The sequence below is a fragment of the Rutidosis leptorrhynchoides genome, chromosome 5, assembly GCF_046630445.1.
Source record: "Rutidosis leptorrhynchoides isolate AG116_Rl617_1_P2 chromosome 5, CSIRO_AGI_Rlap_v1, whole genome shotgun sequence".
NCBI classification, from domain to species: Eukaryota; Viridiplantae; Streptophyta; class Magnoliopsida; order Asterales; family Asteraceae; genus Rutidosis; species Rutidosis leptorrhynchoides.
The window spans coordinates 451132713-451204801 of NC_092337.1; the positions used below are offsets into that span (position 1 = coordinate 451132713).

The 72089-nt window shown below is 36.0% G+C and overlaps 1 protein-coding gene and 1 pseudogene across 1 annotated transcript; one reads left to right on the forward strand and one right to left on the reverse strand.

Moving 5' to 3' along the window:
* The first annotated feature begins 37636 nt into the window (after positions 1-37636).
* On the forward strand, positions 37637-38836 carry LOC139850157 (protein ALP1-like). The gene is made up of 2 exons (XM_071839746.1): positions 37637-37767; positions 38224-38836. The coding sequence occupies exons 1-2, from the start codon at positions 37637-37639 to the stop codon at positions 38834-38836; spliced, it is 744 nt and encodes a 247-aa protein (XP_071695847.1).
* Positions 38837-38941: 105 nt separating this feature from the next.
* On the reverse strand, positions 38942-49214 carry LOC139850159 (alcohol dehydrogenase-like 3; annotated as a pseudogene).
* Positions 49215-72089: the final 22875 nt, after the last annotated feature.

Below are 72089 nucleotides of genomic sequence, written 5' to 3' on the forward strand. Positions count from 1 at the left end.
TGTATTACTCTTAATTCGGCTCTATCTATATCCAAATAAGAGTAGTTTCCCCCTTTGAAACAGTGATGGCTTGTCATTTGACTCCACACACCGTGTGTATCAAAATTCTCATCTATCTTTCTACCGTTTAGTATCAATCCTCTACAATCGGCAGACGCTAACTCCTCAGGCGTATATATACGTAAAGCCTGAGCCATGTCCAGTAAAGACATGTGGCGCATCGAACCGCCTAACAAAAATCTAATAAAAGAACGATCGGTTAAACTAGCTACCCGATCATTCAACTCTATACTACATAACAACTCTTCACACCATACTTTATATACAGGTCTGCGTATGGTGAATAAACATATCCAGTCATTAAAAGAAGAATTACCATACCTCTGTACCAGTAATTCCCTAATTGGCCCGGCCAATTCTACAGCTTCCAAGGGTCCCCATTCTATGACCCTCGGTACCTCAACAACCTTGGAATGAAGAGTATGCAAACTCCGTTGATATTTTGGATAATCTATCCAAAGTCTGTCAAATCTCAGGTTCGGGTGCAACTGTTCCAAGTGCATATCTGAAAAGGTCATGACTGGATGAGGTACATCCTGCTTGTAGTAGTTATCTACCTCCTGTTGTTCCAAGTTCTCAGCAGGAGCATGGCGGGCTTGGGATGAAGATTCACCCCTTTCATTCTGCAAAACACATCAAACACAAATTTTGTGCATCCAAATATGCATTAGTGTCAGCAAAATCATCAATCAAAATAATTACAATGACATTATCAATTTATATCAAACTTAAGCTTATTTTCACATTTTTATCAAATCTACACTTTTTCAAATAAGCATATACGAAAATTTTCACCAAGTTCATAAGCATTCAACTCAAATAACATGTCAAAATAATCATTACTAGCAAATAAACAAGTCTCAAATGGCATTATCTTTCAAAAATCAAGTTCATGAATTTTGGACTTGAAAAAGTCCACTTTAATTCTCAAAATCATGTTTAGGCTCAAAGTTTGGATCATTTAACTACCTAGACATGTTACACTACTCAATTTAGCAACAATTCATGACAAAAATCGGCCATAACCTGTTTATATCAAAAAGCCCCAAATTGCTCAAGAACACAAACCCTAGATTATTCAAAATTTGAAGTTTAAGGCTTCTAATCATGTTAAACAGCATCAATCTAGGTTATACAAGCATAATACATAAATAATTTAAGTCTAATTACACTAGAAAGCATCAAAATCAAATTGGGGAAAAATAGCTCAAGAACACTAAAATTCGAATTAAATGGTGTTTAGGTGTAGAAATTTACCGTTTTTCTTGAGTAGTTCTTAGATATCATCCTTCTCAACATGATTTTAGCAAAAAATTTGGTGATTAACGGTTAAAAATTGAGATTTTTGGGGGTGATTTTCGTGGGTTTTCGCAGTATTTTTCGGGTGTTTATGCAGTGTGTTTGTGTGTGGGAGCTGATCAGTTCGTGTGCAGCTCTTATTTTTTTTTTCTGTAATCCGGTCTCTCCGCGACTCGCGGAGATTTACCCTCCAAACTCCGCGAGTCGCGGAGTTTGGTTTTTTTTTTTTTTTTTTTTTTTTCATTAACTTATTAAAACAATTAAGTAATTAATTTTAAAATTTTGTTTCCCTTATTATTTAGGACGAGGTCGTTTCGGATCGATGTCCTAGTCCGTCCTTCGACAAAATTTTAAAATTTGTCTTTTTTGTAGCGATTGTTTTAAAAGCTAAGATTTTTGGGTTTTTTCAATGTTTTTGGCATACTTTAAATTAATAAGATTAAAAATAATGATAATAAAAGTTCTCGTCCCTCCCTCGGGTAAAGCAATTTCGGTTCAAAGACCTAGTCTTCAACTTACGACGAATTTTAAAAATCATATTCTTAACTTAATGAGATAAAGTAAATTTTTGTTTTTAAATTCACACAACTTAAATATAAAATTCAAAATTAAAAATTAAAAATTCACACCAAACTTAAAATTTGAAATGCATAAAATTAAAATTTCATATTTTAAAAATTAAAAATTCAAACCAAACTTAATTTAAAAATTCGTATTATAAATTCACACCAAACTTATATTAATTTTTCAAATATTTACAATTTTAAAAATATTGTTTTTACAAAGTTTACAATATTAATTTAAGATTTAAATATTAATTTTAAAAATAAAATTAAAAATCTTTTTGTCTTTTTATCCCACTTTAATCAATCAAATATTATCAAAAATATGCGCCCCTCTTTTCGGTAAAGTAATTTCGGTTCCAAGACCTAATTTAACTCATGACGAATTTTTGAAATATTATGGGTTGATTGATTAAAGATATTTATACCTTAAGAATAAACGTTAAATTTCGCAGTGATGTAATAAATTTTTGAAGGATATCAATAATTTCGGTCGCCAAACCTAATTTTATTTAATACCAATTTAATAATTTTTAGCGAACAAATTAGCGTTTATTATCAAAAGGTTAAAAATAAAAATAAAAATAAAAACTGTACAGACATACCTGTGAAATAGATTTCTTAGTTATATGATCTATTATATTCATAAGATAGTCGATTTAATTGGTTTTCCATGGCTGCATAGGCGTAACCTCGAGCATTCATTGTCTTTTCTTCTAAACATATGAACGGTCCATCTCTGCATAAAGTAACAAATTCGGTATTTGAATAAGTTTGATTATTTGAACATTTACCTCCATGGGACCATTTTCCGCATTTGTGACATCGTTCTAGGTGTCGTGCTCTTCTTTTCGCTGCGGATTTTGATTTTCCTTTACCAAATTGTAACTTATTATCTTCGCATCTGGATCCTTTTCTAACTCCGTCCATTCTTTCTCTGATTACTGATACTATTTCACTCGGTAGTATGTCATTATTTCTTTTAGTGATCAAAGCGTGTAGCATTAGACCATGGTTTAGTTCACAGGCAGTCTTCATTTCGTAAAAACCTAAAAAAATAAAAATTCAGAATGGGGGGAGAAGACTAGTTCTTTAGGGTCTGCTAGGGAAAGACCATACGTGTTCCATTTTCGAGAACTACACGAAAACAGACAATCTAACTCTAACAGAAATATATATTATCCTTTAAAGACTTGATTCTCCCCACACTTAGTTAGCTGTGGTGTCGAAATTGTGATTAACTTCGTTGTCGACTTCCATCGGACCATGTATGTAATGTTTAACTCTGTGACCATTAACTTTAAATTCAATCCCATTTGAATTTATTAATTCTATCGTTCCGTATGGGAAAACTCTTTTTACTATGAATGGTCCAGACCATCTTGATTTCAATTTTCCAGGAAATAGCTTGAATCGTGAATTGAAAAGAAGAACTCTGTCTCCTTCTTTAAATTCTTTTGAACTTCTGATTCTTTTATCATGCCATTTCTTCGTTCTTTCTTTATAGATTAACGAATTTTCGTATGCTTCATGTCTTAATTCTTCTAATTCGTTTAGTTGACTTAATCGTAGACGTCCGGCTTCATGTAAATCAAGATTACATGTCTTCAAAGCCCAAAATGCTTTGTGTTCAATTTCTACTGGAAGATGACATGCTTTTCCATAAACAAGTCTAAAAGGTGTGGTTCCAATTGGAGTTTTGTAGGCTGTTCTAAAAGCCCAGAGTGCATCCTCCAATTTAATGGACCATTCCTTCGGATTTGATCCTACGGTTTTCTCTAGAATACGTTTTAAAGCTCGGTTTGTATTTTCAACTTGTCCACTTGTTTGTGGATGATATGCGGTGGAGATTTTATGAGTTACTCCATATCTTTTAAGAACTTTCTCAAGTTGATTATTACAGAAATGAGTACCCCGATCACTTATTAAAGCTTTCGGTGTTCCAAACCTTGCAAAAAGACGTTTTAAAAAGTTGACTACAACTCGTGCATCGTTAGTTGGGAGAGCTTGTGCTTCCGCCCATTTAGATACATAATCAATGGCTACGAGTATATATAGATTATTATGAGATTTTGGAAATGGACCCATAAAGTCAATACCCCAAATGTCAAATACTTCACATACTTGGATGACATTTTGTGGCATTTCATCACGTTGACTTATTTTTCCGGCCCTTTGACATGCATCACAGGATTTGCAAAGAAGGTGTGCGTCTTTGTAAATTGTAGGCCAATAGAATCCAGCTTCATAAACTTTTCTTGCTGTTAGTTGAGGCCCATAATGCCCTCCTGTTGGTCCTGTGTGACAATGGTTTAAAATTTTACTAGCTTCATCTCCAAATACACATCGGCGTATTATTCCATCGGGACAACTTTTAAACAGATGTGGATCTTCCCAGAAATAGTGTTTTATATCACTGAAGAATTTCTTTCGTCTTTGGTACGATAATCCTTTTTCAAGGAATCCACAAACTAAGTAGTTTGCATAGTCTGCAAACCATGGGATTTCTTTATAATCTATCTTCAATAGATATTCATCAGGAAAGTTGTCTTGTATGGCCGATTCATTCAGAACTTCTAATTCGGGATTTTCAAGACGAGAAAGATGATCAGCGGCGAGATTTTCTGCTCCTCTTTTATCTCGGATTTCAATATCAAACTCTTGTAAGAGTAAGATCCAACGGATTAATCTTGGTTTAGTATCTTGTTTTGAAAATAGGTATCTAAGAGCAGAATGGTCGGTATAAACCACCGTTTTTGCTAGAACGAGATATGATCGAAATTTGTCAAAAGCAAAGACAATAGCAAGGAGTTCTTTTTCAGTAGTTGTATAGTTCGTTTGTGCTCCTTGTAACGTCTTACTAGCATAATATATAGGTTGAAATCGTTTTTCAATCCTTTGTCCTAAAACGGCTCCCATTGCAAAATCACTTGCATCGCACATTAGTTCAAATGGTAGATTCCAATTTGGTGTTATCATGATCGGTGCATTAGTGAGTTTTTCTTTAAGAATATTAAAAGATTTGATACATTCATCTGAAAAGATGAATGGCGCATCCTTTTCTAGGAGTTTATTCATAGGAGTGGCAATTTTAGAAAAATCTTTTATGAAACGTCGGTAAAAACCGGCATGCCCTAGAAAACTCCTAACTCCTCTAACATTGGTGGGATGTGGAAGTTTAGCAATTACATCTACTTTAGCTCTATCCACTTCAATTCCTTCTTTTGAAATTTTATGTCCAAGAACGATGCCTTCTTTAACCATGAAATGGCATTTCTCCCAATTAAGTACTAGATTTGATTTTTCGCATCTAATTAGCATTCGTTCCAGATTAACTAGACATGATTTAAATGTATCACCGAAGACTGAAAAGTCATCCATGAATACTTCCATGCATTCTTCTATCATGTCGTGAAAAATCGCCATCATACACCTTTGAAAGGTTGCAGGGGCGTTGCAAAGTCCAAATGGCATGCGTTTGTAAGCAAAAGTACCATAAGGGCACATGAATGTGGTTTTCTCTTGATCTTCGGGTGCTATTGGAATTTGAAAATATCCGGAAAATCCATCTAGAAAACAATAGTAACTATTTCCGGCTAATCTTTCCAACATTTGATCTATGAAAGGTAAGGGAAAGTGATCTTTTCTGGTGGCGTCATTTAATTTTCTATAATCAATACATACACGCCATCCTGTTACAGTCCTAGTAGGAATAAGCTCATTTTTCTCATTTGTGATGACAGTCATGCCACCCTTCTTAGGTACGCATTGAACTGGGCTTACCCATGGACTATCAGATATTGGATATATTAAACCTGCATCTAGCAGTTTAATAATCTCTTTCTTAACTACATCTTGCATATTAGGATTTAGTCTTCGTTGGCGTTGCACATACGTTTTATGACCTTCTTCCATAAGGATTTTATGTGTGCAATACGAAGGACTTATTCCTTTAATATCATGAATCTTCCATGCAATGGCTGGTTTATGAGCTTTCAACACAGAAATGAGTTGTGATTTCTCATTTTCAGTAAGAGAAGACGATATTATTACAGGTAATTCAGATTCACCATGTAAATAAGCGTATTCCAAATGGTTTGGAAGTGGCTTTAACTCTAATTTCGGAGGTTCTTCTATCGATGATTTATATCGATATCTGTCTTCTTCTTTTAGCATTTGAATTTCTTCTGTTGTTGGTTCATATCCATTAGCTATAAGTGTAGCTAACATTTCAGCTTCATCAATTGGTTCATTTCCTTCTCCTAAAGAACATTCTCCTGTTCCTTGTAATTCTGGAAATTCTTCTAATAATTCCGCATGTGCATCTATAGTTTGAATATAATAACATGTATCATCTGCAGATTGTGGTTGTTGCATTGCTCTATCAACTGAAAAGGTAACACTCTCATCCTCTATACTTAGGGTCAGTTTCTTACCGAACACGTCTATCATTGCTTTAGCCGTGTTTAAGAATGGTCTTCCTAATATGAGAGGAACTTGAGAATCTTCTTCCATGTCCAGAACAACAAAATCTACTGGGAATACTAAAGTACCAACTTTAACTAGCATGTTTTCCATTATCCCTCTAGGATATTTTATTGATCTATCGGCTAGTTGTATGCTTATTCTGGTTGGTTTCAATTCTCCAAGGTCTAGTTTAGCGTATAGTGAATACGGCATTAGATTTATACTAGCACCTAAATCTGCTAATGCTTCTATTGAACTAAGACTACCCAGAAAACATGGAATTGTGAAACTTCCTGGATCAGATAGTTTTTCTGGTATCTTATTCAACAGCACTGCTGAACAATTAGCATTCATAGTAACAGCCGAGAGTTCTTCCATTTTTTTTCTATTCGTGATTAGATCTTTCAAGAATTTAGCATACCTTGGCATTCCTGAAATCACATCAATGAAAGGAAGATTTACATTTATCTGTTTAAACATATCCAAGAATTTGGATTGCTCGGCTTCAAGTTTTTCTTTCTTCATTTTACTCGGGTAAGGAAGTGGTGGTTGGTATGGTTTAACATAAGGTTTATCCTTAACTGTGTTATTTTCATTAACCTTTTCAACTACCGGTTCTTTTTCCTTATCTTGATCAGGTTGTGGTTCTTGTGGAGTAGGAATAGTTTCATCAGAAGTTACAGGTATTTCAGGTGGTTTAAGTGTTGTACCACTTCTTGTGGTAATAGCTTTAGCTGTTTCATTCCTGGGGTTAGCATTTGTATCGCTTGGTAAACTTCCCGGTTTTCTTTCACCTATTAACCTTGCTAGGTTACTTACTTCTTGTTCCAGATTTTGAATAGAAGCTTGTTGATTTCTAAATGCTTGAGCATTTTGTTCATTTGTTTGTTTTTGAGATGTGAAAAACTGCATTTGAGTTTCAACTAGCTTCGTCATCATATCTTCTAAATTCGGCTTTTTATCATCGGTTTGTTGTGGTGGTTTGTTTTGAAAATTCGGTCTTTGCTGATTGTAAGTATTATTGGATACTTGTTGATTGCTAGGACCTTGTTGGTTGTTGTATGGAATATTTCGGTTATAATTCTGGTTTTGATTGTAAATTGGTCTTGGCGGTTGATAATTATTCTGATAATTATTTCCAGGCCTTTGGTTTATGTATGAAATATTCTCTCTTTGTTCCATTGTTAATTCAATACTTAGACAATCTTTTGTCAAATGTGGTCCTCCACACTGCTCACAACTAATTCGTATAGAGTGAATATCCTTAGTCATCTTTTCCATTCGTCTCTCGAAAGCATCTATCTTTGCTGAAATGGAATCTAAGTCATGGCTAGAATCGGCTCTAGCTGCTTTAGATGATCTAATGATATCTTTTTCTTGGTGCCACTCATGTGAGTGGGAAGCAGTGTTATCAATAATTTTGTACGCATCAGTTTCGGTTTTCTTCATAATAGAACCACCAGCTGCTATATCTATGTCTTTTCTTGTAGTGATGTCGCATCCTCGGTAGAATATTTGTACTATTTGACAGGTGTCTAAACCATGTTGCGGACATCCTCTTAACAACTTTCCATATCTTGTCCACGCCTCATATAGAGTTTCATTTGGCTTTTGTGTGAACGTAACAATTTCTGCTTGAAGTCTTACGGCTTTAGATGCAGGAAAGAATTGTTTAAGAAATTTGTCAACTAAAACATCCCATGTATCATTCGCCCCTTCAGGTAACGATTCCAACCAATCTTTGGCTTCTCCCTTTAAAGTCCAGGGAAATAACATGAGATATATCTGTTCATCCTCCACTTCTCGGATTTTAAATAGTGTGCAGATCCTATTAAAGGTACGTAGATGTTCATTTGGATCTTCCTTCGGCGCACCACTAAATTGGCATTGATTAGTCACCATGTGTAAAATTTGTCCTTTGATTTCATAATCTGGCGCATTAATGTCTGGATGAGTAATTGCGTGACCTTGGCCAGTGCGTTTAGCTCTCATTCGGTCTTCCATACTTAAAGGTTCCAGATTCTCCATAATTGAATTTGTTGAATCGGTATCACTAGATGCTTCAGATTTAATGGTTCGTTCCTCAACAATCTCTGTTTGAATGATTGGTGGTTCCGGAGGAAAGTTTAATGGTTCAGGATCTACGAACCGTTCCTGAATATTTTCTGGATTCTCAATTGTGAGGTTGGGTTCAAAAAATGGATTATCGGAAATCTGAACTGAAGTACTTGGTCGACTGGATGACGATTCTAAAGAAAAATCAACGGCAGCTATATTTGTTAAACGATGTCTTGATCGAGTTACAGGTGGTGAACGTACAAAAGGTGGTGAACGTCTTGCTCGGTGCATTCACTGAATATCCTATTAGTTTTTAAAAGGAAAGAAAAATTATAATAAGTTATCCAATCAATAGACTTTTCTGATTTTGCCCACGTTTCGAATAGCCAAAAGATGCAGCAGAGGGGCAGGATTCGTTTGGTCTCAATATAATTGAGGACTGTTTGGCTCCAATAACCCGGTCCACGTACAAATCCAACTATTACTACGAACCAGAAAATTTTGATGTCTATTAATTTAACCACTTAAAATAAATTTTCGTAATTTTAAGAAATTTAGATAAGAAGTAGAAAAAATTCTAAGTCCTAAAAACTAGAATGGCGAGAAATAAGAAAGACAAAGAGTTCGTCGCAAAAGGTCGAAAAAAAAAAAATGTTTGAAAAATAAAAGGTGACGGAAAAATAAAAGAAACTTATAAAAACTTAAAAATACTTAACTAATTTAACCTTATTACTACAACTAACTTAAAATTATAATCGCAAATTGATATTACTAATTGGAATGATAATTGATACATAGTAAAAGGTCTAAAAATATTAAAGCTTACAGGAAAAACTAAATCCCAAATGGAAATAACTTAAAAAGAAACTAAAACTTAAAAAGGCGTCGCAAAATTCTAAAGCACCTAAATCTTAGTCTAAAGAAAAAGCACTTAAGGAATTCTACGGCAAAGCCTAAAAATATAGGAGTAAAAATAACTATAGCTAAAACTAAGTTTAAAATTAAATATGAGCTAAAAAATACAAATATTACGCTACAACGATTAAAAAGGGACAAAATATAAAAATATATAAAAAGTTGTAAAAAGTACAATTTTTATAAAAATATTATTTTTATATTATTTATTTAATAAACTATTAATTTTACAATTTAATATAACTAATTAAAACTAAATACAACAAATTAAATAAAAAGTAAAATTAAAACTAAAACTAATAATAATAATAATAAGGTTTAATTAATAATTAATATTAATAATATCCCGTAATTAATGCTCGATTAGGGCTTCCTTGTCGCCTGTCAGAAACCCTCCGCGAGTCGCGGCAATTAAAGAAGAAAACCCCGCGAGTCGCGGGGTTCCAGAATTCAGTTGACAGTTTTCACTTTTTACGCGTTTTTCTTTATTTTTTTTTTTTTTTTTATGTTTTCTGTTTTTTTTAAAATAAATAAAAGATTTTAAAATAAACTTATATTTTTATAAACTAAAATAGAAATAAAGAAACTTATAAAACTTAAATATTTAACAAAATCTTAAAAATACTAATATTTTTGTTTTTCTTTTTATATTTTTGAATAATTAAAACGTATTTTTACAAAAACGACTTTTAATAAAAGTAACTAAAAATCTTTTTTTTTTTTTTATATTAGCGTTGCGCTTCCGGCTTTTAAGATAGTTCCCCGGCAGCGGCGCCAAAAATACTTGATGTTTCGCGAGGTGTATATAAAATAGCTTATATTTTACTAGGAAAAACTATTAAATACGATACAATTTTACACAAGATATTTATTTATTTATAGAATGGATATACTTAAACCTTGCTACAACACTTATAGGCAGTGTACCTAATCGTACAGTAGTGTAGTTTTTAGTAAGTCCGGTTCGTTCCACAGGGAAATCTTTAAACAAAGCTCAACGCTATATTAGTTTATTTTTATAAAAATACAAATATATATATAGGTAATATTATTATTATAAAGGGGGGTTTTTACCGTTTAATGACCGGTTTGTCGATTTTAAAACTTTAGTCGCAGTTAAAACCTAATGTAAAATATAAAATAAATACAAGACTTAAATTAAAGCGTAAAGTAAATAACGATAATGAAATTGCGAATAATAAAAATGCGATAAAATAAAATTGCGATAATTAAAAAGTACGATAATTAAAAGTGCGATAAAATAAAATAACAATAAATAAAAGTGCGATAATTAGAAGTGCAATTAAATATAAAATAAAGGAAATTAAATATGAAATAAAAGAATTATGCTTATTTAAACTTCCGTAATCATGATGTTTGACGTGTTGATTTTAGTTTTATGCCCATGGGTTAATTGTCCTTTGTCCTGGATTATTCAATATGTCCGTCTGGTTTTTGTCCATAACAGTCCATCAGTCATAAATATAAATTGCAAGTGTCCTTGTCAAATTATTATTATACCCGAAGTTAAATATTCCAACTAATTGGGGATTCGAATTGTAACAAGGTTTTAATACTTTGTTTAATGAATACACCAGGTTATCGACTGCGTGTAAACCAAGGTTTTACTACTTTGTTAACAATTACACCAATTACCCTTGAATGTAATTTCACCCCTGTTTTAATTATTCTAGTGGCTATTAATCCATTCCCGTGTCCGGTTAAATGAACGATTATTCGTACATATAAATACCCCGCCCATCATGTCCGATCGAGTGTATATGGTAATTTATAGGGACGCCCAATTGTAAATCTTTATATTAACATTAATAAACTTTCATTTAGTTAAACAAATATAAAGCCCATTAATAGCCCATAGTCTAATTTCCACAAGTGTCGTTCTTTTGTCCAAACCCCAATTATGGTACAAAGCCCAATTACCCAATTTTAGTAATTAGCCCAACATCATGATTACTTCGTTTTAAATAAGCATAATAATAACTTAGCTACGAGACATTAATATAAAAAGGTTGAACATAACTTACAATGATTAAAAATAGCGTAGCGTTACACGGACAGAATTTCGACTTACACCCTTACAACATTCGCTAACATACCCTTATTATTAGAATTATAATTAAAATTAAAATATAAATTATAAATATAAATATATTTACGTATGAAGAGGAAGAGAAAAAAGATATGTTTTTTGATCAGAATTCGGGTTGCTTTATAGCCAGGGTTGAAAATTGGGGCTCCGCGACTCGCGGCAAAATGCCCTTAAAACTCCGCGAGTCGCGGAGAGGTATTTACAGCTCACACCCTTGGAGTTTCTTGCTGCCGACGGTTTTTAATATATATATATAATATATATATAATTAATATAATTAATTATATATTATATTATATTTATATACATAGTTAACTTGTAATTTTTAGTCCGTTGCGTCGAGCGTTAAGAGTTGACTCTGGTCCCGGTTCCGGATTTTCGAACGTCCTCGCGTACAATTTAATATCTTGTACTTTGCGTTTTGAATCTTGTACTCTTGTGATTTCGAGACGTTTCTTATCAATAATTGGAACCTTTTTGATTGTCTTTTGTACTTTTGAGCTTTTTGGTCGTTTGCGTCTTCAATTCGTCGAATCTGTCTTTTGTCTTCACCTTTTATTATTTAAACGAATATCACTTGTAAATAGAACAATTGCAACTAAAAGCTTGTCTTTCTTGAGGAATAATGCTATGAAATATATGTTCGTTTTTAGCATTATCAGGTATCCGAAGAATCTTCTCACCACATATAACTTCTGCTCTTACTTTGGACAGCCAGTCCATTCCGACTATCACATCAAAGCTCCTCAACTTGATGGGTATCAAATCAATCTCAAAATCCACTCTAGCTAAGTTAATAATACCTCCTCGACCAATTTGGTCAACTTTCTCAAGTTTTCCATTGGCTACCTCAACAAGCATACTCTCCTCCAAAGGTACTAACGACCAATCTATTTTAGAGCAAAAGTGTCTATCTACATAACTCCTATCAGCACCAGTATCAAACAGGACAGAAGCTAATAGTTTATTGATAGTGAATGTACCTGTAACCAATTCAGGATCCTCGCGGGCATCTTTGGCATTCATGTTGAAGACTCTCCCACGTGCTGGCCCGCCATCCTTCTTCTTGTTGGGACATTCATTCCTGAAGTGGCCCTGCTGACCGCACTCATAGCACTTCCTTGGTCCATTTGGGTTTGTCCTCACAGCTGGGGTAGTGCTCTTACAATCTCTGCCGACGTGTCCAGTCCTTTGACACTTCTCACACACTGCGTTGCAATACCCAGTATGATGCTTGTAGCATCTCTTACACTGAGGAAGGGTGCCTTTGTAGTTTGGGTTAGAGCTAGGGTTCGGGTTAGGGTTCCTCCAGTCGTTGTTTCCCTTAAAATTCTCATACCTCTTAGCTGGGTTCTGGTAAAAACCTTTTCCCTTACTTCCGTCCCACTTACGTTTCCCATTACTAGCTCCCGATTCTGATTTCACCTTCTCTGGTTCTTGACGGGTAATTTGATTCATCAGGGTGTGCGCCATCCGCATAGCTTCCGGGACATTCGCTGGTTTCGATGAAGTGACATTTCCCTGAATGTCCTTGGGGAGTCCCCACAGATACCGTTCCATTCGCTTGAACTCCGGCGTAACCATTGTGGGGCACATCAACGCCAATTCCAAGTACCTTCGGTTATAGCCATCAAGATCAGTTCCGACAACCTTCAGTTCCCAAAACTCCGCTTCCATTTTCTGAATTTCGGTTCTGGGGCAGTACTCTTCGATCATAGCCTTCTTAAACTCCTCCCATGGTGTAGCGTAAGCTTCATCAATTCCTTGCGCCTGGGCGAGCGTGTTCCACCAAGTCAAAGCGCCATCCGACAAAGTGCAGGATGCGAACTTAGTCTTATTCCCTTCGGAGCAGTTACTCACACGGAACACAGATTCCAACTTCTCAAACCATCTCGTCAGCCCAACTGGTCCTTCAGTACCACTGAAATTGTGGGGCTTGCAGCTCTGGAACTCCTTGAAAGTGCACCCATTCTGAGCATTCCGGTTCGCCATTGGTGCTGGTGCAGGGTTGGCATCTGCCATAGCTGCGGCTACTCGAGCAGTTATCATTTCCTCGATCTGTGCTGCGGTGGGAATTTCTCGCGGACCTCTTCCGTTAGCCATCGATCTCTCAAACAAAATTTTGACTTAAGTCAAAATCCAGCATTCAATAATTAATAATATTATAGTATATAGTAACCATTATGGGATCAACACAATATGTGTTAATTTAATAGTGCAAACTAGATACAGGTACCACAAAATCATCATACAATAACTTAAATGGAACATCGGGCAATAATTAAACAGCAGTAATTCCATTCATTAATAGGAAAGTTTGCATACAGCTTCATAGGTTTTTGTACAATACTTGAATAAACATGAACTACTAGCGGGATCACAAAATGAAATCTAATACAACAGTCCTAGGGTGAGAGTGGGTAAATGATGTCCATCAGGTGGGACATCTGATCCTCGAGCTCAGTTACCCAAGCACGGAGGGTATTCACTTCCCTCGTCAGTTCCTCGACGGTGGGAGATGCTGGTGGGGCAGGCGGTACAGGTGGTGCAGATGGTGCAGGTGGCGCCGGTGGTGCAGATGGTCCAGATGGTGCAGATGTAGCAATCTGCCTGGTATAATCGGTAAGACTCGTCCGTCAGCGGTGCGTCTAACCAAATGTCCACGCTCGTTACGGAAAGGACCGTCCCCGTTTCCCCCAGGGATCACAGTACCATCGGAATGATGCTGTGGCCCCGGGAGTCTAGGGCTGGGTGGAGCTGGAATCTCCTCGGGTAGCGGTGAGTCAGCAACAATAGTATGCGAGATAGCAGACGTATCCGAGTCACTATCAAAGTCAAAGGTCATGGCCGGCATGTCCGACATCTGAACAAGAAAAAATAACTTTTTCCATGTCAGTAAGACATATAGCAAGCACGTAATCAGGAACTACAACAGCCTAGATCGTCTACAGCAGTACATAGCATGGCAATACTAACAGTATCAAACAGAAGTAACATGCAATCAAAAGCAGATAGTAGCATGCAGTAACGTGAATAAGCAGTAGCATACAGCAAGTTCACATAGCAGTAAGAGTAAGCAATAGCATGCAGAAATTCCACAGAAACAAGTAAACGAGCAAGTTGTAGATTAGTCCTATTAGTGAATCCTACTCGATTCGGTCGAGACGCACTAATGCAACCTAATTCCCTACAACCAATGCTCTGATACCAACTGTGATGCCCCGTACAAAACCATCATGTACAGTTCATCAACAACATGTCCATTACACGGTATAATGCTACATGCTGATTAAAAACAAGTTTTGCATTCATGAAAAGATAACGTTTTACAAAAGATAACGTGATACAGAGGTCGTTACAAAGCCATTATTCAAAATAACATAAGTTGCGAATGCAAAGTAAAAGTTCCATGGTTGAGACATCTCTAAGTAATGCAGCGGAAATCTAACACAGCGAGTCTGTAACAGCAAGTCTATAACACCAAGACAGCAAGTCTAACAGCGGAAGCAACAACGTCTAAGCACCTGAGAAATACATGCTTAAAAAGTCAACACGAATGTTGGTGAGCTATAGTTTGTTTGTAATTAGTAATGTAATGTAGACCACGAGATTTCATATTCAAAACAGTATGAAAAGTATATGCTTAACCGTGGGCACCCGGTAACTAACTTAACGTATTATTACCTCCTAAAAGTACACTTGGAGAGTGCGTCTGTTTACGAAGTATTAAACACCCGTTGAATGCTAGCGCGACTAGCCCGAGTGGGGATGTCAAACCCTATGGATCCATATCTAAGATTCGCGTTCACCGGTTCATAAACCAATGACTAAACGTTACCGTGCTAAGGGGAATCTTTATGCCGTTATGTCACCCACACATATATAAAGTTTAAGTACTCGTGTCTAGTATGTAAAACGTAAAAAGCGCATGTATTCTCAGTCCCAAAAATAGTAAAGTATAAAAGGGAGCTATAACTCACAGTGAATAAGCAGTAAAAGTCGATATGAAAGGTATGCAAGTAGTAAGTCGGTCCGAAAGGTCGTCAACCTAAGTCAAAGGTCACTAAGTCAGTATATTGTCCCCAAAAGTTTAAAAGTAAATAAATTAGGTCTAATGTATCATCATCCTCATCATCATACGTAAAAAGTAAAGTAAGTTTTCAAAAAGAATAGAGATCGAAACAAAAGGCTGACTTTGGACAGCTGCTACGACCTCTATATAAAACAAAAATACGCGTGGTCAGTGGCCAAGGCTCCGTATGTGAGTCCTCTAACCTCTGTCTAATTTTCAGAACCTAACTCGTCTTCATTTGACCGTTGCGACGGTTTAAGTGCGAGTAGGTCAGAATTTTCAGCACGTCGTTACAAAGGCGTAGTGACTTTCGGAAGGCTATAAATCCTAAACCGTATATCGGATTTAGGCGAGGCCTAAACGAAAAGTCATCTACTTGAAACGAAATATCTGAAAATAAATTTTTCAGAAGTCCAGGAGTCTGATCAGACCCCGAAAAACAGCAAACAAGTGCTCCGGTGGGTTTCTTGGTACTTGATGCTCATCACGGTTCTCATCCTTGATGCTTGTAAGCTTCAAGTGTACAACTCTTTGATGTTTTAGCATCACTTTGACCAAGTTTCAACTATAAACACACAAATAAGAGTAAAAGCTAATATTCTACAAGTTTTGAACATCAAGGTTGCCTCTTTATTGTATAAACACAATAAAGCTTCAACCTTTGTAGTGTTTCAAACTTCTAAGTTCACAAAGGTTGCACCTTTATCATATTTAGATGATAAAAACTCAAGATTTATGTTCAAGTTTGCTCCTTTATCACATGTAAATGATAAAGACTCAAGCTTTATGTTCAAGTTGATGAAAGTTACTACCTTTTGCAACTAAGGTGCTAAAGATTGCATCTTTCTTCCATTTTCAAAATGATAACAAGTTTGTCATGGATCTTTAAGCTAGAAGCTTAGATCTTTACAAGAATAATGAGACCATAAGCTAAAAAGCTAATATCTTTAAACAAAATAATGAAACCCTAAGCTAGAAAGCTTGGATCTTTAATGTTCTTGAAGATCCTTAAAGCAAAAGGATAGATCTTCAAGATCCATGAAGATCATAAACACAAGTTTTGATCTTTATAACAAAATAAAGTGATCATAAGTTAGAAAACTTAGATCCAACAAAAGTAACGAAGATTCAAAGCTAGAAAGCTTGAATCTTTAATGTTCTTGAAGGATTCAAACCCAAGTTTGAATCTACAAGATATAACATGATCAAGAAGCTAAAAAGCTTGATCCTTTGATGATGATGATGTAGAAATTATGAAAAGAAGAAGAAGAAAATCAAGAAACTTACAAGTTTTAGTGTGAGAAAGACTAGAGAGAGGATTAGAGAGCAAGTGTGTGTAAAATGTGAATGAGATCAAGTGTGAAATAGGGATGGCAAAAATACCCGTACTCGATGGGTAAACCCGAAACCCAATATTATTGGTCCAGGTTTGGTTCGGGTATACGGGTTTAGGGTCGGGTATGGGTATAGGTTTACTTTTTTTCACGGGTTTGGGTTCGGGTTTGGTTTTAAATAAAAACTCATATACCCGACCCGTATGCCTGACCCATATACCCGATTAGTTTATCCAATATATTACATTGAAAGTTACAAACAAATACCAACCTGGGCTTATATCCTACTAGCCCACTTCATAAGGCCCACCAAAATGGACAAGAAAAACATGCATACATTACATCCGAGTACAGACATGTAACTGAGATTAATCCTTGGATACTACTATGAACAAGCTGCACAGCAAGATTCTTTAACATTTTAATCTCAGTTAGTAATGTAGTTTGTAATTTCTTTAACATTTAATTTAATTTGATTTGAATTAAATGGTTACCCGATTATCCGTGGGAAAATCTGTTACCCGACGGTTAATTAGTTAATGGTTACCCGCCGGGTATGGTACCGGGTTTAGGAGTGAGTTTCTTAATCGGGTTTGGGTTTGGTATTGCCTATACCCGACCAAACCCGACCCGATGCCATCCCTAGTGTGAAATGAGTGAAATAAGCTTGGTATTTATAGAGGGGGAGGGGGTGGTAAGGTGGTGGTGGCCGTGGGTTATGGGGGGGACAAGGGGGGACAAACTTTTGCTTTTTGGTTAATGGTTGTCTAAAGTTGGTGCTTATGTTGGGATCCCATGCAACAATTGTGATTATGGTTAACAAAAATGCTAGTATGTTCCCTCTAATAAATGGGCATTTGTCTTACATTAATATGGGTCATAAACTTATTAAAATTGGGCTAATTAAATAGTCCACTAGCTAGTGTAGGGTAGGCTAAAGTCCAACAAGGTAGAAAGTCCAACAAGACTAACTAGTGAGCATAAGTAAATTACTAAGCGTAATTAAGCAACCAATAACTCAAGTAATTGTCATTATAAAATAACAATTAGTATTACGTAGTCATAATATTCCAATTATGACCAAAGTCAATCGTGTATCAAAATACATAGCTCGTTCACAACGTCAAGTGACACTAACGGTCGTAAAAGCATTCGGGGATCAAGTTAAGTAACTACGTACTTAATGGCACGTTGTAAGGTATTAACGAAAGTAATTAACATGAATTAAGATCCCAGAGTATAATATAGCTCAGTACGCATAAATACGCAGTTTCGTAGAAAGTAACAAGCACAAAAGTAAGTCGAAAAAGTCGGGTCGTTACAGATCATATTGTCAACAATACGCAAAGACGCAAATCTATCCTTGCAACCAATAACGCGCAAGGCACAAGATACATTACTACCAAATACGCGCAAGGCGCAAATTTGCGACCTTGCTGTAACATCCCGCGTTTTTCCGTTAAATTTAATTTTAACACCGTCTTTTTTTTTTTAAAACATAATCTTTCGTATTTAAAGTAATAGTTTCCGTGAATAACGTTCATTATATTTCCGCTATTTAATTATAACATCACTCGGTTACTCGAGCGTTTTTAAAATATTCCGTTGGTTAATTCCCGCACCCGCTTTGAAACTTGAGGGACCGAAGTTGTCAAGTGGGCAAACTAGTTGACTAGGTCAACTAGTCAACCCACCATTCTCATCCATTCAATCCCTCCATCTCTCTCCCTTTTCTCTCTAGCTCAAGAACCCCATTTCTCCCAACTTCACTAAATCATCATCTAAATTCGATCTATGAGGCTTACAACAAAACAAATTACATTTTCGTGATCCTCTCTTCATCCTCTACGATTTGATACTAACTACACCGATTTTGGGTAACATTTCTAAAACTCTAGATTTCTTTAAATTCGTGTTTTTGACTTGAAATGTTGTTAGTTAGTGTCTATGGCTCGTGTCTAGCATGATTATATGATTTGTATGCTCGATCTTGATGTTTTGGTGTAACTAGCTTGAAAATGAAAAGTGGATGCTTAATCCTTGATTTTGGATGAGTTAATGTTGTTAGATTGTTAAAGTGCATGTTTTAAATGTGTTACTAGTATCATTAGCCACATTTGGATGTGTAGGTTGATTAGGGAAACTTCAAAAACCCGATTAATGATTTTGTGATGATTGACTAGGGTTTGATAGTTCTTGACATGAACTTTTGGATGCTTAAATGCCATGGAATGTTAATTGTTAGTGTCTAGTAGTAATGTATGCTTCATTACCTTCAAAACGGCATATCGTATGTGTAAATTGGATTCCCGAATCATAAAATACGTTTTACGAACTTGAAACTTGAAAACAAACCTTTCTCGATCAATTGACGAGTTTTCGTTTATTGTAAATGATGTTTTTGATTGATGATATGTGGTTAGTTGTATTCCTTGTCGAAATAGCTTTCCGATGATATAAAATACATGTTCTAATTGTTTGCGGATCATAAAATGTGATTGTTTGTGTTTTGGTTCGTGCATACTTTGAAAACTGACCAGAAATCCCTGCACAGAGGGTGGCGCGGCGCGCCCCTACCCCGCGCGGCGCGCCAAATAGCCTGGCCAGAATTCTGTCCAACTTGGTCAAATTTTGAATAATGTTTGGCATGCTACGCACCTCCGATTAACATGTAACTTGGCCAACATGCTCATATATGATTTCTAAGATTAGAAAAATAGTTCGGAACCCGACCCGAACGTGTTGACTTTCGTTGACTTTGACCGACCAAAGTTTGACTTTTTGTCAAACTTAACCAAATGATTATGCAACCTTCCTAACTTATTTATATACTTGTATCTTACATGAAACTTGGCAATTTGATTTCACATGCTAAATAATCGAGTCGTAACGAGCCATAGGACTAATTGAACATCTTTGACCTATCGTGTTTACCGTTATTGATACAACCTATTGTTTAGGTCAAGACTAGCATTGTTCTTTGCACACGTTTACTTGTTGAAGTACTTTACTACTCGTGCACTCGAGGTGAGATCATAGTCCCACCTTTTCAACAACTTTTATTCTTTTAAATCGTGGGCTGAGAAACATATACAGTACATACTTATATACATTTCACATGTATATATATACTTTTCATACTTTTATACTTTGAACACAAATACGAATACAAAGATACAGACGAGTTAGAACAAAAGTCCTCAATCCAATTATCATTAGTTCCACTTGCAGGGTGTAAGTGTAAGCGAGTGATTATGTTGTGTGGCCATACGGGTTTAACGAACCCTCATTCCGACGGTTCGCTACCGTTAGTGGATGAAATGTAATTTCAACGTGCATAGTGTATGTTCTAACACTATATTCAAAATTCAGAGGGAAGATTCAGTTAAGTTTTGGTAATTGGGTGCTCGTGATACAGACAACATCTTTTGGGATGTATACGCTTGAAATTCACTTTATACTAAATCTTATGGTTTACAAACACATCTTTAGAGATGTATACGCCTTGATACTAAACCTTGTGATTCAAAATATACTTTTACAAATACATTTATGATCTCACCAACGTTTTTCGTTGACAGTTTTCTACATGTTTTCTCAGGTCCATACTTGGCTACTTGATACATGCTTCCGCTCATTAATTGATACTTGCATTGGATGTCGAGTATACATGCATTTCATGGAGCGTCTTTTGACTTTACTTTAAACCGTGTCGCCTAGATTTCATTTGTACTTACAATCTTGTAATTTAACTTTTGGTTGAACAATTCTTGTAAACTTTGGAAACAATCTTTATTTTGAAATGAAGGCGACATATTTTGGTCAAACGTTGTCATAAAGACTTATGACCAGGTAAAGGGACCCACGTAGACGACGCCGTCACTTGACGATTTGTCGGGGTCGCTACAGTTGGTATCAGAGCTTTGGTTGTAGGGATTTAGAGTTCATTTGTGTCCACCCCGAGTCATAGGGTACATAGGTGAATCTAGACTACAACCGGCATATAGACTGCAGTAGGAATTACTTGACTATTTGTGCATTTATACTCGAACTCTTCTATCATATCTAACTCGTATTCGATCTTGATCTTACGTTGATAAATTTTGTTGACGCACCACCTTGACTTTATGAAGTAATGTTAAATGCACATGAGAATCAGGGTAATATAATTTCCGGGATTATATTACGGTGATTCACATGGACGTTCCGACATTATGACATAAAGAATTTAGGGCAAGTCAAGGAAAATTTTCTTTCTATCCTTATTCCATACTCCGGTTAGTATTGTTGAAAATACTAACCAACGATATTCTTGTGTCATGAAGGAACAATGGCTCCTCGTCGTGTACGCCGCAATGAAACTCCCGAACAAGCTCTCGAACGGATGATAGCTACCGCCGTAGATGCGGCCATGGCCGGTCACTCATCCAACAACAATAATAATAACAACAACAACGATAACAACAACAACAATGGAGCCGGAAACTCAAACGAGGGATGCTCCTATAAAGCTTTCATGGGGTGCAAACCTCACACTTTTGATGGAACCGGGGGACCGGTCGTACTCACCCGATGGTTTGAGCAAACGGAAGCCGTCTTTAGCATAAGCGGTTGTCGGGACCAAGACAAGGTCAAATACTCCACTCACACTTTCTCCGGAATTGCTCTAACATGGTGGAACACCTATGTTCAATCGGTGGGTACCGATGAAGCTCATGCCCTCTCTTGGGCAGATCTAAAGGAAAAGATGATTGTTGAATATTTTCCGCGCGAAGAAACCCGAAAGCTTGAGGAAGAACTAAGAGCTTTGAAAGCGGTCGGAAACGATCTTAAAGCTTATAATCAACGCTTCGCCGAACTATCCTTGATGTGTCCTAATCTTGTTAACCCCGAATCTCAAAGGATTGAGCTCTACATGCTCGGTCTTCCAAAAAGCATCAAACAAGGGGTGATGTCATCCAAACCCACTACTCATCAAGCCGCTATGAACATGGCTCGCCAACTAATTGAAACGGTTGACGAAATCGTAGTTCCGGCACCTAAGGCCGAGGAAAAATCGGGCGGCAACAAAAGAAAGTGGGAACCCTCCCAATCAAGCAACAACAACTTTGCTAAGAAGCCTTACACCTCCGACGGCAAGAAGGGTTATACCGGACACCTACCGTATTGTAACGAGTGCTACAAACATCATTTAGGCGAATGTGGCAAACCATTTTGCTTGAAGTGTCAAAGAAGTGGCCATGTAGCCCACGATTGTAGGAATACCGCTCCCGTCGCTCAAAAGGAGCACAATGCACCCAAGACGGGTGTTTGTTTTGAGTGTGGCCAACCGGGTCATTTTAGGAGTGCGTGCCCAAATAAGAAAATCAACCCCAACGCACGCCGTTAAACTTTCAACATCAACGCCTAGGATGCCCGAGACGACGATGGACTAGTCACGGGTATGTTTCTTCTCGAAATTCTCACGTTTCATGTTTATTCGATTCGGTTACCGTTAGACGTTTTATAAACAAGTCTTTGACTCGTGCTCTTTACATTCCACTTTTTCCCCTAGATACTACTTAGACGATTTAAGTGACCAACGGAAAAAAAAAAAATATTGTGTGCCTATAAATTTTATTGGAGGATATACATTAAGACTTTTGACTTGACACCTATAGAACTAGGGAGCTCGGAACATATTCGTTAAAAAAAAAAAAAAAAAAAAAAAAAAAAAAAATGTTTCCCCATCGTCTTGTATAGATTATTGTGAACTGAGTAATTTTCGGTTGGAAACCGATACCCTCTCCCTCGCATCCATGACCTCATGATTTCTTGCATGAATCCCGTGTGTATTCCAAAACGACCTCCGTTCCGGTTATCATCAATTGGGGGTTAAGGGAGACAATGTCTCCTGAGTCTTTTCCGAACTCGCAACGTTAGTTGTAAATCTCTCTTAGTACCATTCGATTTATCCAAGGCTCGTCCGTATTCATGAACCTCCTAAACCACGTATGCAACTTATCTAGACAAATCTGTTATCACATTTATAGATGACATCTTAACTTATCCAAGTAAAGAAGGCAAACGAACAACATCATCATATTACGCTCGAACTTTGAGAAAAGAGCAACTCTATGCCAAATTCACCAAGTGAGAATTTCTGTTGAACGAAGTCCAATTTTCTAGACCATAATGTTAATGATCAAGGCATTTCAATCAATCTCAAAATCAAGTCACATGTAATCAGGAAACTCTCCCCACTCAGACTTGTATTCGTAAAATCTTAGATCTCGCCGGTTATTACCGAAGATTCATTTCTGCCTTTTCTCGTGTTACACGACTTTTAACCTCGTTAACTCACTGAGGGAAAAATTTAAACCCCCCCCCATGTCCGAACCTTGAGCGTGATACTTCACACCAACATTTCTAGTTAAAAATCGTATAGCACCAGATGGAACTCAATTATGAAAATATTTCTACATGAACGCCGAAAGGCATACTCTCTCGACTCAAAAATCAACATAACTAAAATTCGTTATTTTACACGAAGAATTCGAATACTAAATTGTGGATCCGATCAATCTTCTCGTCATCACGTACCACACTACATACCTCTGTTATTTCACCGTCACCGTCTGATATTACTGGAATTTAAGATAGCACACAATCTAACGATACTTCACTCTTCTTTGACTTAACGCCCTTGTGTCTCTAATAATCGGTCAATTATTATGCAACCCCGAACTATACAACTACGTGTACCATCTCGTTTCTCTTTCAGACTTCAACTTTTGACAACTAGAGGCACGTTATGGCAACCTCGAGATGTAAGCTCATCCTATTCAAAGTCCTCATTTCACTCCCATCCTCATCGCTCGCATTTCCGTTTAAGGAAACTCCTGGTAACATTTCTCCATGGATAGATAAACTCCTCATATTACATTAGTATTCGCCACGAGGGTGAATAGTCCTAACGAACATTTTTTTTCGAACCCTAACTGACTCGTTCAAACATATCTTAAGAGATTCTATTCCAACACGGTGTATCTTTGTTAAATATTCCGTATCGAAATACTCGTTTCACTTCTAGTTCTACAAGGAACCTTGGGAACCCGCTCAGACATGAGTACCGCGTAACATCCAAAACCCGACGGACCGAGCAAACATACGATTTAAGTCTTGAAAACCATAATACGAATTTGTATTACCAACTTCAAATTTACTTGAGGAAAGTATTTTCCTTAACCGAATCCTCATACTACAATGATTTTCATTCGAGTTTTAACGTCACACCTTTTGAAACCACATGTGACCGGAAACGTCATTCTCCTTTGTCGAACCAAGTAAACGATGATCAATTCACCGGGGCCGAGGTTATTCATGAGCAACCGAGAAAATTTATTCATATTCAGGTAAAACCTTACGCGACTCGTAATCACCAAGAGCTACGCCGATATTAGACGTAAACATTTCAAATTCCACGTGGGAAACCGCGTCACGTTAAGAGTCGCACCTTGGAAGGGTGCAATCCGTTTCGGGAAAACGTAGGAAGCTAAATCCACGATATTTTGATCCTTTAAATTCTTGGGGTGTTTTGGACCCGTAGCTAGCCGTTTAGACTTTTCCGACTCATTTTGAGTCTCCGTTTATCCTACATTCGATGTATCAACTCAAAGACGTGTTTTGCGAAACGAGAACTTGTTATCTCCTTTGATGAACTCACTATCGACGATAACCCTCACTTCCTATGAGGACCGGTTGAAACCATAAATCGTGAAGCCAAACCTTAAAACATCGTATGATCCCGACCGTCAAAATTCGTTGAAATACTCTAGAACGTACTTCTCCCTCACTCGTAGAATTGGCAACGCAAAACCTCGAGGAAGATTCAACAACTACTACTTCCAACTAAATTTCGGGACGAAATTTCTTTTGAGGTGTGGATAATGTAACATCCCGCGTTTTTCCGTTAAATTTAATTTTAACACCGTCTTTTTTTTTTAAAACATAATCTTTCGTATTTAAAGTAATAGTTTCCGTGAATAACGTTCATTATATTTCCGCTATTTAATTATAACATCACTCGGTTACTCGAGCGTTTTTAAAATATTCCGTTGGTTAATTCCCGCACCCGCTTTGAAACTTGAGGGACCGAAGTTGTCAAGTGGGCAAACTAGTTGACTAGGTCAACTAGTCAACCCACCATTCTCATCCATTCAATCCCTCCATCTCTCTCCCTTTTCTCTCTAGCTCAAGAACCCCATTTCTCCCAACTTCACTAAATCATCATCTAAATTCGATCTATGAGGCTTACAACAAAACAAATTACATTTTCGTGATCCTCTCTTCATCCTCTACGATTTGATACTAACTACACCGATTTTGGGTAACATTTCTAAAACTCTAGATTTCTTTAAATTCGTGTTTTTGACTTGAAATGTTGTTAGTTAGTGTCTATGGCTCGTGTCTAGCATGATTATATGATTTGTATGCTCGATCTTGATGTTTTGGTGTAACTAGCTTGAAAATGAAAAGTGGATGCTTAATCCTTGATTTTGGATGAGTTAATGTTGTTAGATTGTTAAAGTGCATGTTTTAAATGTGTTACTAGTATCATTAGCCACATTTGGATGTGTAGGTTGATTAGGGAAACTTCAAAAACCCGATTAATGATTTTGTGATGATTGACTAGGGTTTGATAGTTCTTGACATGAACTTTTGGATGCTTAAATGCCATGGAATGTTAATTGTTAGTGTCTAGTAGTAATGTATGCTTCATTACCTTCAAAACGGCATATCGTATGTGTAAATTGGATTCCCGAATCATAAAATACGTTTTACGAACTTGAAACTTGAAAACAAACCTTTCTCGATCAATTGACGAGTTTTCGTTTATTGTAAATGATGTTTTTGATTGATGATATGTGGTTAGTTGTATTCCTTGTCGAAATAGCTTTCCGATGATATAAAATACATGTTCTAATTGTTTGCGGATCATAAAATGTGATTGTTTGTGTTTTGGTTCGTGCATACTTTGAAAACTGACCAGAAATCCCTGCACAGAGGGTGGCGCGGCGCGCCCCTACCCCGCGCGGCGCGCCAAATAGCCTGGCCAGAATTCTGTCCAACTTGGTCAAATTTTGAATAATGTTTGGCATGCTACGCACCTCCGATTAACATGTAACTTGGCCAACATGCTCATATATGATTTCTAAGATTAGAAAAATAGTTCGGAACCCGACCCGAACGTGTTGACTTTCGTTGACTTTGACCGACCAAAGTTTGACTTTTTGTCAAACTTAACCAAATGATTATGCAACCTTCCTAACTTATTTATATACTTGTATCTTACATGAAACTTGGCAATTTGATTTCACATGCTAAATAATCGAGTCGTAACGAGCCATAGGACTAATTGAACATCTTTGACCTATCGTGTTTACCGTTATTGATACAACCTATTGTTTAGGTCAAGACTAGCATTGTTCTTTGCACACGTTTACTTGTTGAAGTACTTTACTACTCGTGCACTCGAGGTGAGATCATAGTCCCACCTTTTCAACAACTTTTATTCTTTTAAATCGTGGGCTGAGAAACATATACAGTACATACTTATATACATTTCACATGTATATATATACTTTTCATACTTTTATACTTTGAACACAAATACGAATACAAAGATACAGACGAGTTAGAACAAAAGTCCTCAATCCAATTATCATTAGTTCCACTTGCAGGGTGTAAGTGTAAGCGAGTGATTATGTTGTGTGGCCATACGGGTTTAACGAACCCTCATTCCGACGGTTCGCTACCGTTAGTGGATGAAATGTAATTTCAACGTGCATAGTGTATGTTCTAACACTATATTCAAAATTCAGAGGGAAGATTCAGTTAAGTTTTGGTAATTGGGTGCTCGTGATACAGACAACATCTTTTGGGATGTATACGCTTGAAATTCACTTTATACTAAATCTTATGGTTTACAAACACATCTTTAGAGATGTATACGCCTTGATACTAAACCTTGTGATTCAAAATATACTTTTACAAATACATTTATGATCTCACCAACGTTTTTCGTTGACAGTTTTCTACATGTTTTCTCAGGTCCATACTTGGCTACTTGATACATGCTTCCGCTCATTAATTGATACTTGCATTGGATGTCGAGTATACATGCATTTCATGGAGCGTCTTTTGACTTTACTTTAAACCGTGTCGCCTAGATTTCATTTGTACTTACAATCTTGTAATTTAACTTTTGGTTGAACAATTCTTGTAAACTTTGGAAACAATCTTTATTTTGAAATGAAGGCGACATATTTTGGTCAAACGTTGTCATAAAGACTTATGACCAGGTAAAGGGACCCACGTAGACGACGCCGTCACTTGACGATTTGTCGGGGTCGCTACACTTGCGCCTTGCGTCCTTGCGTTTTTGCTGTTATATATAAAAAAAACTGTTGTTTTTCTCACTTTCCCCATTTGCTCCCTTGCGACCAGTTCACACACACTAACACCTTGCGTGTTCGATTCCTCATTTTGTGACCCGTTACACTAACCACCATCATCGTCGAACATTTGGAGCATCACCATCATCATCACCACCACCAGTCGTCATCATCACCACCATCAGCATCACGACCACCATCAAATCAATGCAGAAACCCTAATATCTTACAAACCGCCTTAGATCCGTGTTTTAATCGACGATGGCAGAAGATCAGAGTAGATCTCAGAGTCAACCTCAGGTTAGTGCCACTCATCCTCTCAAATCGTTCAATCTATCTCACTCAAATAGTTTTGCACACCAAATGCTCGATTAAATGCCTCATCGAATATTTTGTGTTGTTTTAATGTTATGGTTGTTTCTACTTGATTATTTTCGTAAACATATGCTTTTTTAAGCGGTATTAATTGGTTTTACTTCGAATTTCTGGGAAAGATTGTAAAACATATTGGGCGCAAGGTAGACCTTGCGTCCTTGCATTTTGTTGATCGTTGATGGCGCAAGTTAATGCTTACGTCCTTGCGCCTTTTGAATGTAACAGGCGCAAGACAGTGTTTGCGACTATGTGTCTCCCTTTTAAGGAGATGCAAATTTGTTCTTGCGTCTTTGCTGATGGTATTTTTTAACATAGAATTCTTTGTTTTCAGGGATTGTTGAAGCCAAGCTAACGATGAAGAATATGTTGACTCTTATACCTGTGGTGAAGAAAGCATTAACTGAAAATCAACAAAAAATTTTTAGAACAACATGTTTCGGTCCGGGGTTAGATTTAGTATACACGAGCAATGATCCCGGTCTAGTACATGCCATGCTCTAACGAAAAACTGAGCGGCCGACGGGAATAGATGAGAGGTACCTAGCCAAAGAGGAGGAAATATGGTTCAGTTTTCGTCATAATTTCCAAATTATATTTGGTAGACGGGAGTTTTGTCTAATTACGGGTTTTATGTTTGGTCACCGGACGGACATGGCACTATTTATTCATCCCTAGTAATTATGATGTACAATTACCGCCGATTAGATGACGTTGATTCCCGAAGCATCCAGCAAATTCTAGCATTACGATTAACCATATCCAAAAATTATTCAATGATCATGGTGATGTTATTGTTTGTGACGAAGATGTGTGCGACTCACAATTATTTTGATTGTCGAGAGGGGATTTTTGGGTAAACAAGGGCTTCATGTGGTGAGCAAGAAGTACCTTTGGTTGGTGGAAGATTTACAAAAAATTAATGAGTACCCACGGGCGAATCGTATTTGGGAACCCACTTACGCAGCAGTTAACGAGGGGTTTCAATCTCGGGGATCCCAGTTCTCGGTCAATAGGGGGTACACTCTGGCGGGATTTATGTGGGCTTTTAAAATTTGGATTCTTGAGGCATACCGTAGTATGATTAAATGTTTGGCAGAAAAGACGGACAAGGATGGAGTACTGAGGGCTGTATTTTGGAAACGTACCTCAGCCAAGGCTTTTTCGATAACTGATTACATTTGAATTCTAGACGTTATGGTTAGTTTACATTCATATATCTATTGTTTTTACGTTAATTCTACCTTTTTAATGTAATACCCCAGCTTAACATGACCACAATATTGCCCGCTTTGCCCGCAGGCGCACGGCTTTTTCTTGGCAACCACACACGAGAAGCACTTTCCCAGGAGGTCACCCATCCTGGTAGTGCTCTCGCCCGAGCACGCTTAACTGCAGCATACTCAAACATCTGCTCTGCCTGTGGTCCCAAAACCCGTTGTGTCATTTAAGCGTGAGTATTACCTTATAATCCCATGATCACTCATGTTCGTGGGCGATGTGGGATTTGCCTAGGGTGTTACATTCACCCCCCCTTAGGGACTCATCGTCCTCGATGAGGTTTGCCCCACCACCCCAAACGGCACATGAGTGGCTCTGATACCATTCTGTAATACCCCAGCTTAACATGACCACAATGTTGTCCGCTTTGCCCGCAGGCGCACGGCTTTTTCTTGGCAACCACACACGAGAAGCACTTTCCCAGGAGGTCACCCATCCTGGTAGTGCTCTCGCCCGAGCACGCTTAACTGTAGCATACTCAAACATCTGCTCTGCCTGTGGTCCCAAAACGCGTTGTGTCATTTAAGCGTGAGTATTACCTTATAATCCCATGATCACTCATGTTCGTGGGCGATGTGGGATTTGCCTAGGGTGTTACATTTAATAAAATAAATGTGACAAAATAGCTGACTGTCCAGGCGCAAGGTAGGTATTGCGACCTTGCGCCTGATTTAACGGACGCAAGGTACTTGCTTGCGACCTTGCGCCTTCGGTTGTTTACTACGCAAGGTAACTACTGCAACCTTGCGTCATTGTGATTCAAGCGCAAGGTATGTCTTGCGTCCTTGCACGGTTGAGATTTTAACTGCGCAAGGTCAATTGTGTAACCTTGCACGGTTGTTATTGATGCGCAAGGCTCTTCTTGCGTCCTTGCGACTATTAAATTTTGTCTTTTCTGACCAAATCTTTTTTAGGAACAGGAAAATTGTCCGAAGAATAAAAGACCTCTCTGTGGCTTGAAACCCACTGAGATTGAGAGTGCGTGTCAATGGTGGATAAATAGTGACTCGTACTTTTAAGGCAAAAATAATGATGACGAGGAGCCTGTTAATGAGCCTGTCAATGAGCCTGTGCATGAGGATGTGGATAATGAGGAGCATGTGCTTGATCGTTCTACCGACAAGATCGATTTACATCGCCTGTACTCGTCATTGGTGAAACATTTGGAAACTCAAGAAAAAGAGTTGGCCGAGTGTAGGAAACAATTGTCCGAACAAGAAAAACGATTGTCACTTCAGGAAAAACGGTTATCCGATCTCGAAGAACATCATGATGAGCAAGATGATATTATTGGTCGATCGCTTTCTGACAATGAGAACGACAAATCCGCTCCACGGGTTAGACGTGGTAAACGCGAAAGACGGCCAACTAATATCTTAAACTCCCCATTCACAACTCCGGGGTACAGAAAACCCGTTGAGAAGGTTAGTGTATTTCCCAAATATTTATAAACTGATAATTACCAGAATTTAGTTGGGTTAAATTTAAGGGTTTAATCTCCTGGGTGGATGCAAGGTTCACCTTGCGTCCTTGCGAGTTTGTTTTTGCTGGGCGCAAGGCCAACCTCGCGAGTTTGCGTGTCGCTGGTTAGTAGGTGCAAAGTTCTGTTTGCGTGCTTGTGCGTTTATTTATGCGCAAGTCTTGTTTTACGACCTTGCGCCTGGTTTAGTGGACGCAAGTATGGTCTTGCGTCCTTGTGACCATTCTTCCTGACTTTCTTATTTATTGTATTTTCACAGTTGGATGATGTTGTTGAATGGAAACTGAAAAGGATAAAAGTGACCAAAGATCATGAAGTTCATCAGGAAGATCAAGTGGTGAATTTAGATCTGGAGGAACAAAACGATCCTCAGAAAACAGTTGAGGTGCCTGTGGAAACTCTAAAACCACCACCACCTAATGCTAAGCGTGTAAGGTCTCAAAAGGAGTGGGTTAGTGACGAAGAAGTATAGGCGATGGTTGATAAGCTTGTGAATGATCAAGGAACTCTACAATCACCACCACCTAATGCTTGGAGAGACGGGAGAAAGCATGTCGGCCCATCAAAAGATCCGAAGACTATGGTCGAGAATAAGCAAGAAACCCGATGCATGTTCATTTTTTAGAATGAACAATTTATTTACATCAGCGCCAAGTTTTGGATCCGGTTACTTGGAGATGGATATTCCGGTTATTTGGAGAACTTAGTTAGTAACTTCCTTCGTAATTAATTAATTAAACATTAATTAATTGAAAATTTTGTGACATTGTGTATTTATTTAATCAATCATTATAGCATATTGATGGATGGGCGACATTCTTACTGAGATATCGACAGAGGGTACTCCCCAGAGCTAGCCAGATGGCTTTGAGTCCTGATTACCCGATAGGGGACTCGTATGTTTGTAGTTCTCGGTGGACAATCATGCCATTGGGTTTCTTAAATCAGCTTGCAAACTTTCAATCTTTCTACGATTCCATTCAAACCCATAAGGACAAAGAAGCACAAGATAATGATAATTTGGACTCAGAAGTAAGGATCACACGATAAAACCCTCCGGATTACATGTATCTTATTGGACTCGGGGATGGTAGTCAGGAGCTCTATCCATCTTGGGCAGAATGTGACAAGGTTAGTCACTCTCCAGATGAGTTTGCTTGTTTCTGTTTGGGCGCAAGGTAACCTTGGGCCCTTGCACGTAGGTTTTAACCATACGCATGGTTTGTCTTGCACCCTTGCGTGTGGTTAAAAGGATTCTGTAACCAAGCGCAAGGTTTACCTTGCGCCCTTGCGTATGGTTTGCAGTAAGACGCGAGGTTTTTCTTTCATCCTTGCGTATGTGTGCATCTGTATGGCACAAGGCGCATGATACTACTTGCGCCCTTGCGTATGGCTTATTGCGTCCTTGCGTCTTTTGGTTAACTGGACGCAAGGTCATCTTGCGTCCTTGCGCCTTTTGGGCAGAACATACGCATGGTTACCTTGCGTCCTTGCGTATCTAGTGCCTTTGATTTTGTTAAGTATTTGATTGTAAATGTTGCAGATATTGATCCCTGTACACATTGTGGAACCTCAACACTTTGTGCTGTTTCTGTTGAGTTTGGAGGATCAAAAGATTAGAATATTTGATAGTTTACCGGGTATTACGGACCCACAAATTCAAGCCGCCTACACAAATCTGGGTGAAAACTTGCCTATCTACTTGAAGGTAATTGACTATTATAACAAAGTACAAGACTCCCAGATTGTTGATTACTACGAGAACAAGGAGAGCGTAGAGTTTATGATCGAGAATGCACCGGTCTCGCCAATTTAGTGTGGTATTAATGGGGATTGTGGTGTTTGGGTGTGCATCCACATGGAGCTAGTTGCTTTTGGTTGGGATGAAATCCCAAACATTGGAGATGCAAAAAAGGCTGCACAAGATTACAGATTGAGAATGGCGAGAACGTTCTTCCGGGCACGGTTTGATACACTTGATCCGCCACCATCAACTAAAGAACCCACAAGTAAATAGGTTGTTGATAAATACCTTTTGTATCTAAAACTGTATATTTGATCTATTACATATTGTCTGTATAAGTAGGGTTGACAAACTGGACAGACGCAAGAATGTCCTTGCGCCTTCGTATTGTTTTTTGGCGGCGCAAGTTATTGTTTGCGTCCTTGCGTCCTGTTATTTGTGGGCGCAAGTATTATTTTTTGTAGGCGCAAGTTAATGTTTGCGTGCTTGCGTCCGATTTTATAGGCGCAAAGGCCTACTTGCGCCTTTGCGCCTTACTTTGCCGAGTCGCAAGAACTGTTTTGCTTCCATGCGTTTGATGATTTAGAAGGTGCAAGATGCTTCTTGCGCCCTTGCGCGACTTCCTAATTATTGATTTTTTGCAACATAAAATCACATAAGTTACATTAAATAATCCTAAATTGTGATTGCACATAAAATACATTAAATAACCCTAAATGAGTTTGGAAAATCACACATAAAATCATTAATAATTCTAATCGCTCCCTAAATTGTACGTTGAATAAAAGTGAGACTGATAAGATTTAAACTCTTCGACTTTATCTTTACCCTTCGATTTTGAGGCCGATTGTTTAACTACCCTTTTTGAAGTAGATTCACCTGTTCGGTCAAAAGGTGCGTTGCACGTATTCCTACCATGACCTGGTTCTTTGCAACGAGTACATGTTCTTACTGTTTTGGAAGTTTATTCACCTTGTGAAGGTTTACGATTTGTACTTTTCGGGCGTCCAGGTTTTCTTTTCACTGGATTGGGGGGGTTTACAATTTGTAAAACGTCGGGCCCCGGATCTGACCAACGTCTTGTAGATATTTGTGAGTCGCTTTCAATCTTCTTTAAAATACACTAAGATGATCCTGAAAATCCGACGCACGGTATGACTTAACCATTTTCCAATAGTGTCATTCGAAATACTTTAATTTGCTGGATTTTCCCTTGACGTTCATGAACAAATGACGTGCGCAAAAAGCATGAAACGCTTCGGGAAAGACATTTGAAATACCATGTGCTATTGAAGGGGCACGATCAGATATAAAAGTAAGCTCTGACATACGATCACCCATACCACAAGGCGTTAAATGATCTCTTAGCTTGCCAAAAATACCATGACCAAACCTCGTTTGTCTCGCCTTCACCAATTCCATATGCCAATGGCAAAATTCCATTATTACCATCCATTGCGACAGCAACTAAATTAGTCCTCAAATACCCTGACTTCAAATGCGCAGCATCGACTATGATTATAGGACGACAACATTAAACAAATGATCGAACCTGTATGGTAGATTCACAAAACGAATAAAAAAATGAAAGACGCAAGGACGCAAAGGGGTTCTTGCGTATGGTTGCACACTATACGCAAGTTCCCTTGCGCCCTTGCGCATGGTTTGGAAGACGCATGGGGAACCTTGCGTATGGTCGCTACCTTTACGCAAAGGCGCAAGTGGTATTTTGCGTATGATTGCAACCTTTATGCTAGGGCGCAAGAAAAAACTTGCGTATGGTTGCAACTCATACGCAAGGGCGCAAGATTTACCTTGCGTCTAAACAGAAACACTAATATATGTGTTTTACCTTGCCATCTACAAAATGATAAATAAAAGCAATAATTATTTTAATACTTACAACTACGCCCAGAGAATAGTAACACATCAGAAATTTATTTTCCTTGTTAGTGATCACATTAGTTACGCTCCCCGGATTGTGGATCCTGATGTTATATAGGTAAATTGGAAGCATTCGGAACGAGTCATCACTACTGCCACGAAGCATTTGTAATGTATGACATTTGGCCCTCCATGCTTGATTGTAAGATATGCTCACACCAAACCGGTTGCCTATATCGTTGCGTATATCTTTCAGTTTATATTCTCGATTTGCAGATTTGAATGAATCCATGAGAATACTACCCAACACTTTTTTGCTTGCATGTTTATTGTTTCCCATAATTTGTGTGCGTGAACAAGTGTGTACGTCATGCAATTTTTTAACCATAAAGTTCTCAGTGTGTCTTATTTTGTAAGCACTACATCTCCAATCGCAGTTTGACAACACACATTTAGCTATGTATCGAGATTTGTCTGACTTTACAGGCTTGATTTGGAAGTTTTCTTCAAGGCATTTTCTAAACAGATTGTTTAAAAAGTCATCCTTATTCAAAAACGTCTGACGAATACTAATTAAATCAGATACCTGATACGTGGTTGGTATTTGAGTGGTAAATTCAGGCTCTTCCTCTTGCTGACTCAAAAGACGTGGCATATTCCAGAATAAATCTTGCTTTTCTTCTTCTTCTTCATCTTCATCTTCATCTTCTGTGTCTTTTGCGTGATCAGAATCACTAGATGCGACAACAGATTCGAACGGATGGTCTGTTTTTTTAATTTTACATATGTTCTCAACACCGTGGTTAAAAAAATCAAACTCTTCTGTGTTTGGTTGTGGTATTTCAGGCAGATCCTCTTCTAAATTGTTATTATAGACGTTTGGAGGTGGTTTTAGAAGGTGTGTTTCTGGGTTTTGTTGGTGATGGTGTATATCTTGGTTTGGTTGTGGGCGGTGTATTTTTGGGTTTGATTGTGGGTGGTGTGTTTCTGGGTTTGGTTGTAGCTCGTGTATTTCTGGGTTTCGTTGAAGATGGTGCGTTCGTACTCTCTCGACAATATAAATATCAATAGGGGCGTTTGCGATTGCGTATTGTAAAAACTCATGAAAGTCTTCATAATCATCCGTAATATCAAAAACATGATTATTTACCAAATATCTCATTGAAACAGGTGCATTGAGTGGCATATTAAGCTTATTAAGAACATTTTTCAACAATATTCTTCGATTCATGGGTTTTTCGGGTGCAATTGGGAGTTTTAACCGTATTCTAAAATAATCTAGGGGCAAATATATGGGAATGTTGTTAATAAACTGGAAAGAACCCCCACAACATAGATGAACAACAAATTTATCATCATTACGACAATTCATTAACATTAAAATAATTGCAAAAATACTTAAATGTGTACCTTTACGTGCCAATAATCTCTGAAATGAATTTGAAATAATGGAATATGAGAGTGTGTATGAACTCTTCCAGGGCCATTCTGTATTAACTGATATAATTTTATCCGAAAAAAATCTAAGAAATCTGACGAAATCTTATCCAGAAAATCTGATCAGATAAGGTCGCAAGGCGCAAAGTCGCAAATTTGCGCCTTGCGCGGGTCTGGTCGCAAGGTTTCTTGCGACTTGCGCGGGCATTCTGGCATTTTTTTTTTTTTTTTTTTTTTTTGGGTTCCGAGGCAAAAAAGGGTGAAAAAAGGGCAAAAAAGTGATAATCCTTAATACGTTTTCAATCGAGCCCATAAAATATGATTGTAACTTGTAAGCTTGTATTAATGTTTAAATATGAAACACGATTTGAAATTGAATTGTTGCGATTTTCACATTCAAATGGAAAATTTTGTGAAAGCTTCGTGAATTGAGTGTACACAGTTATATTACGAAACTGAATTCAGATTTTGAAACCGAAACCGAAGTAAAAAACAAATTTTAAATTCGATTTGGTTTCAATAAAATTAAATCGATCGAACTAAAAATTTACTTGGCTTTATCTTGAATTTATTGATTTTAGTTTTTAGATTAAACTGAATTTGCATATTCAAAATATTTCGTTATTGACAAATGATTCCATTGTTGAAAACACCTCCATCTTTAATAAATAATTCCTTCTAATAACTAAAAGAAGGTTATAAAACCACAAAAGCCAAATTACATTACATTTTGCATTACATATAAAATTAGAAATGAAATAAATAATGGGTATGTTTGGCAAAATTAGCTGGAAGCTACAAGCGTTTAGCTGCAGGCGTTTAGCTGCAAGCGTTTAGCTGAAGCTTTTTAAATGTATTTAATTGTTTGGCAAAGTAGCTGGAGCTGTTATAAAATAAGTAAAATGACAAAAATGGACACTAGAAAAAATACTTAAATATTATTATTTTAGTTTAATAAAACATAGTAGATGTTTCGGCGTTCCACTCCGAAAGGCCTACTATTTACTTACCGAACAGGGCTCACAAAATTGACGAGACGGCCCTGATCAGATGGTGTGAACTTTGTTATTCAAATTATTTTTAACAAAAAAATAATGGGTCACGTAACCTTCATGTTTAGTTTTTCTATAGAAGTTTCATATCCTCACATTGCATCAATTTTTAAATTATCAATTTAGCATTAGCTATAAATAATGGGTGTGAACTAGTATCTTATGTGGCTACGAAGTACTACGTGGGATTGTAAGGTTATTAAACGTGGGAGTATCTTAGAGTATTGGAAAGGGTATTTGAGTAATTCAAAAACAAAAAGCTCTTAACAATCCTTAAACGCTCGTGGATATAGCGTTTAAAAATAGGAGATTTTTTTCATCTCTAAAAGCTAGAAGCTGCTAAACCAAACGAAGCTTTTAATTAGTTAGAAGTTTTTTCATAAAAACTAAAAGCTAAAAGCTTCATAAAGCTCTAAAAAGTTCATTGTCAAACATGGCCAATAATAAAATAATAAATATCCCTATGAAAGTTGGACAAATGTTTTAGACCATCATTAACCAAGCATGATCACCCCAGCATCACCACTATCGTGCCCCCATCGCGCCTTAATGGGGGCGTGATGGACAGCAGCGGAACTTGAACTCGGATACAGGTGGGACAGGTGTAAATTTTTTTTAAATCTTTCATAGTCAGCAGGGACGAACACTAAAAAAACCTTATTTTTTAGTAAATTTTTTTTTAGTGTAAACATTTTTGTTCCGTAAAATTCAGGGTGGGCGGACACCACCTTTGAGATACACAAAGAACCGCCACTGGTGATGGAGCAAAATTTTCGAAGGCGTCATGGGAGCATCACCTGCAGCTTTAAATGGGCATATCCAATTGGGTGAGGGCACGTGTAAACTCAAACGGTTATATAGCCGTTTGAGTTGTAATATTTATTTATTTTTTCTATATATACCACATTTCTTATATACTATTTTACACACTTTTATTTCAATTCTTTCAATTCAATACACTTTATCTTTCAATACTCTCCTTTTAACAAAAAATTCAATGGCAAATAGTTTCTTTAAGCTTTTTGATATTTGAGATTCGGATGACGAAGACAATTTGGATTTTTTACGAGCAATGACCGAAGAATTGGATGCTGAAGAGGCTGCAAACAGGGAACGAGTTCCACGATTTCGAATTTACATCCATAGAGACCGTGAAGAAGCAACCGAAAGGTTATACAAGCACTACTTTCAAGAGCATCCACTGTATCTCGACAAAAATTTTAGAAGACGTTTTAGAATGAGTAAGGAATTGTTTTTGCGCATCGTCGAAGATATAAGTAATTATGATGTTGAACCTTTACCAAATCATTTTGATTTTTTTAAACAAAAAATTGATGGCCTTGGTCGACAAGGTTTCAATACTATACAAAAGTGTACATATGCGTTGTGTTAATTGGATTATGGTACAAGAGCAGACATGTTTGACGAATACTTACACATGGCCAAAGGTACATCAGTAATATGTCTTAATATGTTTTGTAAATGTATTTTGGAACTTTATGTTAATGAATACTTGAGGAAACCAAATGGTAGCGATATAGCTCGTTTGTATAGCGCTCATGAAGAGAAACATGGTTTTAAGGGAATGCTTGGAAGCATTGACTGCATGCATTGAAAGTGGAAGAATTGTCCGGTTGCTTGGAAAGTGAAATATACTAGTGGCCATCAAGGTCACCCAACCATTGTTCTTGAAGTCGTTGCTTCATATGATACGTGGATTTGGCATGCATTCTTCGGTGCTGCGGGTGCTAACAACGATGTTAATTTTTTGAATCAATCTTCATTGGTCGATGACATCAAGAATGGAACTGCACCATTAGCTCCGTTTATTGTAAATGGAAATGACTACCCAGATGGTTATTACTTAACGGACGGTATTTACCCAGCTTGGGCAACGCTAATCAAGGCGTATTCGACCCCAACAGATGAGCCACGAGCAAAATTTAAACGATTTCAAGAAAGTGCACATAAGGATGTCGAGAGAACATTCGGTGTTCTCCAGGGTAGATTCCATATTTTACAAATGGTTGGACGTCCACACACTATCAACAAGTTGAGGAGAATATTATATCGTTGTGTGCTATTGCACAACATGATAGTCGAGGATAATGGATACAACATTACATGGCTTAAGGAGGAATTACTTAGGAGTGATGAAGCTAATTCAAACTACGTAAGGAATCGATCTACAAGTCGTGATGTAAGAGAACAAGAAATACAAGATAGAAACATTCATGACCAACTTCGACATGATCTCTTCGAACACATTTAACCCATCACACAACCATGTGGGACCAATTTAACCAATCACACAATCATCACGCCTACCACTACAAATTCCATCACGCAATCACCTTTGCCAAATCAACATTATACCTTACAGAAACACCACATCACGCCTCATCACCTCGTCACCATTAAAAATGGTCTTAATGCATAAACAATAGTATGAACTGAACAAGTTATATGCACGTGTCTAATTAACAATTTACCCCATGCGCTTGCTTTTCAAAAAAACAATTTACCCCATGCATGCGTTGTTGAGCAAAGTGAGAAAGCTGAGTTTTCCCTTTGAAGTCCCCGAAAACCGATCCAATAATTCTTCGACCGTCAAACATTTCCATCGGATGAATCAGAAGCGTTTTTGGAGTCGGATGTATTCCCAATAGTACTGTCAAACCCCAATCCTGTAGTAGTAATTAAAGCATTAATAACAATTGATCTTAAGACATACGGAGTATATTATATTTATGTTAATTAGTATCATCATTTAGTTCAACCTCATGTGTTGATAGCAAAGACTCCCTGAGCACATCCAAATTTCCGGCACACTCGAAACTATAGTCCACTCCTCCTTCCAAGATTTCCCTAATTTCATGTAAAACAATATAACAGGTAAACATATAAGGTTTTTTTCTGTTGATCTTTTACATCTAATTATACCATTTTTTTTAACGCTAGGTATATACTTTTAATTAAATCAATTGATCTACTATATGTAATGTACTAACCTCATGCACTGATTTTTTCAATTCCAAAGGATTAATTATATCAGTGACTCCCATATAGCTAGTCCTCTATCGAGCTTTCTCGGAATTTATATCAATCCCGATGATTCTAGAAGCTCCACTAGAACGAGCGCCTTCAACAACCGCTAGTCCAACAGCTCCCAGACCGAAAACCGCAACAGAAGATCCAGCTTGTACATTAGCCGTGTTCCATGCCGCTCCAAGACCAGTGGACACACCACAACTGAGCAATGTCATGGTCTTAGAAGATGCATTTTGGTCAATCTTGACCACACAAGTAGAGTCAACCACTGTGTACTCGTTAAAAGTAGACGTGTTGAGGAAATGGTAAATTGGTTCACCTTGTTATGTCCAAAATCGCGTCTTCCCATCTTTTTTAGACTTCAGAGAACACAATTTCCACATTCGCCGTTAAATATAGGAACAACATGATCCCCTGCCCTCATATCTTCCACCCCTTCTCCCACACTCTCAACCACCCTATAAGAAAATAGATAAATTAGATCTTGCGAGTCTCGTGCTCAAATTTGAAAACGTACATTTATCTATCTTTCAATTCGTTATATATTGATTAATTAATTAGTTAATTTATGTACCCAGATGCTTCATGGCCAAGAACTCGTGGATATACTCTTTGTGCTTCATTCTACATATAAACCAAGAATTATAAATGAGTGTGGATGATACATATAAACAACGTTAGATGCTAATACAGTCCTAATAAGAAAGTCCGATACGGACAATTTGTGAATCAAACTTTTATTTTTATTTTACCAAGATGTTTGTCACTTGTGATGAATAATTGAATCAACTTATTTATTACACTAACCATATATATGTTTTTCAACCTAGAGTCATGGGAGGCCCGAAAGGAGAACAAAGTGATCGACCGCTCAGGACCCATGATTTTTAGGGGCCCTTTTTTTTACGAGGTACATACACAATTGGAAATTTGAGAAAAATGTGAACTATGGAAACATTACTGAAGCACCGAAGGCAAAATACAAAAGGCTCAAAAACAACAATCTAATGCCCCAGTTAAAAATCAAAATCCACTAGCACTCTAGCAAGGCCCAGATTTAAAGAAAAAAACTTATATTGTATTATTCCGTAAGGGCTTAAATTCCATTTTGTTCTAGGTCTCTAAATTCTTGATACCGGCCTGCCCGTTGGGACCTTTTTTTTCGTCTCGTTCGGGGCACTCAAAATCTCGAGACCAGCCCTGCCTAGAGTGATGATGTATATGATTACCTTGCCTAACCAATCACCAAGATCAATATGACAAATTGAAGTAAAATGGATCTTGATTCGGACCTCCATCTTCTGTGGTGGATCCACCATATTTTCTTCGACGACTAAAGCCTGACCAGGACCCCATGCCACAGCGGCTGCATTTAAGATCAAATTCGGTTAATCAATACAAAGAAACCTCATATTCATGTTAATTTAAACATAACAGTGGATGATAGTGATGGATTTCAATACATAAACAAAGTCACAAACCCATTTTGTTACATATAAATTCGTGTGTATATGTATATATAAAGCGGAAGCAATTTCAAGTTTATGCATGTAAAGTTTAACCCTTTTAAATTTGAAATCCATTAAAGATCTAGTCTTGAAAATACACTTAAATGTAAATAGAGCTAGTTAGATGTTTATACCTACTCCAAAATGGAGGTGAAGAACTAGGATGAAGAAGATGATGTAGATGAAGAAAACTTCTAACTTGAAGCCTCAAATCTTTGATACCCACAAGCAATAATCAACACCCAAGACTTGGTTAGGATTTTAGACACTTAATTACTTGCAAAAATCAACCAAGAATCCCTTGAAGAAGCTCCAAAATTTCGGCCAAAAAGGGGAGGAGAAAGGAGAGGAAATTGCAAGTATTATTTTCAAAATGCTAGAGTCAAAGAGTGTGTTAAAAGTTGCACCAATGCATGTGTATTAGTCATAATTATATGGAGTAATCAAGGAAGGGTGGTTGGCACCTAGGAGCCTTCAAAAAAAATGGCCCCCCACCCCTTCCATTTATTTTATATTTTATTACATATTTATAAAACATACATGCATTTAGTTGTAAGTATTTTATTTTATAAGCCTTTTATAAAATAAAATGCAACACACATATGTTACATACACTTTATATTATTTATAACCTATATAAATAATATACAACATGTAGTAACTTATAATTATCCAAATAATTATATCTAGCATTTATTTTAGAAAACCAATTTCTAAAATTCAAGTGTCGTGTATTTGCTTTAATGATCCGATTGTCAAAACAAATACATAAAGTGTTGATAGCTTGTTATTGGGTATGACCCGACTTGGATCACAACATGTAAGCCACATTAATTTATTATGTCTCTCGGGCACAAGAAAATCCTTCAATCTCCCACTTGCACGAGAAACATAAGGAATTAATGCAAGTGACAGATACCACCTAACGACCGTCCATCACCCCAAACATGTTATGACTTAGTGCCATTCAATAACATCATCCCTTTCGAGTTTCCATTTCGAATATGATTTAGGTGAATCTTTCAATATATCCTTTTGCCCTAGATGTCATGTTAAATCCAAGAGACATAGAATGATCACTCTCTTATAGATTTAACTTTGTCAGGCCTTAGACATCTGACTCTCAACGAATAAGAGGGACAAATTCCATCTTGACTACATACGTCCTAGACATTACACTTCGTACCATACCTGAAACCTCCCTTATGTACTACCATGTTTCAGAATAGCGAAGGAAAGAATCAAGGCACAATATTCGGTGAATATCTGAACCCAATATGTGTCTCAGGTCAGAGGATATAATGATATTCTCCTTTACTCAAGATTACATGTGATCAACCACAAAGGTTCCATATAGTAATCTTGAGAGCGGGTCTTCCAATATTTGTGTCCCACAAATATCTATGAACCTTGGTTGCAACCTTGCCCTACATTCACCATTTGAATGTTAACCAATCCAAGTTCATAATAGTCTAGACCTCACACTTGTTCCCACAAATGTGATCAACTACGGAATTTAGAATAATAATTTATTCATGGATAAAATATGCTAAATTGGAACATGACTCATAATTTAAATTAATACCATAATTATATTAATGAGTTTGAACTAATTCGTTCCGTTACAATACATAAAGTAGATCAATTCCAATCACTAGAATGTCGAAGCCCTAATGCACAAACATGTCCCTCATGTTTTGGCCCATGTAAAAGCTTCGTGAGTGGATCCGCAACATTTTGATCTGTGTGAACTTTGTGAATACATATCTTTCCCTTTTCAACCTCATCCCTAATGTAGTTGAATCTCCGCTCAATGTGACGAGTCTTTTGATGAGCACGAGGTTCCTTGATTTGAGCAATCGCACCCTCGTTGTCACAAAAGATCTCAAGAGGGTCCTGAATGGAAGGGACCACTCCTAAGTCGTCGATGAATTTCTTCATCCATGCAGCTTCCTGAGCTGCCAATGAGGCGGCAATGTACTCCGACTCTGTAGTGGATAACGCAACAACTTCCTGTTTCGCACTCTTCCAAGAGACCGCACCACCATTTAACATGAATACATAACCGGATTGTGACCGAGAGTCATCTCGATCAGTTTGGAAACTCGCGTCCACGTAACCTTTTACAACGAGTTCCTCCTCACCAGACCCATATATTAGAAACATATCATTAGTCCTTCTAAGGTATTTCAATATACATTTAACCGCAGTCCAATGACTATTTCCTGGGTTATTCTGGTATCTACTTGTCAAGCTTAGAGCGCATGACACATCCGGTCTAGTACATATCATTGCATACATGATAGACCCAATAGCAGATGCGTATGGGACTTTCTTCATTCTCTCTTGTTCATCTTTCGTGGTAGGACACTGAGATGAACTGAGAACGGTTCCTCTTTGAATAGGTACCAAACCTTTCTTAGAGTTTTCCATCTTGAACCTTTTCAAGACCTTATCAATGTATGTACTTTGACTTAAGCCTATCAATCTCTTGGATCTATTCCTATAGATTCCAATCCCCAATATATATTGTGCTTCTCCAAGATCCTTAATGGAGAAGCAACTTTTTAACCAAGTTTTGACCTCTTGCATTGTGGTTATATCATTCCCAAATAATAATACGTCATCCACATATAGCACAAGGAACATTATGGAGCTCCCACTAGCCTTCTTGTATACACAAGCTTCATCACCATTTTTAATAAAGCCAAATTTCTTTGCCTCTTCATTAAAACGATGATTCCACATTCTCGATGCTTGTTTCAACCCATAGATTGATTTCTTTAACTTGCATACTTTTTTAGGATTTTTCGGATCGACAAAACCTTCGGGCTGTGCCATATAGACATCTTCCTCAAGATATCCATTTAGGAAAGCGGTTTTGACATCCATTTGCCAAATTTCGTAATCATAATGAGCAGCGATGGCAAATAATATCCTAATAGACTTTAGCATTGCCACAGGCGAGAAGGTCTCATCATAGTCAACCCCTTGAGTTTGAGTGAAACCCTTTGCTACAAGTCTAGCTTTGTATGTATCCAAGTTTCCATGTATGTCGGTTTTCATCTTGAAAATCCACTTGCAATCAACTAGCTTAGAGCTAGGAGGTTGCTCAACAAGTTCCCAAACTTGGTTTTCATACATGGATTGCATCTCGGCGTTCATGGCTTCCTGCCATTTATCTTTATCTATCCTTGATAAAGCATCTTTGTAGTTTGTCGGTTCATCCAAATCAACCGTATAGCAACCATCCACGAGAAACCCATATCTCTCGGGAGGATTACTAATCCTACTAGATCTTCGAACGTCTTGTGTACCTTGATCATCCACTTGATCATTTTCAGCATCCTCATGTTGAGTGCTAGTGTCAACCAATTGTGTATCATCGGCTTGATCTTGTACCTCTACAAGATCTATTTTTCTTTCACCATCACCTTCCATAAGGAACTTGGTTTCAAGGAATTCCGCTTTCCGAGCTACAAATACCGTTTGCTCGGATGGATCATAGAAGTAATATCCCATGTCATCTTTGGGATATCCTATGAAGATACACTTTGTGGATCGAGCATGTAGCTTATTTGCTACATAACGCTTAGGATAAGCTTCACATCCCCATACTTTCAAGTATGAAAGAGAAGGAGGTTTTCCAAACCACATCTCATGAGGAGTTCGTTCCACTTTCTTGGTTGGGGCCATATTTAAAATACGAGCCGCGGAGCTTAGACAATAACCCCAAAATGATAGAGGTAACGAGCTTCTAGCCATCATAGATCGAACCATATCCATTAGGGTTCGGTTCCTCCTTTCGGATACTCCATTAAGTTGGGGTGTTCCGGGTGGAGTAAGTTGTGAGATGATCCCACAACTCCTAAGATGATCTTGGAAGGCATCGCTTAGGTATTCACCTCCTCTATCGGTACGAAGTACCTTGATTGTCCTATTGAGTTGATTTTGTACTTCGTTTTGATATTCTTTGAATGCTTTAAACGTTTCGTCCTTGTGTCTTAGTAAATAGACATATCCGAAACGACTAAAGTCATCAATGAAAGTAACAAAGTATCTTTCACCATTCCTAGTTATGGGTTTAAAGGGTCCACATACATCCGAATGTATTAAACCCAATAAATCTTTAGCCCTTTCATGAGTGCCTTTGAAAGGTGCTTTAGTCATCTTGCCTTGTAAACAAGATTCACATACATCAAACGAATCCATTTCATTTGATTTCAAAAGTCCATTCCTTTGAAGTGTATGCATTCGGTTCTTGTTTATATGTCCAAGGCGACAATGCCATAAATAGGAATCACTCAAATCCCTTTTGAGTTTCTTGGTGCTAGTATGGTATATTGAGCTATTAGATGATGCATCATCATGAACCAATTCATAAATTCCATTTGAAGGCGTAGCCTTGAAATAGAATATATCATCTTTAGAAAAATGGATATCATTATCAATAAAATTAACATTGAAACCACATTGTCTTAAGCGAGAAATAGAAATAATGTTTCGACATAAATCCGGTGCATACAAAACATTTTCTAAAATAAGCTCCAATCCACTTGGAAGCTTCAAAACAAATTCTCCTTGAGCTTTAACATGCACCTTTGCACCATTGCCCATATAGAGACTTGATGTTCCCGCTTTATGATCACTTCTTTTGAACCCCTGCAAAGAATTGCAAATATGAGTTCCACATCCCGTGTCTAATACCCATGTATTAGAAGAAGTAATACTAAGCTCTATATATACCATATATATATTACCTGAGGTTTGCCCTGCATCCCTCTTGTCCTTCAACTCTTTAAGATAGACCGGACAGTTTCGTTTCCAATGACCCATCTCACCGCAACCGAAACATGGGTCTTCCTTGGGGTTTGCCTTCTCGGCTACCTTTTGCTTCTTGGCCTTGTTGATGGTTGGGGTAACCATCTTCCCCTTCCCTTTGCCTTGATGGACGGGTCCTTTTCTCTTAGCCACCTTTGGCTTAGAGGTGTTACCTTTAGACCCACCTTGATCGATTGCTAACACGGGTAAAGCTCTTTTACCCATGCTTGTTTCCGCCGTCCTAAGCATACCATGAAGCTCACCTATGCTCTTATCCATCCCATTCATGTTGTAATTAATTACAAATTGATCAAACCTCTTTGATAGGGAGTTAAGGATAAGATCGGTGGCTAACTCATTAGATATGTTAAGGTTGAGACGGTTAGCACGATCGATAAGGCTTTTCATCTTAAGTACATAAGATGAAACCGATTGGGATTCGTCCATACGACAAGCATGAAGCGCCCGAACCGTTTCGAAACGCTCAACACGTGCTTGTTGGAGAAACATCTCCTTCAATTGTGTTATCATGTCGTAAGCGCTATGATGCTCGAAATCCTTTTGGAGTTCGGGTATCATAGTCCCAAGCATTAAGCATGAGACTTGAAGGGAGTCGTGGCAATACTTATCGTAAGAGGCCATTGCCTCCACATCACTCTCATCCGGTTGGTCGGGAATGGGGTCCTCAAGCACATACATTTTATCCTCTTGTTTGAGGACAATCCGAAGATTGCGGAACCAATCCATAAAATTTGTATGGTTGAGTTTGTCTTTCTCGAGGAGAGACCGTAACGATAGGTTGTTAAAGTTAAGTGGTGCGTTGTTCATGTTGTTGTTGTTATTAGCGGCCATCTACAAAATTCAACAAAGTTCTTTTAAGTATCGATTTGGATTTAATAAACAATACCCTTTTAATTTGTTTTATTAAATATTAGAATCCAACGGTAAATCAAATTTCGGTTAGGTGACCTTTATCCCGTCATTTGATTTAGCTAGGTAGTCATAATGACAATTGCAATCCTTTTGCAACTTCTAAGTTATGGGATCATGCAATCCTTTTGCATGGCATATTAATCCCATCAACGCCTATTTGTTCCTCATGCTTCGGTGACCCTAAGTTCATGATTCCCAAATCAAGTCGTCCTACTTGTGTAGACATGTAGACTTAACATACAAGTGGTTAGGTGACCTTTATCCCACAAGCATGCAAAGTGTACTTTATTCATATTAGTTCACTCATGACGGTTAGGTGACCTTTATCCCATCATGAGATTCCTAATATGTCTAAGTGTTTCCACAAAAGGATGGCGTTTAACTTGTTTATCTTGTATTAGTAAAGGGATTTTAGGTTTTCTACATTCTAGTTTAGAAAACAAAGTGCTATACACCAACATGCATTTGGTGTGTAGTATGTTTATGAAAAACCCATTTTCATGTGCCTTTTAGTAACCAATTACTAGTTTTAACCATTTCATTACCTTTTTAAATAAACCATTTTATTCAAGTCTAATAACCAATTATTAGTGTCATTTTGTTATGTTTTATTATAACCATTTTATAATGTATTATGCAAGTGTAATCATGTGATGATCTTGTAGCAACCAAACATACAAACATACACAAACATGCATAGCAAAGTGTTCACAATCAAGAGCCATTTTGGTAGACATTTGTTTAGCCAATAAACAAATGTCACCTAAGGGGTTAAACCAAAGTAAGAGATTTTACCAAAATCTCCCACTTAATCTTGTAATCTTCAAAACTTCATCTTGTAATCTTCTTCATGAATCTTCACTTTCATTTTACAAAATCATATCCTAATACAATTTTTCTAGAAAATGAAATAACAACCTATTCTATTTTACAAACCAAAATAGAACAAATTACATACAAAATACAAGATTAATTACAACTTTTACAAACCAAAATTACAAAATAATTACAAGCCATATGAATGAATATTACACCCATGAATAATCACCAAATCAATCAACCAAACAAACACATGGCCTAGGCTCGATTGTGAACAACAACATAACATCAAACATGGCCAAAACTTGAAATCCCAAACCCATTTTTGGGACCAAATATTTCGGCCATCACCATACACCCACCAAAACTCAATATTTTTACATTCTACTTTCATGCATGTTGGTAGATTGTAAAGAAAGTGAGTTTACTAGCCAAAAACAAGAAGCATATTAACAAGACTTTGGCTCTAGATACCATTGATGGATTTCAATACATAAACAAAGTCACAAACCCATTTTGTTACATATAAATTCGTGTGTATATGTATATATAAAGCGGAAGCAATTTCAAGTTTATGCATGTAAAGTTTAACCCTTTTAAATTTGAAATCCATTAAAGATCTAGTCTTGAAAATACACTTAAATGTAAATAGAGCTAGTTAGATGTTTATACCTACTCCAAAATGGAGGTGAAGAACTAGGATGAAGAAGATGATGTAGATGAAGAAAACTTCTAACTTGAAGCCTCAAATCTTTGATACCCACAAGCAATAATCAACACCCAAGACTTGGTTAGGATTTTAGACACTTAATTACTTGCAAAAATCAACCAAGAATCCCTTGAAGAAGCTCCAAAATTTCGGCCAAAAAGGGGAGGAGAAAGGAGAGGAAATTGCAAGTATTATTTTCAAAATGCTAGAGTCAAAGAGTGTGTTAAAAGTTGCACCAATGCATGTGTATTAGTCATAATTATATGGAGTAATCAAGGAAGGGTGGTTGGCACCTAGGAGCCTTCAAAAAAAATGGCCCCCCACCCCTTCCATTTATTTTATATTTTATTACATATTTATAAAACATACATGCATTTAGTTGTAAGTATTTTATTTTATAAGCCTTTTATAAAATAAAATGCAACACACATATGTTACATACACTTTATATTATTTATAACCTATATAAATAATATACAACATGTAGTAACTTATAATTATCCAAATAATTATATCTAGCATTTATTTTAGAAAACCAATTTCTAAAATTCAAGTGTCGTGTATTTGCTTTAATGATCCGATTGTCAAAACAAATACATAAAGTGTTGATAGCTTGTTATTGGGTATGACCCGACTTGGATCACAACATGTAAGCCACATTAATTTATTATGTCTCTCGGGCACAAGAAAATCCTTCAGATAGATGTGAAGATCGAGTATACTAATTAATCACCTTTGTAGGTGATAACTTTTACTGCAGTGTTCGAATTTTTGGAAATTGATGAATTGTTCTTTTTTAAAATTGCCATAAGATAGTAGTCGTACGTAGTAGTAGTAGTAGTAGTAGTAATAGGGGTTGGGCTATCTTGTGCCCTAATGTGACGACCCGGAAATTTCCGACCAAATTTAAACTTTATCTTTAAATGATTTAATGTTTCCGACACAGTAAGCAAAGTCTGTAATGTGGAAATCTCAAAAACTTTGAACTGTGTTCATATAATCAATTACCCTTTGACTGTGCTCGACGATTCACGAACAATTATGTGCATATAGATATGTATATATAATATATAGTTGTATTAATTAAAAACGTTAACAAAGTATTTGATGAATAATACTTTACACAAACGTATTAGTTTCAATATATGTTTATCGACGAAAATTAAAAGATAATATCAAATGATTGAATTATCAGATACAATGGGATATGATTACGGATCTCTGTAGTAAGGTCCACTATGATTTAAGAAATCTGTTCTTTTTAACGGTATTCGAAATAATTGGTAAAGTGATCTACATATGAGAACAAAGTGTCAAATAACGAAAGCTAGACAAAAGTTAGTGGAGAATTGAATTTCATAATATTCGATTGATCTATTTTCAAACGTGCGAAAACGTTTTTCGATTCAATAGAATTTGATTATTTAAAATGTTTTGTTTAAATAACATAATTCGAACATATACAATAGGTTGAAATGTAAATTATTATATATATAAATAACTCGCAACGTGTATTTAAAACATGTTTATGAATATTGAAAATATATAAACGATTTCAAATTAATTAAGTAAACGATAGTAACATTTGTTTATTGATTCGATTAATATTTAAATAAGTTAACCAGAATGTTTAAGAAGTTAAAATAAACGCTAGTACATAAATGAACTATACCTAGCTAAGTTTTAAAATGAAAACGTTATGTGATATAATAATTTCTAATATGTAAATGATCTTAAATTGTATATATATATATATATATATATATATATATATATATATATATATATATATATATATATATATATATATATATACATAAGAATTTAAAATAGGTTATTACATAATATAAATTATACAAATAAATATTACATAATCAATAACATGCAATACTAATATATGTAATTACAAATTAAAATATAAATGTTATATTAATATTATTATCATTACTTTCATTATTATTATTATTATTAATGTTAATATAAATATAAATATTTTTATTATTATTATATATATATATATATATATATATATATATATATATATATATATATATATATATATGAAATTTGATATGTATAAGTTGTAATATTGTTATTATTATTAATATTATTATTATCATCAATAATATTAATATTATTATAACTAATGTTATTATTAGTATTATAAATAATAATATTATTATTATTTTTTATTATTATTAATATTATTAAATTATTATTATTAAATATCATTATTATTAGTACCATTCTTAGTATTATTTTGGTATTATTATTATTATAAATATTATCATTATTTCTATTATTATTTTTATTAACAGAAATTAATTATTTTTTTATGTATTATTATTAGTATTATTATTTATTATTATTAATATTGAGAGTATTGATAATATAATAATTGTATTCTTTAATTAGTAAAAAAAAATTATTATACAGATAAGAATGAAATCGTTGCATATCCACATCAATTATCTGTAATTTTGTTTTCTATCTAGGGTTGTTAGATATCAAAATCAGTTAATGTACGAATTGAATTAAAAAGATTTAATCTGTTTTATTTTCCTTCTTTCTGTTTTAAATTGGTACAACCTGTCGAGTTAAACAAGCTACAAAACAAAAATTAATCGATTCCATTGTACTGCAATTATACATATTAATCTCTATATAATGCTTTGCAAATGCAATACGAATTAAATGAGAAAAATCAAATAAAAGTTCAACAAAAAGTCACGGTACCTCTGTTCTTCAATTTTTTTCGCCAAACATCGAATTCGAAATTTATTTTAAAATCTAATATTGCAGTTTTGTTAGGAATATACTAAATGATCTTTCTGCAAAAATTCGTTCTTCAATTCATCAATTTGAGTTTCAATTTTGGAGTCAAAGGTAATTTCTAAAAAAGTCAAAATATGTGTTCATCATAAAATTCGTAATAGTTTTGATGTTTTAGGTTTAATTGATGATTCAGACAGTTTCTAATATCGATTTAGAACCTTTTTCATTTAGATATCATGGTCTGAAACATTCAAAAATTTGATTTTGATGATTGAGTTGTGTTCTTGATGCTCGAAGCCACTGCAGCGTTTTTTTTATTATCAGTTTTAACAAAACAGCTCAACCACATCCCAATCGTTTCTGTTTCAATTACACTTCCAAATTCAAACAAATCAAATCGTTAGTATGTTAGTTTTTGGTTTCTGGTTGAGTGGTTATGTGAAGAAGAAGAACATACAGGGTACGGTTTATATATAAAGGGATGGGTTTTTAATTCAGAAATACATGACAGAAGGAATGGTTAGGGTGTTGTGTTGGATACCGAGAGGTCTCGGGTTCGAGCCTGGTCCGGGGCATTTTTTTTATAAAAGCTTTTGAAGGTATATTTCATTACCAAAATAATTATTAATATTATTATTGTTATTATAATTAGTACTATAATTATTAATGTTATTATTTATCACTTATTATTATTATTATTATTATTATGATCATAGTAAGTATAATTATTATTAATATTGTTATTACTAATATTATTATCATTACCAAGTATCATTATTTAGTATTATTGTTATTATCACTAATATTAATGTCATTATCATTACTAGTACTAGTATTATCACTAAATATTATTATTATTATGATTATTATTAAATTAATATAAGTATTACTATTATTATTACGATTAGGATTACGAATTGATGTTATAGAAACTTTAGTTATTAGTTTAGAAATTAAACATGAAGATTATGATTATGATTAACATAAGTATTGTTATTAATATTATCACTAGTAATGAAATTACTATAATAATTATTATTACTTAGTATTATGTATTATTATAAAAATTATTATTTTCATTATCATTATTAATAAACTTTTCATTTTATTAAAAATTACTGTTATTATCATTATTATAAGGTTTATTATTAAAACTAACATTAATATTATTATTAATAGAATCATTAATATTATTATCATTATTATTAATACTAGTATTATCATTATTATTATTTTAATCACTACTAATATTATTTTAGTATTATTATAATTACTATTTTAACAAACAAATGAAATATATATAAAAAATATTTAATACATATAACATAACAAAATTTATATATATAAAAATGAATATATATTAATAATGAAATATATAAGTTACTAATATAAAAATTATACCATTAATAATATATATATATATATATATATATATATATATATATATATATATATATATATATATATATATATATATATATATATATATATATATATATATATATATATATATATATATATATATATATATATAATTGTTCGATTACAAGGATATGTATTAATATATATACAAATGATATAGGTTCGTGAATTCAAGGCCAACCCTGCATTGTTCAGTATCGTTGTATGAATATTTTTATTACAAAATATTGTATAGTGAGTTTCATTTGCTCCCTTTTTAAATGCTTTTGCAATATATATTTTTGGGACTGAGAATACATGCGCTGCTTTTATAAATGTTTGACGAAATAGACACAAGTACTTAAAAACATTCTACGATTGAGTTACGAGTACACCGGATATCACCCCTTTTTAATCTGGTAATCTAAGAATTAGGAAACGGGTATGGCCCCTAATTGACGCGAATCCTAAAGATAGATCTATGGGCCTTGACAAGCCCCAGTCAGAGAATTTGAACTGCTTTAGTACTTCAATTTTAGTATACAACCGCCAGCTTTAAAAGATTTGACCTGCTTGTGAGGTGTACACAACCGTCATATTTAAAAGAGTGGCCTGTTTGTATGCTGTGAGCATATCTGCGATGCGGTATGCGGGGGATATTCTATATGCATTTTGTTAATGTCGATTACCAGGTGTTAATTTCGTATGAATGATTTTTATACACTTGCGAGTGTATGATGTTTATGAAAGATGGAAATTTAAATCTTGTGGTCTATAAAAATGATGAAAATGAATATTGTTTATGATAAACTAATGAACTCACCAACCTTTTGGTTGACACTTGAAAGCATGTTTATTCTCAGGTATGAAAGAAATCTTCCGCTGTGCATTTTCTCATTTTAGAGATATTACTTGGAGTCATTCATGACATATTTCAAAAGACGTTGCATTCGAGTCGTTGAGTTCATCAAGAATATTATTAAGTCATTTATAGTTGAATATATTATGAAATCGTATACATGCCGTCAACTTTCAATGTGATGAAAATCTGTCTTTTAAAAACGAATGCAATGTTTGTAAAATGTATTATTTAGAGGTCAAATACCTCGTAATGAAATCAATTATTATGTAACGTTTATAATCGATATGAACGGGGCATTTCACCTAAGGGCTAAGGGCGCAAGATAAGAATGATTAAATACACTAAATGTTTCCATATATAACTCAAATTTCATTTAATAAACTCATTTCATTTCTATTTATACATTACTATTATTTATAATTCACATTAACTTTGAAAAATTATACTTTATCTAATGTGTTTATCTTGTGTACTTAGGTGTTGTTTGTTTTTTAAGATATTTTAGTCTGAAGATCTGCGGACCATGTCTGCAAAGAAGATGTGGTCTAAAGGTCTGTATAGTTGAATAGTGAAGGACTGTTTGTTTTTATATCTACTAAATAACTAAATTCTGTCTGCAGCACTTAGAAGCATATTTCTAAGTCTGCGAGGCTGCAGACATAATAAGACATTATTTTATCTTATGTCTTCAGAAAAACAAATTGTCTGCAGTAGAAACGTCTACGTGCGCGAAGACATAAGACATAATAAGAGCTGGAAAAAAAAACAACACCTTAGGGCATTCTTTGGCCAAACCCTAGTAATAGATAGTATGTCAGTGTATATGATCTATCAGATTAATTATTGTTATCTTATAAACGTGTAATTAAACATTATATACACATACCTATTTCTAGATACATAGATCATAGATATGCATGCATGTTGTAGTACGGTGTGTCAACTTGTATGAGAACGCGTATAAATCTTGAAAGCCGTCTGTTTTGAACATGCTCCATTTGGTTAACTTAAAATTGGAATTTTATCATATATCCTCTCCTTAAACTTGAAAATCTCAAATTTACCCAATAGAAATTCTACATAGAGGGCGTAACCGTTACCTGTGAGATCTATGATTAACACGTTTATAATCTTATTTTGGTTTATTGACTTATGTTTTGAAAGTCAACTTTTAAATAAAATTAAATGCGATTGCTTTGAAACGTCTCATATAGAGGGCGTAACCATTACATGTGGGACCTATGATTAACACGCTGTCAGATGAAAATTTGACGGGGTGTTATAATAGGTGAGTCAGACATCAATTCTTGAGAAACATTCTGATCTCCATCTTGACTTTGACTTGGAGTAACTCCAAGTGAATCAAAAATAATTGTTACTTGAATTGTTACTTTGACTTTCACCTACTGTACCTGCACAATCATAAGCAAAAATACCATTGGTTACACCTTCACCACTAGCTTCAGTAGAATCTTCAACTTTTTTTCCATTCCCACTTCTTTGTTTCATCAAATATGACATTTCTGGCTACCACGACCTTTTTCTCTCGTGGGTTATACATCTTGTGAGCTTTATTTCCTGGTTCCACACCCAAATAAACCATAGAAGAGCTGCGATCGCTGAGTTTTGTGGTTTGGTTTTCTGGTTTCTTCACGTGCCCAACACAACCAAACACCTTGACATGTTCAAGAGTTGGTTTATTTCCCTTTAGCTTCTCGTAAGGAGTCATTCCCTTTATGACTTTTGTAGGAAGTCTATTCAAAAGATAGACGACATGTCGCACCCCTTCTCCCCACATATAACCAGGCACCTCCATAGTTTTCAACATCGACCTCGTTGCTTCAAGTATAGTACGATTTCTCCTCTTTACTATACCGTTTTGTTTAGGAGAATAGGGGTGCGGTCAGCTGCCTCCTTATTCCTTCCTGTTCACAAAATTTAGAAAATAACTTGGAGGTGAATTCACCTCCTCGGTCAGTTCGTAATGTCATCATTTTCAAACCAGTTTCAGTTTCAACTTGTTTCTTAAACGATACAAACTTGTCAAAAGCCTCGTCTTTTGACTTTAACATATAAACTCACATAAACCGACTGCAATCATCAACAATCAATAGGAAATATTGGTTACCTCCAACCGTTTGTGGTGTAATAGGGCCACACAAATCTGCATACACCTGTTCGAGTGGGCGACTAGCCTGCCACTTTACTTCTTTTGGAAAGGGCTGTCGAGCTTGTTTTCCAACCATGCATCCTTCACACACTTGCAACGGATGCTTCACTTTAGGTAAACCCCGCACCATATTCTTTTTTACCATTGATTCAATGACACGAAAGTTGACATGGCCCAGCCTTGCGTGTCATATCCAAGCATCATGTTCTATGTTCGCCAACAAACAAACGGGTTGTGAAATGTTTAATGCAACTTTATATAATCTGTTATTAGACCTCTGGACCTTCAATACCAAACGATCAGTATCATCACGAACCTTTAAAAACTCATGTAACATTTCAACTTTATAACCCATCTCAGTTAATTGTCCAAGGCTTATTATATTGTTTTTCAACACAGGGATATAATAAACATGAGGCACAATTAATTGATCACCATTTTTGCAATAAAATAGGATTGAGCCCTTACCAGCAACTTGAACCTTTGATCCATCACCGAAACGTACGCTTCCAGTGGTGCGTTCATCGAGTTCTGCGAACATTTCTTTCATGCCCGTCATATGATTGCTCGTCCAGTTATCGAGGTACCATACATTCTTACCCTTTTCAGCATCGTACTTTTCTGGGAATACTTTGCCTTCGTTGAGCAGAACCAACGAGTCCTCAACTTCTCCACACACACTCAACAATTAAGTGTGTTCATCATCTTGAGTAGCTGCTAAATTGGATTCATTACCCTTTTCTTTTTGAACCTTACACTCAGATGCGTAATGTCCAAAATTTTCACAATTAAAACACTTAATATTATTCTTATCCCTTGGTTTTTGATAGTTGTTACCACCATCTCTTTGGCCAGAGTAGCCACCCCGGTTACCTCTGCCACGACCTCTACCACGTCCCCCATTTCGACCACCCCGGTCAGAATTATACGAACCATGACCTCTAGTCCTCTACCACTTTTGTTCGTGTTACTCTTGGAATTTCTTTGAGAAGAAGACTCCCCTTTTGTCAATAACAAGCTGCCTTCAGTGTTGTTATTGTTGGAACGTAGTTTTAAACGGTCTTCATAAGCTTTCAACCTTCCGATGGCCTCTTCAAACAGCATCTTATCAACATCGGAATATTGTTCCATTGAAGCAACCAACTGGAGATACTTATCAGGTACCGAGTCCAGTAACTTTCTCACCAATATATTGTCTTCAAGTGTAGATCCCAAGCTATTATACTTGGAAATCATACCACTTAATTTACCTGCGAATTCATCAATGGACTCCCCGTCTTTCATTCTTAACCCTTCGAATTCGCTTTTGAGAGTATGTAACTTAGCCTTCTGCACAAGTTCAGCGCCCAAGTAACGAGTCTTAAATGATTCCCATACCTCTTTAGCAGTTTTGTTCTTTGAAACTTGTAACAAAACATCCTCTGGTATAGCCTGGAATATGAAAGCCCTAGCCGATTTACTTTTCTTCTCGTCCACAGCCACTCGGACTTGTGGTTCAACTGATTCCCATAGCCCATGGGCATCAAGAATAGCTTCCATACGGATCGCCCATGTGGTATAATTCGTTGACGTCAATACCGGGCATTGAAACGGAACACTGCTTTCCTTAGCTGAATGAGGAATAATCGACATATCTGTGCTTTTGATATACTTTGGCATAAACCAGGTTCGCTCTTGATACCAATTTGAAGGATGTACTGCAATATTACAATTGTGTATTTTGAGTATGAAAGCTAATAAAGGAGTAGATATGGGGTAATTTTCTGGTGATTTTATTCCATTGAAAAAGTACGATTACAATTAATTGAAATAGACTAAAACACATCTATTTATATAATGCAGTAAACTATGTAAACTAAATAACTGACTCCTAAAATATTGGATCACACCAATCCAAACTTCCACGATCTCTTAATATGCTCCACCTTCTATTTCTTTCCTCAACGCTCGGTCAAATAAAGACATGTTCAAACATTGAACCAACAACATTCACAGTTTCGTTTGATATTGAACATGTACATCTTCATGACTTAACAATTCTTTATCTTGATCAAGATGAACAATATTGTCATGATTTTTTTAGCATGTATATCTTCGTGACATTCATCATCATATCAGTTTTTCTCACAATTAATATTATCGTTATGAAATTCGTGTGTACCTGATGATAAGTTGTCATCATCATAATCATTACGTAAAGTTGAAGAGGTATAAGATGATTGATCCGGATTGCTAAATGAAGAAGGCAAATATGAGGATTGATACATATTTACATATATACTGAGACGATTTTAACGAGTAACGGACTAGCGACAATTTAAAAGGTTCTAAGACCACTAACATCGGTTCCGCCATTGAACCGTGGTTGAGTCCGTCATCCAACCATACCATTGGTAGCAACTTGTCTTTGATCCCGTCGTTGAAGGCCGTGATGCATATTTTTGTTGGATGGCAAAATCCGTCACGGAAATACTTGTATTTATATGTTGTAAATAATGCTTTTGAACTTGTACCTTGAATTAATTAATTAATTTAGTGGGTGTGAGGAAGTGTGTGATGGGTACGTCGGGATTGTTAGCAGTTAGTGTTTGGTTAGTGATGGAAAGAAGGTGCTGATGTGGCGCTGATGTGATATTTCGTGATATCATGACATTACGTCATGGTTAAGAAAGGCCTAATGAAGAAGAAAAAGATTAGGATCATGTCAGCTAGCAATATTGTCTTTTTGCATTTAACCTAATTTAATCAGTGTATGAGAATATTAAGTGATTTGCTAATGGTCTTTATTTTTGGTAATGAACAATTTTGATTAATAAAATACTCCGTAAATTATTTCACTTAGGTTGAGTTAGTGGGTTGGTTAGGTTTATGGATGAGTTATAGTGCCAAGTTGGATGTTCATGTCAGCATGTAAATTTTTGTTTGTAAGACTTATGTGAATGTAGAATTTCTCCTTAAACTAACTAACATCATATAAACCCAAATTAAATACTCATAGTCTCATAAATACCCATTTAATTAAAATATAATTATAATATCTGAGTTCACACAATCAAATGCTCATATGCTGTGACGCGTCGTTTTTTAGACATGGCCGATGTGTCGTTGCAGTCGGTTAAAGGTAAAAAGTCGGTCAAAGTCGGTCAATTTTTTTTATTTTTTATTTTTTTTGTAATATTGTTAATAGTTGTTAATTGTTCATGTTTATTGTAAATATACTTTATATTTTAAGATTCCATCTATATAATATTATAAATAAATATATATTTAATAAAACTATTTTAAAAGTCAACGGTAGTCAACGCCCGTTGCATCCGACGCGTCATTTTTTAGACATGGCCAATGCATCCTCGACTCGCGTCTTTTAGAACCTTGTTTATTACATATGGAAGATCCAACGAAATTATATGCTGATGGTCAACTTTTATACAATCAATTTCCAAATAATTGTTAGAATGCACTTAAAAGAAGTCAAAGAAAGTCAACTTACCGTTTAGGGTAAGTTGACTTTAAGATCAGAAGTATGCACTTCATCATTTCCTATTTTGTACAAGTCACAAGGCAACCAGTTTTCTGTCCATAACAAACGGCTATAATCTGCCATTTCCTCTTTTGTAAAAGGGGTTCCAAAAGCTAATTTGGAGCCATACCTTCTATAGGAAATAGCTGTTAGAATGAGTTGTATAAATAATCATGTATCCAGCTTCATAATTAAGATTGTATCAATTCAAGTTTATGAGAAACACAAACTGATCAATATAAACTGTCATTACAATCATTAATTCTTAAGATTTATCATGGTATCAGAGCTAACGGTGTAGATCAAGGGATCAATACAACCGGTTTTAGCTTCAATCATCTACCAGAATCAAATCAAGCTGCCATGTCGATAATCGACGGTAGCTTAATATTGAAGAAGCAAAAAATTGGCTTCTTAAATCAGGATAACGTTGCTAATCAAGCTGCCATGTCAAACAAAGACGGTAGCAAAGCAACATACCTGGGTGTTCTATGTCAACCGACACCAGCTGCTTGTATCAAATCAGAAACCATCACAAACCACCATCAACCACCAGAACAGCCAAGTTGTATATACTGTGGTACATCTGGACACACCGTAATTCAATGTTTTAAACTAATTGGTTACCCCAAATGGTGGAGCAACCGAAAATATGACAGAGTGGTGAACAAAGCAGCAACAACTGTAGCGGCGGCCGGTGGCAACCATACGGCTACCTGCAACGGCACCACAAGAGGTAAATCTTTACCTTTAAAAGCTTGTTCATTGCAAAAAAGGACCAAATGGGTAAGAGGAAAACCCTCAAACCCTAAATTTGACCAAAGCTTTAAGCTTTACCCACAAAAACCGGTTGCAAAGAGAGAGTCGAATGACTTTAATCTCAAATCACGAATTCCGGCCAAAGGGATGAAGAAACAAACCTCAAACCCTAAATTGCATCAATCGACCGGAGCAGAAAGGGTAAACCCTAATAGCTTCAAATCAGCCAAGACACATCAGAAATCAATCGATGATGAAGCCACATGGGAAACCCCAAATCGTTTTTCATGTCTTCAAGAAATAATTGAAGAAGGGAATTTAAACCCTCTTTGTGAGTCATCGACAACTGGGAATTTTAAAAAGAGGGTTGAGATGAAAAGATGTGTTAAAGCAAAACACTCACGTGAGCTTTCAAAAAAAGAAGAGTCAGAAACCCATGACTTTTCATATACTGAGAAGTCAAGATTAATTTTTTGTTTTAATAAAAAATGGTTAAACTTTCCATTACAATCCACCACTTTTACTTATTTACAAAACAAACCTCCCCTTATTAAATCTTTTAACACGGATTATTCACTTTGTAAAGATTCCGTTGAAAACTTAGTTTGTCAAAAGTCCTCAAACCATTTAAATGAATCATCTGATATTGGAAAAGCAAATGCAATTTCAAACATAAAGAGTAATGAATGGATTTTTGATTGTGGTGCTACAGACACCATGACATTTGAAAAAACTGATTTTTGCTCTAACTCAAAACCTCGAAAAAATCAAATTCAGACAGCCAACGGTGGGGTGGTTCAAGTCAAAGGGGGAGGTACTATTGAAATTTCCCCGACCATTAAGCTATCAAACTGTCTATATATCCCAGACTTGTCCCATAAACTATTATCTGTTAGCCACGTTACAAAAGAGCTAAATTGCACCGTATCACTACACCCAACGTTCTGCATATTACAAGATATCAGAACTGGGGTGATTATTGGGCGGGGCACTGAACGGGGTGGGTTATACTATGTAGACGAAGTAACCCAACAAGGCTCTGTGATGCTTGCACACGGAACACCTGATAGAGAAGCATGGTTATGGCATAGGAGATTGGGCCACCCTTCTGCCGGATACTTACACGCTTTATTTCCTAGCCTTTTTAAATCCAATGTTAATTTAAACTGTGAGACTTGTATTTTGGCTAAAAGTCACCGAAGTACATACAAACCTAGTAATACTAGGAAAAACGAACCTTTTGCTCTAATCCACTCTGATGTGTGGGGTCCTGCACCGGTTATTGGTGGGAGAAATTTCCGATACTTTGTCTTGTTTATTGATGACCATTCACGGATGACCTGGGTTTATTTTTTGACTCACAAATCTGAGGTGTTTGAAAAGTTTTCCCATTTTTATAAAATGATAAAAACCCAATTTAACAAGAATATACAAATTTTGAGATCCGATAATGGGGGTGAATTTGTCAATACTTCAATGAAACAATTTTGTGAAGAAAACGGGATTATTCACCAAACTTCTTGCGCTCACACTCCCGAACAAAATGGAGTAGCCGAACGAAAAAATCGACTACTCTTAGAAATGACAAGAGCTTTATTAATCGAATCTAAAGTTCCGAAGAGTTTTTGGCCCGAAGCTCTTGCTTCCGCTACCTATCTTATCAACCGTTTACCTACTAAAGTTTTGGGCACAAAAACCTCTAAAGATACCTTGTCCCAATTCCATAACCTCCCGAATTCATTTAGCATTGAACCTCGTATATTTGGGTGCTCGGTATTTGTCCATATTCCCAAACATGAGCGTACCAAACTTGATCCTTGTGCGGAAAAATGTGTAATGGTTGGCTATGGAATAAACCAAAAAGGATATCGGTGCTATAGTCCAAAAAGACGTCATGTCTTTACTACAATGAACTGTGACTTTGTCGAAACCGAATATTTTTATGATATCCAACTCACGAGTGAGGGGGAGAAAGAGGACAACGACACTCTCAGTTGGATAACATGGATACCTAAACCTAGAAACATTCAAACACCAACACCAAATTCCGATCCAAAATCATCAAACCCTGATTCAGAATCACCAAATCCCAATCCCGAATCACCAAATCCTTGTCCCGAATCACCTAACATTGAACCAAATGAAGTCTCCTCGAGCAATGAAGTTCAAGAGGAACAAAACAGTCAAACTCAAGATATACCACTTGACAACAATTCCACTTCTACTGAAGCCACAGAAAGATATGTTCTACCACAAAGGTCCAACAGAGGAGTACCACCAAAGAGATACTCTCCAGAAAAAGAAGCTCAAAGATCCAGATACCCAATTGCTAATATTGCACACGGGAATCTATCAAATGAAGCACATAAATTCAATTATACTTTATACTCTGAAGAAATTCCAGCTACAGTTGATCAAGCAATGAAATCTGACAAATGGAGAAAAGCCATGGAAGAAGAAATGGAAGCACTCAAGAAAAGTGACACATGGGAAAAATGTGTCGTTCCTCAAGGAAAAAAACCAGTAGGAAATCGATGGGTGTTTACAATAAAATACAAACCAGATGGTACCATTGAAAGATATAAAGCTCGACTGGTTGCGAAAGGATACACTCAGACATATGGGATCGATTACTCCGAAACCTTCTCACCAGTTGCGAAAATCGATACCATTAGAGTTCTCTTTTTTATCGCTGCAAATGAAGATTGGCCACTTCACCAATTTGATGTGAAGAATGCTTTTCTACACGGCGAATTAAAGGAAGAAGTCTATATGGAAGCACCACCGGGATTCAGTGACAACTTCAAAAACAGGGAAGTTTGTCGACTTAAAAAGGCTTTATATGGGTTAAAACAATCCCCACGGGCTTGGTTTGGGAGATTTACTTTATTTATGAAAAAATACGATTTCAAACAAAGTAACTCGGATCACACTCTCTTCTTTAAACGAAAAGGAAATTTGATTACATGTTTAATCATTTATGTTGATGATATGATAATAACAGGAAATGATAAAGAGGAAATTTCTAACTTAAAAGTAAACTTATTTAAAGAATTTGAAATGAAAGACTTGGGCAGACTTAAATATTTTTTTGGGGATTGAGGTGTTACGATCCCAACAGGGAATATTTATCTGTCAAAAGAAGTATGTTCTTGATTTTCTTGCAGAAACATGTATGATTGATTGCAAACCAGCTGATACTCCAATGATTCCAAACCAAAAGCTATATATGGAAGATGAAGCTGATCTTGCTGACAAAGGGCAATACCAAAGGATGGTGGGAAAACTCATCTATCTTGCTCATACTCGACCTGATATAGCACACGCAGTTGGAGTTGTGAGTCAATTCATGCATCAACCACAGGTTCACCATATGGAAGCCGTAATGAGAATCATCAGATATTTGAAGAAAACAGCGGATCATGGAGTTGTTTTCAAAAGAAATGGGCATCTAAGAACTCAAATATATACAGATGCAAGTTGGGCTGGAGAAAAAGGGGATAGAAGATCTACATCCGGATTCTTTACAATAGTCGGAGGTAATTTAGTTGCATGAAAAAGCAAGAAACAAAAGGTTGTTTCTCTATCAAGTGCAGAATCAGAGTTTAGAGGGATAGCCAAAGGAGTTGTAGAAGCATTGTGGACCCGAAAACTACTAACAGAGATCGGATTTCCTCCAGAAGAAAGCATTCAGATATTATGTGATAACGAAGCAGCCATTACCATATCAGAAAATCCAGTTCAACATGATCGAACCAAACATGTGGAAGTTGATCGACATTTTATTAGACAAAAATTAGATGATGAAATCATTTCCCTTCCATCAATCAGATCCGAAGATCAGCTAGCTGACATCCTCACCAAATCAGTCAACGGAAGACTCTTCAGTGAAGTTCTTGGCAAGTTGAATATCGGGAACCCCACTATTCAACTTGAGGGGGAGTGTTAGAATGCACTTAAAAGAAGTCAAAGAAAGTCAACTTACCGTTTAGGGTAAGTTGACTTTAGGATCAGAAGTATGCACTTCATCATTTCCTGTTTTGTACAAGTCACAAGGCAAGCAGTTTTCTGTCCATAACAAACGGCTATAATCTGCCATTTCCTCTTTTGTAAAAGGGTTTCCAAAAGCTAATTTGGAGCCATACCTTCTATAGGAAATAGCTGTTAGAATGAGTTGTATAAATAATCATGTATCCAGCTTCATAATTAAGATTGTATCAATTCAAGTTTATGAGAAACACAAACTGATCAATATAAACTGTCATTACAATCATTAATTCTTAAGATTTATCAATAATGTCACTTTTCTAAAATTTATAGTTAAATACTTCCCCTCCCATATTGATAATCCACAAAGAAAAAATACACAAATTAAGAAATCTCATCACTATTTTATACTTTTTCTTTATTTTACAGTTTACTCATATTTTTACATGTTTTTTTGTTTTATATGTAAAAATTAAGGGCATAAAAAACTTTATCTTATTACTCTTATCTATTTATGGAAATGAATTATTAATTTGAGAGATCCCAAAATAAAATACTGGACTATCAATATAGGACGGAGGAAGTATCAGTTATATGTAGAGACCTTTTAATTCATGTTAACAATAACTTTAAGCGCTTAAAACTCGATCCATTTGAAAAAAAAATCATAACTTGAATAAATGTTAGTATATAGTAATCGCCGTATCATTAACGATAAGTATTGAAGTCCTCGAGCATGTAGACAGAGAATGTTTCGATGACGAACAATTCAACATTTAAGCTATAAAGAAAAGGTCTATTTTAGCGGGAAAAAAGATAACAGTAATAGATTCGAAGATCATCAAGTACCGATACACGGGTAATCCAAAACGAGGCTAACAAGCAACACAAGACATACCCTAACGCATATACGCTATCACCAATAGGGTGGAGATACACTTTCGCAATTAAGGAAACAACTACATATGTCTAATACGTCAATAAAGGAAACCTAAATACTATTTGCACTAAACAAAGAAATTAACGATCTAATGGTTATAGAATAATGATAGTGATAGAAGTGTTTCATTTGTCGAATCAGGGTACTCAATAGTTTAAATGTATCTTGATCAATACACAGTGAAACGTACAAGAAGTAATCAAACCATTGAGTGTATATGAAATATTGTAACGTAACTAAGAATTTTATCTTAACTCGTTCTATCATATACCAAATGGACTTTGATATACTGATATCACGGTAACTTATCGCCTATGGACTATTCGTTGTATTGTGCTATCATTTTTCAGACATTCAATTAAGCTCCATATATGTTAAAATCATACCATATTTAATTTAAGATATATTGTACTAATAAAATACGTTTTCAAATGTACCAACGATGCAGGTAAGTTGTTAGAAACGACTTCTAAAAGTAGTCTTTTTATTTATATATTTATATTAGTACTTAAATGTATATTTATTTTATAACTTTTGATGGTACGTCCGTAAATGAACCATTAAGTCAACGCATAACCTCCTAGTTTTACTATCATGGAATACTGGAATGATATAAGTCCGTAACACGTTATGTAGTATTTATAATAGATTCGATACATACCGAATACTAGCAGCGAAAGCGGATCGATCGACGTTTAGATCACCGGTCGGAGAAAGCAATCACAAACGGAAAGCTTTCGAGGTTCACAACCTAAGATTCCCTTATCTTGTTTGCCTCAAATATACACGCACGAGACAAGATCACTATCTTGCCTCTCTCAATATTTTTCTTATTCTTTTGTCTAGTATGTGTTACTTGTTCTAATCTCTTTGCAAGCACCTCCTAACCCCATTTTATACTAGTCCCTTAGTAACTACAATGGCTGATGAAAAGCCTTCATTAATCTCATTAACACTATATTAATGGATGGTCAATTCTAATTAACCAATAATATAAACGGGTTTTATTCTAAACAATTACCAACAAAAGATAGATTGTTACTTAACAATAATTAGGAAGTTAGTGGGCGAATTGGATACGGGTCGAACCGGATTCAAGTTCCAACATCTCCCACTCGCACACAAACTGACTTGACATACTCATTATATCTCGAGAGAACAATCGTGTAAATGGCAAACAGTTCATACCGGAAAAATAGGTCGTGCGACCGGCATACTTTGAGAGCACACGTGCTATACATTTGTTAGGAATATATAGCGCCTCAAAAAACAAAATGATAAGATTAGATTTAGTATGCAATATCCTAGATCATTAATCACATTACTAACTCACATGATCTCAGTTTTACTCATAAAATCATATTGTATTTCCAATTATCATTTATCACTAAGACTTGTCCCGGAGACAAGATAATTGGCCGGTCGGTGAATACAACATAATGTGAACTTCAAATGGTCTTCCTTTCTCTTAGAATCCTTTGGCCTTAACCCAACTTGCTTTTCTAAGAACGTCCTGCCAGGTCGAATCACTCATAACCCTTAAGCAACGCCTTAAGATAGAAAACATCAAACTAAGCCTCAAGAGACAAGAAAAAGTCATATGAGGTTACTAAAACCTCAAGGGACTCACATTACATAGAAGTAGAGATCGTTTCTTCTATTCCCTTGTTGGCCGTCTTGATCACATGTGGTATGAATCACATGCTGCAACATTTCTCCTTTTCCAATGGAGGTATGTCTTTAAATCAATGTTGCACATATGATAGTTTAAACATACTCAACGTTCAAACTCGAGTTCACTCATCTACTCATAAAAACAAATCTTTCTCACAAGAACTCACATCTGGATATAAAAACAGATAATGTGAAACTTACGTAATTCACATAGTGTTGTAAAAGGTTACAACTGTAGCGTCAAATATTTTAAGTTTGTGATCAATTGTCACTCGGACAATATACTTGAAATGCGCTACTTCACCAGTCACTACTAAAGTAATGGAGCTTATCACCCATGTGAGTGGGCTGATCTCTAATCTATCCGATATACTTTTCTCACAATAATACTTTGTATATAGGATTTGACACACATATTGTCACTCATAGATATTAAAACGCTAAATATGTTGGAAAAAATAAAACTTAGTACAATCTCAAACTCTACGCAACCTTTGAGACGTGACATGTCACATAAACATATCTCTCTAGGCATGGATTTGTCAAATGATCTGCAACCATTTCATTCGTAGATATGTACTACATATTTATTATATTTCTTGCAACCATGTCTTTATGTTCTTAATTTACAATGGACCCTGGAATCATTTTGATAACCTACAAAGTACTAACTATTTGAGTAAACTATTACTCAATGGATAACTTTGTAATAAACTCCAAGTTTCACAAACGAATGGTTAAACTACACATCTTATTGAACCTTTACTGAAATAAAAATTAGTCTCCATTGTAAATAAGGCTTCTATAACTAATTCTTGTTACTCCATGAGATAAAAACTTAGTCAAAATATATACAACCTTTTGTTGGCAAATCATTTCATCAAAGCAACTTTGTACATTTCATAAAGTACAAAAAATTTCCAACCTTATAAAGAACAATCTTCATTTGCTCATTTTATTTTGGAGTCTAAGGACAAAAAGATATGCTCAATCTTCACCATAACATTGTTAGTCAGATTATTTTACATGTTTAATGATCTTGTTAATGTAACTTTTATACAATCAATTTTCAAATAATGACATTATTTAGGAGGGGAAGTATTTAACTATAAATTTTAGAAAAGTGACATTATTTGGAAATTGATTGTATAAAAGTTGACCATCAGCATATAATTTCGTTGGATCTTCCATCTGTAATAAACAAGGTTGTAAAAGACGCGAGTCGAGGATGCATTGGCCATGTCTAAAAAATGACGCGTCGGATGCAACGGGCGTTGACTACCGTTGACTTTTAAAATAGTTTTATTAAATATATATTTATTTATAATATTATATAGATGGAATCTTAAAATATAAAGTATATTTACAATAAACATGAACAATTAACAACTATTAACAATATTACAAAAAAAAATAAAAAATAAAAAAAAATTGACCGACTTTGACCGACTTTTTACCTTTAACCGACTTTTTAGCAACGACACATCGGCCATGTCTAAAAAACGACGCGTCAAAGCATATGAGCATTTGATTGTGTGAACTCAGATATTATAATTATATTTTAATTAAATGGGTATTTATGAGACTATGAGTATTTAATTTGGGTTTATATGACATTAGTTAGTTTAAGGAGAAATTCTACATTCACATAAGTCTTACAAACAAAAATTTACATGCTGACATGAACATCCAACTTGGCACTACAACTCATCCATAAACCTAACCAACCCACTAACTCAACCTAAGTGAAATAATTTACGAAGTATTTTATTAATCAAAATTGTTCATTACCAAAAATAAAGACCATTAGCAAATCACTTAATATTCTCATACACTGATTAAATTAGGTTAAATGCAAAAAGACAATATTGCTAGCTGACATGATCCTAATCTTTTTCTTCTTCATTAGGCCTTTCTTAACTATGACGTAATGTCATGATATCACGAAATATCACATCAGCGTCACATCAGCACCTTCTTCCCATCACTAACCAACCACTAACTGTTAACAATCCTGACGTATCCATCACACACTTCCTCACACCTACTAAATTAATTAATTAATTCAAGGTACAAGTTCAAAAGCATTATTTACAACATATAAATACAAGTATTTCCGTGACGGATTTTGCCATCCAACAAAAATATGCATCACGGCCTTCAACGACGGGATCAAAGACAAGTTGCTACCAATGGTATGGTTGGATGACGGACTCAACCACGGTTCAATGGCGGAACCGATATTAGTGGTCTTAGAACCTTTTAAATTGTCGCTAGTCCGTTACTCGTTAAAATCGTCTCAGTATATATGTAAATATGTATCAATCCTCATATTTGCCTTCTTCATTTAGCAATCCGGATCAATCATCTTATACCTCTTCAACTTTACGTAATGATTATGATGATGACAACTTATCATCAGGTACACACGAATTTCATAACGATAGTATTAATTGTGAGAAAAACTGATATGATGATGAATGTCACGAAGATATACATGCTAAAAAAATCATGACAATATTGTTCATCTTGATCAAGATAAAGAATTGTTAAGTCATGAAGATGTACATGTTCAATATCAAACGAAACTGTGAATGTTGTTGGTTCAATGTTTGAACATGTCTTTATTTGACCGAGCGTTGAGGAAAGAAATAGAAGGTGGAGCATATTAAGAGATCGTGGAAGTTTGGATTGGTGTGATCCAATATTTTAGGAGTCAGTTATTTAGTTTACATAGTTTACTGCATTATATAAATAGATGTGTTTTAGTCTATTTCAATTAATTGTAATCGTACTTTTTCAATGGAATAAAATCACCAGAAAATTACCCCATATCTACTCCTTTATTAGCTTTCATACTCAAAATACACAATTGTAATATTGCAGTACATCCTTCAAATTGGTATCAAGAGCGAACCTGGTTTATGCCAAAGTATATCAAAAGCACAGATATGTCGATTATTCCTCATTCAGCTAAGGAAAGCAGTGTTCCGTTTCAATGCCCGGTATTGACGTCAACGAATTATACCACATGGGCGATCCGTATGGAAGCTATTCTTGATGCCCATGGGCTATGGGAATCAGTTGAACCACAAGTCCGAGTGGCTGTGGACGAGAAGAAAAGTAAATCGGCTAGGGCTTTCATATTCCAGGCTATACCAGAGGATGTTTTGTTACAAGTTTCAAAGAACAAAACTGCTAAAGAGGTATGGGAATCATTTAAGACTCGTTACTTGGGCGCTGAACGTGTGCAGAAGGCTAGGTTACATACTCTCAAAAGCGAATTCGAAGGGTTAAGAATGAAAGACGGGGAGTCCATTGATGAATTCGCAGGTAAATTAAGTGGTATGATTTCCAAGTATAATAGCTTGGGATCTACACTTGAAGACAATATATTGGTGAGAAAGTTACTGGACTCGGTACCTGATAAGTATCTCCAGTTGGTTGCTTCAATGGAACAATATTCCGATGTTGATAAGATGCTGTTTGAAGAGGCCATCGGAAGGTTGAAAGCTTATGAAGACCGTTTAAAACTACGTTCCAACAATAACAACACTGAAGGCAGCTTGTTATTGACAAAAGGGGAGTCTTCTTCTCAAAGAAATTCCAAGAGTAACACGAACAAAAGTGGTAGAGGACTAGAGGTCATGGTTCGTATAATTCTGACCGGGGTGGTCGAAATGGGGGACGTGGTAGAGGTCGTGGCAGAGGTAACCGGGGTGGCTACTCTGGCCAAAGAGATGGTGGTAACAACTATCAAAAACCAAGGGATAAGAATAATATTAAGTGTTTTAATTGTGAAAATTTTGGACATTACGCATCTGAGTGTAAGGTTCAAAAAGAAAAGGGTGATGAATCCAATTTAGCAGCTACTCAAGATGATGAACACACTTCATTGTTGAGTGTGTGTGGAGAAGTTGAGGACTCGTTGGTTCTGCTCAACGAAGGCAAAGTATTCCCAGAAAAGTACGATGCTGAAAAGGGTAAGAATGTATGGTACCTCGATAACGGGACGAGCAATCATATGACGGGCATGAAAGAAATGTTCGCAGAACTCGATGGAAGCGTACGTTTCGGTGATGGATCAAAGGTTCAAGTTGCTGGTAAGGGCTCAATCCTATTTTATTGCAAAAATGGTGATCAATTAATTGTGCCTCATGTTTATTATATCCCTGTGTTGAAAAACAATATAATAAGCCTTGGACAATTAACTGAGATGGGTTATAAAGTTGAAATGTTACATGAGTTTTTAAAGGTTCGTGATGATACTGATCGTTTGGTATTGAAGGTCCAGAGGTCTAATAACAGATTGTATAAAGTTGCATTAAACATTTCACAACCCGTTTGTTTGTTGGCGAACATAGAACATGATGCTTGGATATGACACACAAGGCTGGGCCATGTCAACTTTCGTGTCATTGAATCAATGGTAAACAAGAATATGGTGCGGGGTTTACCTAAAGTGAAGCATCCGTTGCAAGTGTGTGAAGGATGCATGGTTGGAAAACAAGCTCGACAGCCCTTTCCAAAAGAAGTAAAGTGGCAGGCTAGTCGCCCACTCGAACAGGTGTATGCAGATTTGTGTGGCCCTATTACACCACAAACGGTTGGAGGTAACCAATATATCCTATTGATTGTTGATGATTGCAGTCGGTTTATGTGGGTTTATATGTTAAAGTCAAAAGACGAGGCTTTTGACAAGTTTGTATCGTTTAAGAAACAAGTTGAAACTGAAACTGGTTTGAAAATGATGACATTACGAACTGACTGAGGAGGTGAATTCACCTCCAAGTTATTTTCTAAATTTTGTGAACAGGAAGGAATAAGGAGGCAGCTGACCGCACCCCTATTCTCCTAAACAAAACGGTATAGTAAAGAGGAGAAATCGTACTATACTTGAAGCAACGAGGTCGATGTTGAAAACTATGGAGGTGCCTGGTTATATGTGGGGAGAAGGGGTGCGATATGTCGTCTATCTTTTGAATAGACTTCCTACAAAAGTCGTAAAGGGAATGACTCCTTACGAGAAGCTAAAGGGAAATAAACCAACTCTTGAACATGTCAAGGTGTTTGGTTGTGTTGGGCACGTGAAGAAACCAGAAAACCAAACCACAAAACTCAGCGATCGCAGCTCTTCTATGGTTTATTTGGGTGTGGAACCAGGAAGTAAAGCTCACAAGATGTATAACCCACGAGAGAAAAAGGTTGTGGTAGCCAGAAATGTCATAAGAAATGTCATATTTGATGAAACAAAGAAGTGGGAATGGAAAAAAGTTGAAGATTCTACTGAAGCTAGTGGTGAAGGTGTAACCAATGGTATTTTTGCTTATGATTGTGCAGGTACAGTAGGTGAAAGTCAAAGTAACAATTCAAGTAACAATTATTTTTGATTCACTTGGAGTTACTCCAAGTCAAAGTCAAGATGGAGATCAGAATGTTTCTCAAGAATTGATGTCTGACTCACCTATTATAACACCCCGTCAAATTTTCATCTGACAGCGTGTTAATCATAGGTCTCATAGGTAACGGTTACGCCCTCTATATGAGACATTTCAAAGCAATCACATTTAATTTTATTTAAAAGTTGACTTTCAAA

Excerpts from the sequence above, each read along its gene's own strand:
- LOC139850157 (XM_071839746.1), top strand. The coding sequence starts at position 37,637 with ATGACCGAAGAATTGGATGCTGAAGAGGCTGCAAACAGGGAACGAGTT. Across the intron at positions 37,768-38,223 it reads TACTTTCAAGAGCATCCACT|TGGCCATCAAGGTCACCCAA; the intron begins GTATCTCGACAA and ends GAAATATACTAG.